Genomic DNA, 72,089 nt, shown 5'->3' on the forward strand with positions numbered 1-72,089 from the left:
AGTTTGACAAACTTTTCGTGAACCATTCTAATCTCCCTTTTGTAGGCATCTATGTTGACCTTACGACACTCATTCTCCTTTTATAGGTTGGTGACAAGTTCATTTGAAGTTTCTTTGGTACTGTCAGAAGCAACAGTCTGAGACACTGTTGTTTTGAGTTCTTCTACCTCATCAACTAAGTCATCAAGAACACTTTTGGACATAGATTGTTCTTTTAAAAGCTCACCACGTTCTTTGGTTATCATGGACATTTGTATAATTAGAGTAGTATTTACATTCTCAAGATCATAAACATCGTTGGGGTTCGACTTAAGAAACTTTAGTTCCTTGGACAATTCTTTGTTCAACCTGTTTACTCTTTTTACCTCATTGTATGCCTCGTAAGCAATGTGATCCACACACTGTCTGCTGTGCTTTAAGTTCATTTTTAAGGTGAAAGTTTTCTTGAGCAATTTCTTCTATCTCATCTTGCATGACATCTAACTTTTCAGTTTGTGAACGACACTTATCAAAGAGTTTGTCAAGAAGCTTACATACTTTTTCTTTGGAGTAAGTCCTAACCTTGGCTTTTAGATGTTTTACCTCATTGTCGAAATCCGAGTCGGAATCATTGGGATGCGCCATAAGACATCTAAGATGTTCAGTTTTAGAGGGTTTGGAGACTTTGTCCTTGAGATCATGTGTAAGACACATTTTTGCCTCTAGTTCCTCCTCGATGTTTTCTTCGTCCTCGGAGTCGGACATTCCTCAAATGGCGGACATGACCTTGTGCTTGTCCACTTTGAACATTCTTTAATTTGATTTGTTTTGTCACCACATTTAAAGCATCCAATGGTGGTAGAAGGTCGTCTCTTAGGAAGGCATTTTCTCGTGTAATTGTTATTGAATTTTTTGTGTCCTTGGCCATTTACCATCCCTACTAAGTTCCTATAGAACATAGCAAACTCATCTTCCTCTTCATCCTCATCATCAATTGAAGAGGATGTTAGAGCAAGACTCTTTCCCTTTGAAGATTCGCTAGAACGCTTGTCGAGATTAAACTCGTGAGCCATTAGTGATCCCATTAGTTCATGAACAGATAGAGTGGATAGATCCTTGGCCTCCTCTATGGTGGTTAGCTTAGGTTGCCATTTATTGGTAAGACTAAGAAGAATTTTTCGAATGATGTCCTCGGACTCGAAATCTCTTCCAAGACCTTTTAGTTCATTGATAACACACGAAAAATGAGATGAAAAACTATTTATGGACTCATCCTTTGATATTCGAAACATCTCATATTGTTGCATGAGAAGGTCAATACGGTGCTTTTTAACTTGAGACGTCCCTTCATACGCAAGAACAATGGAGTCCCAAATTAGTTTAGCCGTAGGACATCCGGAAATTCGACTCACTTCTTTGTCACCAACATATTTTTGAAGAATCGACATTGCTTTTGAGTTCTTCTCGGCCATTTTAAAATCTTTTTCATCATAATCCTTTTCGGCCTTGACCTTAGAAGAACCCGTTAAGATGTCGGTTTCTACAATATAGAGAGAGGTCCATTTTGTAGATTGTCCAACATTGATAGTCAATACTTTTGATATAATGCTCCATTTTGAGCTTCCACCAACCAAAATTCGCACCGGTAAAGATCGGGATCTTGGAGTGTTTTTCTGAATCCCCACTTCTATGTTTATATAGGTGGAGTTAATTTGATCATGTTACTAAAATCATAACTTCTATTAAGAGCATAAGCTCATCCTTTTCTACAGTAACAATCGTCACTTCATTATCTTACTTGCTTTGGTCGATAGGGTTATTATAAGTGACAAGCAGAAATTTGACGACAATTTGTTGTTACCCTTTGAACTTGAACTAGTAATACTAATCCTAAGTTGGGTTCCCATTGTCGGTTTCTTTAACAGGTTTAAGCCCCATATCACTAGCTGTTGAACTTACTAAATCTCTTGGTAATGGTTTAGTAAGTGGATCTTCTAGATTACTTTTAGATTTAACATATACAAGTGTGATCACTCCATTTGAGATTAATTCTCGTATATAGGCATGCCTTAAACCAATATGTCTCGATTTTCCAATGTATACGTTATTATAAGCTTTACACATTGTGAATTGACCATCGCAGTATAAGGAAATAGCTGGCATCGGTTGTAGCCACAACTCTATATCAAGCAATAAATTTTTTAGCCATTTTTATATATTCAGATTCCATGGTTGAATGAGCAATAATCGATTGTTTCTTTGATGCCCAACTTATGGCACCTCCACCAAGAACGAAAATCTAACCAGTTATTTGTACTAGTGATCCAAGTAGCATCGCAATACCCATCTAGAGCTGAAGGGTATTTACTATAGACTAGTCCATAGTTTATAGTACTCTTTAAGTAACCGTGTACTCTAGTAATAGCTTTCCAGTGCTCTTTACCAGATTTGCTCTCGTATCTAGACAATTTGCCAACAGCAAAAGCTATATCAGGCCTAGTATAATGCATATCATACATTAAACTGCCTATTGCACTAGCATATTCTAATTGAGCAACAATTCTGTCACATTGATCCGGTAATTTGATACTAGAATCAAAAGGAGAGTTTGCTTCCTTTATTCCAGGATGTTGGAACTTTTCCAACAATTTCTTTACGTAATGAGATTGATTCAAAACATAACCATTGTTTTGCTTTATTATTTTAATACCCAAAATGGTATCAACTTCATTAAGATCTTTCATTTGGAATACAGAAGTAAGATATTTCTTTGTTTCTTGTATACCGACCATGTTAGTACTAAATATTAGTAAATCATCAACATAAAGGCTGATAATTACCATATAATCTCTGGTGCGTTTTGAGTAAATACACTTATCATCATTATTATGTTTGAAACCATTATTTAAAATGGCTTTATCAAACTTTTCATGCCATTTCTTGGGTGCCTGTTTTAGACCATAAAGTGACTTTACTAGCTTGCACAATTTATGTTGGTTTCCTTCTAACACAAACCCTTCACCCTTCTGGTTGTTCCATATATATTTCCTCATTTAAATCTCCGTTCAAAAATGTTGTTTTAACATCCATTTGATGAACATGTAAGTCATATATGGAAGCAAGAGATATAAGAGTTCTTATAGAAGATAGTCTAGCGATGGGAGCATAAGTATCGAAGTAGTCAATACCCTCCTTTTGTGTAAAACCCTTGGCAATTAACCTTGCCTTAAAGGTTTGTACACTACCATCTGTACTATATTTCTCCCTAAAACCCATTTGTTCTTAATAGCTTTTGACCCATGAGGTAAGTTGGATAAAATCCAAGTACCATTAGACACTAATGATTCGTACTCATCATTAATACCCTCTTTTCAGAATGATGCATCTCTTGAAGTCATGGCTTCTTGATATGTCTTAGGATCATTATCCTCAACATTTAAAACAATTGGAATTGAGTTCAAGACTTTGTTCCTGTTACCTTCAACAAGGTAAGCAAAAGAAGTCATTTGAATAAAGTCTTTCCCAAATGTTTTTGGCTTCTTGGGTCGTTGAATTTTCCGTTGTTCAACTTGTTTTTGAACAAGTTTCCTTTTGTTAATGCGATTGTTTTCTATATCGAAATTACTTTGATCATTAGGAGGTTCACTAGTTTGACTATTATTGTGATCATTTGAGACTTGTTGCTCATTAAAGATTGGGTCCTTGATGAATTTATTTTCAAAGAAATCGACATGAATCGAGTCTATGATAACATTTGTGTCCAAGTCTAAAACTCTATATGCTTTTGAGTTTCTGCATAGCCTACAAAAACGCCCCTTTTCCCTCTTGGTCCAAGCTTTCGAAGATTTCGGTCGATAATTTTGTAGTAAGCTATGCATCCCCAAACTAGAAAATAATTCAAGTTAGGTTTTCGACCATACCAAAACTCATAAGGGGCTTTATTAGTCTTTTTAGTAGGAATCCGATTTCCTACATGACAGACTGTTTTGAGTGCTTCTCCCCATAAGGACGAAGGGAAACTCACATTCAACAACATGGAATTAACCATATCAATATAAGTTCGATTTTTTCTTTCTGCCACTCCATTCATTTGAGGGCCATAAGGCGCAGTCCTTTGATGAATTAGACCACTGTCTTCAGAATATTTATCAACGGACGTAGGAAAGTACTCACTTCCTCTATCACTACGAAGAATTTTAATCTTCTTTTCTTTCCGGTTTTTGATCAGAACCTTAAATTCCTTGAATTTTTCTGGTGCTTCATCTTTAGTTCTTAAAAGATACACATAAGTGAAACGAGAAGCATCATCGATAAATGTAATAAAGTAACGTTTTCCTCCTCTAGATAATACACCATTAAATTCACAAATATCACGATGTACTAAGTCTAAAATTTCAGAATTTCTTTCAACTTTAGAGAAACGTTTCTTAGTCATTTTTGCTTGAACAAAAATTTCACATTTTTGAGGAAAATTGGCATGAGAAGCAATATATCCATGTTTAGACATATACTTTAACATTCTAATATTTATGTGTGCTAATCTAGAATGCCAAATGGAAGGGGAGTACTCAACAACATAAGCAATCACATTATTTATTTCATTAATACTTAGCTTAAACATTCCGTCACAACTGTAGCCCTTACCTATATACATACCGTTCTTAGTAATAATAACTTTATCGGACTCTAATACTATCTTAAAGCCCTTCTTACATAGTAAGTTGGCTGATACAAGATTTTTCCGTAATTCTGGAATATGGAATACATTAATTAGGGTTAACTTTTTTTCCTGATGTAAAATTCATTTCTACTATTCTTTTGCCATGTACTTTTGCCAACACATGATTTCCCATTAGGAATTCTTCCGTCTCCTTCACTGGTTCATATATTTTGAACATAGCCTTATTGTTACATACATGAATTGTGGCTTTGGAATCAAGCCACCAGTCTGTCGAGGCTGTAACAGCGGCCATATGTAGTTCGGTTATCATACCGATTTGCATTTCCGACACCATTGCAACCAATTCATGGGTTGTTGACTCGACCATATTTGCCGTATTGTTGGTGCTTGAACCAAAATTTCTGCCATTATTGCCATTATTTCTATACCTGCAATCTTTGAACAAGTGATTTTTTTTCCCACAATGAAAACATGGCTTTTCCTTCTCATATGGCTTCTTTTTTAAAATGTTTTTCTTTATTTTAATTTTCAGATTCTTAGGTCCCTTTTTCTTAGACCCTTCTGCCACATAATTAACTTTGGAACTCAAATATATTGAATCTCGCACACGATTTCCGCCTCAATCTGAAGATGGATTTGGAATTCTTCAATGGTCAAAGATTCATTGGAATGCAGGTATTTCTTTCTGATATCGTTCCAGGAAGGAGGAAGTTTTGCTAGGATTGCTCCAATTTGTAATGCATCAGGAACCTTAATTTCAAGTTCATTAAGGCGAGAGACCAGAATTTGGAGTTCATGGACTTGGTCCATTATGGTTGTTTTGTCAGTCATAAAGAACTCAAAATATTTCATAGCAAGAAATTTGTCCGTACCTCTTTTTTCATTCTTTTATTTGGTTTCCAATGCATTCCAGATTTCCTTGGGAGAAGATAGGTTTCGGTATAAGTCATACAGACGGTCAGTGAGGGAATTTAGAATGTACCCACGACAAACAAGTTCATCCTCCTTTCGTTTGCTGCGCTTTTTCTTTAAGGATTCGGTATCGTCTGGCTTTGGATCAGGAATGACAGGAAGATCCCGAGTCTAGAACATAAAATATCTTCAAGGCAGTTAGTAAGAAAACCATACGGTCCTTCCAACGAGTGTAGTTCGTTCCGTCGAAATGAGCCAACTTAGAGTCTGCAACAATTTGACCGCTCTGAATTTGTGCTTTAACATTTGTCGATAGTTCGTTGTCCATAGTAGTATAATTTCCTTTAGATTGTTTGAACAATTTGTTGATCGAAACCGCAGTAAGGCGTTCATTATAATTTCCTAAAGGAAATTATGCCCCCACTATAAAGGCAATTCTCTTTGGGATACAATACTGCTTCTTGAGGCCTTAAAACGATTTCTGGTTATGAAGAAATGGTGGAGCAGAAGTGTTTATATAGGAGATGAAGAAGGGCAATGGATATGAACCAACACAATTGTTCATGTCTTTTTGGCGCCAAAAAGTGATGAATGAATTCACTTTGTTTATACGGAGTCCCTTAACCCAAGTGCCCTTTCCAAGATTAGTTTAGTATTTAGCATTCATTTACTAATTGGCCCAATAATCTTTAGTATTAGCCCATTTCTCATAATTACTATAATACGTGAGTATGTATCTATATAGCCAAAATGTCTCCATTATTTTCTATTGTGGAAGAGCAATATACTTCTGCACAAACTACTCCAACATATTGTATTTGACCCGTCTTTAGTTATAGACAGATATGTGCCGTCTATAATGAGATTTAGTGAGCCCCAATTGCTTACTTTTGCAGTACAAGAGTTGATTTTTTTTCTTTATCAAATCAAACAGTCCACTAAGGACTTGCCATGTGTCCATTCTCCAACAATTGCATTTTTTAGCAACGGCTATATTTCTAGAACGGTAATATTCAGTTTATATTCCACAATTTTTACTTTTTTTTTAAAAAAAATAACCCAATCCACATATTTTTATCCTCTATTAAATGAGCCTAATATCAATATATTTCCTCACACTTCCTCTTTTATTTTCTCTCTACTTATCTCTCCAAATTACATATATCTATTATAAATAATAATATAAATCCTACATATATGAATCCTAATATAAATAATAATATGAGTTCTTTTCATATGAATTGTAATGATATGAATCATAATATTAATTATAGTAATTATCATCCTTCTCAATATCCTTCTCAAATGCAACCACCTAACCCATTGTCATATAACTATACTAATTATAATTCTAATCAAACTTATTCTCAACCAATTAGGCCTATTGCTACTTTATTTTCCCCATATTCACAACCTGTTCATCAAGCAGGAGATCCCTCGCAAGCTCCCCCAAGTAACCACAATTCAAATTATATTAAAGTGGAAGTTGATACGGGAAATGGAAGTACACCCACTACGAATACCGGTAGATTTAATCTATGTCCTGTAGTAGAAGATGAAGCCCTAATGTCGTCATTCATGAGGGTTCCAGAAGATAGTATAGTTGGCACGGACCAAGCAAAGGAAGCATTTTGGATTGGGGTTAAGTCGTTTTACGATGAGGCCCAAGAAGCTAATCTCGGTGTCTTGAAGAAACAAACTCGTGCTACGCTTGTTGGTCGATTTCGTAGAATCTCAACCTAAGTCATGAAATGGAGTTCATGCATGAAAATGGCCACCTTGAGGAAGATGAGTGGGATAAGGGAAGACAATGTTAACACTTAGGCCAGAGAATTATACAACAACAACAACATTAGAACCTTAATCCCAAAATGATTTGGGGTCGGCTGACATGAATCATCCTTTAGACCGTCCCTGGGTGAACGCACACCTCAAAATATGAATAGAAAAGGGAAAAATGAAAAACAAAAGGGAGAGCGAAAATGTAATACAAAGTAAAGGTAAACTTACAGGTTTTAAAATCGAATTCCGGATTTGTTTTATAAAAACTTAAAATTTAAATCCAGAGAAAAGATTAAAACGATTTTGAAAACCGAAATAGAATTAAGGATCCGGAATGCCTTAAAAGTAAACCAAGTAAAATATATAAGAAAGTGGTTGGTAAAAAAGGTGTAATAAAGGAGATAAGAACAAATAATTTTTTTTTAAAAAAAATTAAATAAAAACACTAAATACATAAAAAAATGTCAAATACTAAAAATCTACATGTATCCTTTCCCTCAATTGTGCCCTCTCTGTCACCATACTCTCCTCAAGCCCCAAAAATCTCATATCGTTCTCTATCAATCTCAACCATGTCTGTCTCGGTCTCCCTCTACCTCTAGGGAACTTTTCTGTTCTCCAAGTCTCCAGCCTCCTAATTGGTGCGTCCATAGGTCTCCTTCTCACATGGCCAAACCATCTTAGTCGATTTTCCATCATCTTGTCCTCTATTGGCGCCACTTTTACCTTTTCCCTAATCACCTTATTCCTTAATCGATCTTTCCTTATATGTCCGCACATCCACCTCAACATACGCATCTCCGCCACACTCATCTTTTGAATGTGACAATGTTTCACGACCCAACACTCGGAACCGTAAAGTAAGGCAGGCCTAATTGCCGTGCGATAAAATTTTCCCTTTAATCTTTGGGGCATATCTCTATCGCATAAAAACCCTGAAGCACTCTTCCATTTCAAACATTCAGCTTTAATTCTGTGAGCCACCTCTCCGTCTAACTCCTCATCTTTTTGACTAATAGATCCTAGATATCTGAAAGACCCCTCAACAACATCCCCATCGAAAATAATACACCCCGCCTCTGTCGATCTCGACCCCGCCACTTTAGTGAACTGACACCTCAAATACTCGTTCTTAGTCCTGCTCAGCCTAAACCCACGAGTCTCTAAGGTATGCCTCCACAATTCCAACTTTCTCTCCACCCCCTCTTTCGTCTCATCAATCAATACAATATCATCGGCAAACATCATACACCAAGGGATGTCATCTTGAATATCCCTTGTCAACTCATCCATAACTATAACAAAGAGAGAGGGACTAAGTGCGGAACCTTGATGCACCCCGATGGTAATGGTAAATTCTTCCGTTCTCCTAACATTAGTGCGAAAACTTGCACTAGCCCCCTCATACATGTCCTTTATGAAGTCAATATATTTTTGAGACACACCCTTTCTCGTCAAAGCCCACCAAAGCACTTCTCTTGATACCCTATCATATGCCTTTTCCATGTCAATAAAAACCATATGCAAGTCTTTCTTCTTGTCCCGATGGTGTTCCATCAACTGTCTCATGATAAAAATCGCATCCATAGTCGATCTCCCGAGCATAAATCCAAATTGGTTATCCGAGATGTCTACACATCTCCTAAGCCTTTGCTCGATTATCCGCTCCCATAACTTCATCGTATGACTCATAAGATTAATTCCTCTATAATTGGAATACTCTTGAACATCACCTTTATTCTTATACAAAGGGACAAGAGTGCTTCTCCTCCAAGATGATGGCATCTTGTTGCTCTTCCAAATATTTTTGAAAAGCATGGTTACCCATTCAATTCCTTTCTCCCTAAAGCACCTCCAAACTTCTATGGGTATACCATCCGGTCCTTGAGCTTTCTTTGACCCCATCTTCCTTAACGCCTTTCTAACTTCACTCTTTTGTATTCTACGCATAAATTCCCGATTAACCATGCTTGGTGTTACTTCTACATCCCCAAAACCTTGCTCTTGATGTCCATTGAATAAAGTATCAAAGTAAGAACTCCATCTAGCCTTTATTTCATTACCCTGAACCAGAACCTTGTCGTCCATATCTTTCACACATTTAACTCTCCCAATATATCTTTCGGTCTCTTATATGAGCTAGTTTATAGATATCCTTCTCTCCTTCTCTCATGTCTAACCTGGCATACACTTCTTGGCTAAATTTTGCCCTCGCATCCCGCACTGCCTTTTTAGCGGCTCGTCTAGCCTCCTGTACTTTTCAAAGTTCTCATCACTCATGCATTTCCCCAAAACCTTATAGCATTCACGTTTTGTCTTTATCGCTTGTCTCACCTCCTCGTTCCACCAAGATGTGTCCTTACTTGATGGTCTATTCCCTTTAGATTCCCCTAACACCTCCCTCGCCAAATCTTTTACAACATGCTGTAATTTATCCTACATTGCATCAATATCCTTCTCCTTGCAATCCGACCAAATATCGCTACTTCCGACCTTATCCAAAAACGCTTGTTGGTTTGCCCTTTGTAGCTTCCACCACTTGATTCATGCTTCACCTATTATCTTTCTCTTTCTGAAGTCTCTCTTACCCCGAATGTAACACCCCCTCATACCAAGGTACCTTACCAGGACTACCCCAGCATGAAAGGTTGTTACCATCTCGGTTGCCCGAGGTTAGTATATATCAAAAGCAACAGTCCAAACACATTTATTAATGTACGGTAGTTATAAAAGTTACATAGTCTCCAAAATCTAATAAACGAATTATCCAAAAGGCAACAACTACCAAAACAATAACTAAGGCTCGTGATGGTGTCATCTAATCCAGCGTGGTGACTCTCCTATGACTGCCCCAAGCTCAATAAATGTATCACCTGCCACAATCTGCTCACCATCCCCGAATGGATCACTGCAGGTTTTACAAAACAACAACACGGGGTCAGTACTACTCAATCAATATAAGACAACAAACATTACCACCAAATGATCATCGATCTCACACAAGAATCGACTACACACCAAGTGTGTAGCTCGCGCATTACCCATCGCAACAGGTAATCCTCACCGCCAGTGGGTGACCGCAGCCCATCCCCACCTAGTCCAGCTCAACAACGAGCGACTAACAATCCCTGTCCCTTAATGTGCACATCCCCTCCCGTGACGGGTTCCACGGAGGGCGAACTAGGGTGTGAAGCCACTCCCGCAAGTGACTCCACCACAATCACACACACAGCATCACAGCTGTCACAACACCACAACCGTCACAACACAACCACATCAACACCGTCACTACAACATCCAACCTCCGATGATCGCGAGATAACAATCATACACAGATAAATCACAATCTTAAATCAATTAATGAAACCGAGTAGGGAAACCCTACCTTTTCGCAATCCGATATGCTCTAATCAATCATACAATATGCATAGCAATTACCACATCGTCACCTACAACAATTATAATCAACAATCAACACACATATAATGACCAAACCCTAAACCCCCAAATTAACCCAAAACAATAATTAGGGCAAAACGCTAAAAGACAACTTAATGAGACTCATTAAATCAGAGACTTACCGACATAATCGACGCAAGGCAAGATTCTTTAGACTCACGAACAATCCACGCAAATGAGAGGGAGATTTGGAGAGGATTAGAGTTACGTTGTGTAGTTTAGGTTTTTAAAATGTTTTAGAAATCGAAAATGTGTCTCAATATAACTCTAATCCTTTCTAAATCAACCGCGAAAATATTACCCGTCGACCGATACTCGGTCGAGTATAGAGTATACTCGGCCGAGTATCCTCTACTCGGCGAGTATTACCCATACTCGGCCGAGTATTCCCGGCGAGCTAAACAGAATACCCAACACACTTTACTCGACCGAGTAGGCCATACTTGATCGAGTACCAGCCTATAAAATCCGTAGTGTTACAATCTTCCCCCTTAAAAAGAACTTCGTCCCCGGAGTTCCAACCCAACCTATAAAACATGGACACCTAACACCAACTCCACTAACCACGCTTACTAGATAACATATCCTCTCGATATTGACTCCATAATATTATCAAATAACCACAATATAACGTTGCCAACCTTGTCTCACTTCCATAACACTCACTAGCAACTCAATACCAAGACAATCCACAAACAAGATCAACCATCGAAACGGAATGTTACATTCTACCACCTTTAAAAGGAACTTCGTCCTCGAAGTTTACTCACACTTATCAACATCATCATCCAGCTGCCAAAACTCTCGAACTCATAAATATCATCATCCACTTTTATCAACACTATCGAAAAAAATTCTCACACTCCTAAACATCGAACTACTACAAGCACAGCCATGGCCTTTTAACACTATCAACCACTATATGTACCCATCCATTCCTTATGCTACACCAACACTCTACGTCCAATAATATTACAACATGCACAACCCTCAAACGCTCTTTGCTGCATCCTACTCCTCTTAAGACACATGTTACGTCCTCGTAACTCACTAATACTAGATCCTTAGCTATACCTCTCTTTATCTTCATCACCACCACATGTGAAAGATACCCGCCTATAATCTAAACACTTACTATACCTATATCCAAGGCTCTCTTACTTAAACAGTTCTCATACCTCATCTCATTCTGCACTCCATCTAACCAAAACAAACACATTACCGCGACATGACATATCTCTCTATATAAACTATATAAAACTCTTATCGCCAAAAGCATAACTCACGATCCACACTTGTTACGTACACTCACACTCGATCCTCAAGTTCCTTTCTTTCATTACCGCAAGACTCATACATAACTTAACACGACACTAATTACCCAACACCCTACACTCACTGTCTCAACAAAGGATTATGAACCACCTGCATATATCAGATCATTACCACACATGTTCTACAAATCACTTGCCATTAACATGTCTACCAAAGCCTCATCTAGAACAAGATCAAAATTATCAGAACAACATATCCCAACCGTGTCCCATCAACAAAATATCACTATACCATGACAACAACGAAACATATACAACTCTCTTTCATATCATACTCTACCCTCATTCTCAAACCGAAACCGTAAGAAACATCAACAAACAAACAACGATGTCTACATGTCTAACCAAAACTCACAAGAAACAACAAAGAATAAAACAACAATCAGGCATAATCGGTCCGTACTTTCAAACTCAAATCATAACCACCCCGTATACTCCACCACAACCGGTGACGGCATCGCAACACCGCCACCAACAACCACCATGCAGCCGAAAAAATTCCCGCATCACAACACTAAGTACCGTGCCCGGATCACCACCCGAGGCACAACAACCACATTGATAAACATCACGCCCCCATATAATTCCCACAAACACTGACTCAATATAACTCTCCGGACAATAAAACTTACTCAAAACTGCTTTACTCGACCATAACACAACATTTTATACGGAATAAACATACAAGAATCTCATGCCTATCATCCATACCTTTTCACGGAATAAATATGTATCATCAATACACATACGATTTTAACTATCCATGCCAGATCAATCAAATTATTACCTTTTGAACCTTATTCCAATAGATTGTCGTACCCAACATATATCACAAACATTCATATAACAACTTTATGACTATCACACCCTACCGCTTCTCGTGAGGTCAGAACCTCACACAAACATTTATACACATCATAGACCCACAATCACATCTAACTAGTCAATCCTGATCACGTAAGTTACCACCTGTTAAAAGTTACCTCTCACCCGAGCTTAACTCGTACACCCCTCATAACATATTCTCCCATTCGCATAATCATCACCCCTGCCAAATGTAACCATACCGTTAATACTCAACTACTAACAACCGCCTCATATAACCACATCTTATACTCTCTCACAACCATACATATCTATCTGGTCTCTACAAAATCAACCTCATTAGAACAACTAGTTTCCCTAAAGTAACATCATCCTCAACCACTAGTGACAATACTATGGCACCAACATCCTTCATGTGACCACTCTCTTACTATCACTTTGTAATATCACAATCCGTTTTCTCTCTTTGGTTATCATCCCAAATAACGAACATCCAATCCATCAACAAGATTTACCTCAACATTATTCCCAATTCTATCCTTTATCATATCGTTACCTAACTCTCTACCAAAATCTCAGATCGTGCAAACACTCTACAAGCTCCTTATTCCCTTAATACCTCGAAACTCACGGCTAACACGTCGTCCTTCTCTCCTATAAAACCATTAACTCACACCCTCTAGTGGGGATATCGTACATTTCATAGTTTCCTACCTTCATGCTCCTTAACTCCAGTCAACGTTCTCTCAACTTACTTCCATCTCTCTTTCCCTCCTTTTACTCAATAATGCTAATTAATAAGTCATCTCCTTTCTCTTTCTACCTAACTCTTTAGTCATTTGTTTATTTTCCATAGCTCCACAACTCTAATTCCATTAATTCATCTCAATATCTTATCATTCTTCTTATCATTTATCATCTCTCATCTTGCTTTACACTCACCCTTGTCACCATCAAGTCCGCACACTAACGGTTACTCTTCAATTAGTCATATCTCCCTTTCACATCTCTAGAAACCAAAATTCACTTCATACCGTTTGTCCAAAGAATTACACACTAGGCTCACCCCTTTGATATTCCAACTTCCCAAACTTAGCCACTATCTACAAATCCACATCGCGACATAACTTCCTTTAAGTTCACTATATACCTCTCTTTCCTATCTTCTTACAACAACCTTCCATTACATATATCCTTAAGCAACTCTATCTTAGCTGTCTTCCTCCATAAATCCTTACACATCCAAATATGCCACTATTCGTGTCCCTTATCTCAATCTTTCATTCTCATGCTTCTTTACACTTACATCACCCTTGTCCATATACACTTATTTTTATACTACTCAACACACGACTATATCACTCATCATATCTCACAAAACATGCTCTTTGCCTCAATTAGCTCACATTCTTCCTTTTTCTTTTTTCCACTATCTCTCACATGTCTTCCTTATTCAACACATGTCCCTCATAAGCCGGCATTCTCCCTATCATAGTATTTGGTAACTTACGTATCAAGACCATCTCACATATAAAAGAATGCGTTAAGACTCAAAACATACATGTGTATATACCCTACGACTCAAAACAACGTAAAAACATAGCCACCGGCTCAAAACAAAAGTAAGAACATAGCCACCGACTCAAAGTGGCCATCCAATGAGGTACTCGGTCGAGTACATAACATACTAGGTCGAGTACAAGGTACTCGGTCGAGTAACTATATTACTCGGTCGAGTTTTCGACTCCAGAAGCAAACTCAATTGTCGCAGAAGGATTACTCGGTCGAGTATTGGGAAAACTCGGTCGAGTAGACCTTACTCGGTCGAGTATGAGACTACTCGGCCGAGTTCACGACTACAGACGCTAAACAGTATTATCACATAGAGATTACTTGGCCGAATATGGAATACTCGGTCGAGTATAAAAGATACTCGACCGAGTAGGGACTACTCGGTCGAGTATCGGCGCAGTTCTCAGCACTGACCAGTTTTCGTAAAACAGTCATATCTCCCTCGTTACTAGGTTGTTTTGGGCGTGTGACATATCGTTAGAATCGTAAGAAGACAAGCTATCACCTCAACTTGGAATCGCAGTAATATCATTTATAGAACTAGACTTATGACAGTTTTAACACAACCCTTCCGTAATCGTTCTTTCTACAAATCAAGTTTCCTAAGCCAAAACAACTTGAACATACATAAGGCAACAATAACAATTCAATACTTCAAGAAACCAGTACATAGAGGCACGTTTATCATACTCACATTAAAATTAAACACTACATTCACATATATAGACGCATGCCCTTAATCACATGCTTCTACCAACAATCAAGCATTAAAATCATCATGTTCACATGCACATGTACCACTACCATACTTCATGTTCAACATTGTATTAAACAGGTAACATGATCACATTCTTCATGCTCAATATCAACCAGATACAATTTCACAATTCACCTTTCATATTTTACCATGTTCCAACACTTAACATGCCAACATATTCATGCTCAAAGTTTAACATCAACAATCCTCGATGCATCTTTCAACAACTATCACATTCCACTTCTTTCATCATTTCATCCAACCATGCACAAGATTCAAACTATAGATATCAAACTCACATGACTCAAACATACAACAGTTTCCCCCCATGTGACCGGCTTGATATCGTAAGGGCCTTAATGCAACTTCGGGACGTCTCCCAAGTCTTTGCGGCAGCTCCAAACAACTCTCCCCGGGTTCATTTTATTTGGACTCCCTAAGTTCATTGGGTTCATTTGTTTTAGGTGCCGGAATCGTCGGCTCTGATACCACTTTGTAACACCCCCTCATACCAAGGTACCTTACCAGGACTACCCCAGCATGAAAGGTTGTTATCATCTCGGTTGCCCGAGGTTAGTATATATCAAAAGCAACAGTCCAAACATATTTATTAATGTACGGTAGTTATAAAAGTTACATAGTCTCCAAAATCTAATAAACGAATTATCCAAAAGGCAACAACTACCAAAACAATAACTAAGGCTCGTGATGGTGTCATCTAATCCAGCGTGGTGACTCTCCCATGACTGCCCCAAGCTCAATAAATGTATCACCTGCCACAATCTGCTCACCATCCCCGAATGGATCACCGCAGGTTTTACAAAACAACAACACGGGGTCAGTACTACTCAATCAATATAAGACAACAAACATTACCACCACCGATCATCGATCTCACACGAGAATCGACTACACACCGAAGTGTGTAGCCCTGCCAGATTACCCATCGCAACAGGTAATCCTCGCCGCCAGTGGGTGACCGCAGCCCATCCCCACCTAGTCCAGCTCATCAACGAGCGACTAACAATCCCTGTCCCTTAATGTGCACATCCCCTCCCGTGACGGGTTTCACGAAGGGCGAACTAGGGTGTGAAGCCACTCCCGCAAGTGACTCCACCACAATCACACACACAGCATCACAGCTGTCACAACACCACAACCGTCACAACACAACCACATCAACACCGTCACTACAACACCCAACCTCCGATGATCAGCAGATAACAATCATACACAGTACAATCACAATCTTAAATCAATTAACAGTAAACTGAGTAGGGAAACCCTACCTTGTCGCAATCCGATATGCTCTAATCAATCATACAATATGCATAGCAATTACCACATCGTCACCTACAACAATTATAATCAACAATCAACACACATATAATGACCAAACCCTAAACCCCCAAATTAACCCAAAACAATAATTAGGGCAAAACCCTAAAAGACAACTTAATGAGACTCATGAAATCAGAGACTTACCGACATAATCGACGCAAGGCAAGATTCGTTAGACTCACGAACAATCCACGCAAATGAGAGGGAGATTTGGAGAGGATTAGAGTTACGTTGTGTAGTTTAGGTTTTGTAAAATGTTTTAGAAACTGTAAAATGCGTCTCAATATAACTCTAATCCTTTCTAAATCAACCGCGGAAAATATTACCCGTCAGACCGGATACTCGGTCGAGTATAGAGTATACTCGGCCGAGTATCCTCTACTCGGTCGAGTATTACCCATACTCGGCCGAGTATTCATGGGCAGTAGCCAAACAGAATACCCAACACACTTTACTCGACCGAGTAGGCCATACTCGGTCGAGTACCAGCCTATAAAATCCGTAGTGTTACACCGAAAATCAAGCACCACTAGTCTATATTGTGTTGCGGCACTTTCCCCGGGTATGACCTTGCAATCGGTGTACTCTCTCCTCCACACATTCCTTACCAAAAGGAAGTCAATTTGACTAGCATTTCCTCCACTGCTATAAGTCGCCAAATGGGAATGCCTTTTCTCGAAGCAAGTGTTCATTATACCCAAGTCATATGCCAAAGCAAAATCTAATATGTCACTTCCTGCTTCATTTCTCTCCCCGAACCCAAAACCTCCATGAATGCTCTCGAAGCGAAGTCGACTAGTACCCACATGCCCATTGAGGTCACCACCAATGATCAATTTCTCTTCAATAGGGACTCGTTCTACAACCTCTTCCAGATCTTCCCAAAAGGCTCGTCGAAAAGAAGCATCCAATCCTACTTGAGGTGCGTAAGCACTTATAACAGTCAACACCTCATCCCCGACTATAAGCTAATAATCCTATCACTCTTTCTTGATACTTCTACCACATCATCGATGTAATCTTTATCAATGAAAATACCCACTCCATTATGAGTTTTGTCTTTACCCGTGTACCAAAACTTATAACCCTAAGGCGCTATCACCCTTGCTTTACCTCCGACCCACTTTGTCTCTTGTAGACACATTATATGCACTCTCCTCCTTTTCATAACCTCTCCTACCTCGGCTAATCTCCCTGTCAAAGAGCCAAAATTCCAAGTACCAAAACATAACCTACTACCCTTTCAAAAGTCATGCCCTTATTTCTTTACCCGCTCTTGACCATGCTTCCTAAATCCAAACCTATTTGACACCACACCCATACTTTGAGTTTTTATGCTGACTTCCACAGACCTACCGCAATCCTCCTCCTTTATCGCCCGAAAACCAGGTAAATTCGCCTTAGAGCATGCTTGGAACATGATGAAAAATCGAAAATAGCAATTTCTCCATACGCTAATGAGAGCTATGAAAGCACTCCAAATCGAGTTGATGGTAACGATGGAAGTAACAGTAGAAGGAAAAAAGTACGCCTTGAGGGTAAAGAGTACTCTACACCCATCTCTCTTGATGGTGAAAGTGTGGCTACGTACTGAACGGCCTGAAGGTGTCAAAGCTGCGAAGAGAAATAGAGGGAAGAAGAAGGTTAATGGTAGTACTTCTGGAGTTGATTGTAATAATCAAGCTGATGTTAATAAAAGATTGGAAATTATTACTCAAACAAGCGCCCGGGAGCATGACATTCAACAACGTAGGCTGCAGGTTGATGAATTGAGAATTCAGTTGCATCGAGAAAGGATGGAGTTTACTCTCTAAAGCGAAGCAAGAATGAAAAAGAAAAATGATTTTAATGCGCTTCGTGCACTACTCAAGCAAAACCCTTTTGCCTCCTGAACTTGAAGATTATAAACAAGAGTTACAACAATCATTTAAGCGTAGACATTAATTATGTTTATTAGTACATTAATTATGTTTAATATTTTATTTACTTGTGTTTGTTTTTTATTGTTCTATGCTTTAGTTTTAAATGTTGTATGTGTTAGGGATAAAAATTGCATTTTATCACCTGTGACGTGGCATTATTCTACTGGCAGAAAAAGTGGCAAGGGGATGGCAACGTGGCAAGCGGTAGTTGGTAGAAGAGGGGAGAGAGGAATCGCTGAGGTGGCGTATTGTGGACCATGGGATCAAAAGTAACAAACACAATATGGACCAAAGAGGAAATTCACGTGCACAAAAGGGAAGGAACTCAGTCAACAAACAAACTCCTATTTTTTAGAGGATTGACTAGGTATTTAGCAACAGACGCAGAGGCAGCTCAAAAACCCTAGTTCTGATTCCAGCATATATATAAGGACGAGGAGAGCAACACTCAAGGCATCTGAAAATTACCACAAGCAACGCATTAATCCTCAAAATCCCGTCTACACTTGGCCATAATTCTCTAGCAAAATAATTGTATTTCCTTACTTGAGTATCTAATCTCGAATATAGTTCAAAGTTGGTGGGATTCTGACTCCCCCGCGGTTGTTCCCACACCGGGTTTTCCGCGTCACCAAAAATTCCTCGTGTCACTCTCTTATTTCGTTGTTCATTCGTACATTAAATTCGTTGCGTTCATTCCATCGTTGGCCATAGATTAATCACTATCACTCACTAATTAAATTTATAACTTGGTAAATTTTTACCAAAACAGTTTGGCGCCCACCGTGGGGCATAGTGATCATTTTCTATAGCCAAACCTCGCAAAACCGAACCAGCCGTCACAATGTCTGGAACCAGCCAGAATCCTTCCAAGAAACGAGCATGTCGCCCCGTTTTCGGAGCAGACTTACTTCTGCATCCGCAGGATAAGTCAGTGCACCCCCAGCGTCCAGCCAGACGATTCCCGTCAGCATGTCAACCAGAGCCATGCCCCAGCTTCAGAAGCCACCACAGACTCCAAAGGCAGCAGCTGCATCCGGTCAGTCCAAATCCAGTAGGGAGAGCAGCCCCAGCAGAGGTGAAGCTGTATCCAGGAGTCAGACCTAGGAAGGCTCAGGCGCAGAAGTTCTCCGAAGCAGAGGATCTCCAGCGCTTGATCCGATACAGGTGATGATTCAGGGGATAGACACTCTGCGTCGGGCCGTTGAGGATCTAAGTAAGGACAACCAGAACCTGATTGCTCAGATCGTGACAGCAGTCCAGACCAAGCCAACATCAGCACCATAGGATCCTACCAGAACCAGCGGTGGAGGGTCGAGTCGAACATTTCCATCAGAACTAGTCACCAGACTGGACCTTACAGGAGTAGCACCCAGCGAACCAATTGAGCCCAGAGGATTGGGATGCCTATCATTTGATAATCCACCCAATCTGCAGCAGACAACAGGTAACGCTTTGTTTAGCACCCCATCAGGATATGACCTTCCACCTTTTTCAGGTACCCCCGCACACCAGACATAATGATGGCAATCTGGACCTGTCACCAATGCAGCAATTCCATCCTGCAACCAGTACACCAGTGGAGCCTGAATCGGAGGATTACAACAGACACTAGGATGGCAGCCTGGATCCATAATCAGTGCAACACCAGTAACCAGTCATCCAGTCATCCAGCACCAGGCCCATTTTCTGGAGCGCCTTGGCTAGGAGGTACACCGACTGGTTCTTTTCCGCCTGTTTCTAACCCTCTTGCAGGAACAGGTAATTCGCTGGAGCAGAAATACCAGGAGCTGAGGGACTAATGTATAGGATACCAGGCGTAGCCCGTCCGTTTGAGAAAGCAGCCAGAGACAGCTACGCAGAGTCACCTTTCGTGGATGACGTAGCCTTAGTCGGTGTCCCTAAAGGATGCGTGCCTCCACCCATGACACTCTACGATGGAACCACAGATCCACTTGACCATATCAACCACTACAAGCAGAAAATTATGGTGATAACCGCAACTGGATCTCTAAAGGATGCTTGTATGTGCAAGGGATTTGGATCAACCCTGTCAGGAGCAGCCCTGCAGTGGTTCGTCGGCCTACCAAACAAGAGCGTATCCAGCTTCGCCGACCTAGTCAACGCCTTCAACCAACACTTCGCCAGCAGCAGAAAGCCGGAGAAGCAGACAAGTGACCTCTACCGGATAGTGCAAGGGTTCGAGGAGTCCAGCCGTGATTACTTGAACAGGTTCAACAAGGAGAAGGTGGGTATCCCGAGATGTGATATAGCAACCGTTATACAAGCCTTCCGCCGAGGACTGCACCAGGATTCAGATCTCTACAAGGATTTGACGAAGCACCCTTGTACCACCTTTAAGGAAGTACAGACAAAGGCAATTGCTGTCATGAGACTAGAGGAAGACTCTACACCAATCAGAGGCATCTATGATTCAGACCCAGTATGTAGAAAAGCTCCAGTAGAAAAGAAGAGTGAAAGGCCCAAGCCCTACAGCAGGAGCGTAAACAGAGTCTCTGGAAATTCTGAAGGAAAAAGCGAAGCTGATATGCCTCCGAAAGTAAGTGAGTATGGTTTTACTACTAATCTTGCAGGACTATTCAAAGCCTTGAAGGAGCTGAGACGCAGAGTCAGATGGCCAAAACTTCCAGAAGGAAACCAATGCAGTAGAAGGGACACCGGTAAGAAGTGTGAGTTCCACGGCAGCAACACCCATGACACCGATGAATGTCACTCCCTTAGAAAGAAAGTCAAATTCAACTATGATCAAGGAAACCTGGATCACCTCCTACCCAGAAACACGACCAGAGTAAACTCAGCAGATCAGGTTCTGCCATCTCCTCCTCCTCAGTGCACTAGAACTGTGAATGTTATTACAGGTGGATCGGAGCTGTGTGGGTTGACATATTCAGCAGCAAAGAGGCATGCGACCAGAACTAAAGGAGACAGACCAGAAAGCTCCTACAGATTAACCGCCGAGAATCTGCCGTCAGTCACCTTTGACGAAACAGACGCAGGGTCTGCTCTAGAACAGCACCACGATGCCCTAATCATCACGCTTCCCATAGGAAATTGCGAGGTGAGGAAGATCCTGGTGGATACCGGAAGCTCCGTCAACTTGATCATGTTAGAGACACTCAAAGGCATGGGATTCACCGAGAAAGATCTAGGAAAGAAGGCGGTTCCCTAGGTTGGTTTCAGTGGCGAAACAAAGCACTCCCTAGGAGAAATCGTCATCCCAACCTACGCCGGAGGTGCAAACAAGCAGGTAAGGTATCTGGTTATTGACGGACCCTCTACTTACAATGTAATCCTTGGCAGGCCCTGGATCCACGAGATGAAAGCAATTCCCTCAACGTACCACCAAAGCCTGAAGTTTCTAACACCTTGGGGGGTGCAAGAGATACGTGGGGACCAGGAAGAGGCTAAGGATTGCTATAAGGTGGCTCTGAAGTCAACAACCGGTTCACCAGCATAGAAATTACAGAGCGAGCGCATCCAGGACGAATACATTGAGCCTCAGCAGACAGAGCTGGACGAAGTCATCCTGGACGCGCTGCATCCAGAACGAACTGTGCTCATTGGATCTGAATGTACAGGTAACATTCGTGAAGAACTCGTTCGGTTATTGAGAACTAACATAGACGGCTTTGCTTGGTCATATGATGATATGATAGGGATAGACCCAAGTGTGATAACTCACAAGTTAAGTGTGGATCCAAGCTATAAACCTGTGCAGCAGAAAAGAAGAAAATTTGCTTCTGAAAGGAACCAGGTTTTAAACCAAGAAGTAGATAACCTGCTTGCTGCAGGAAAAATTCGAGAATTAAAATATCCAGAATGGTTGTCTAATGTGGTGGTGGTTCCGCAGAAGAATGGCAAGTGGAGGGTCTGCGTCGATTTCACGGATTTAAATAAAGCTTGCCCAAAGGATCCATTTCCACTACCACACATAGATGCCATGGTGGATGCTACTGCAGGGCACGAGATGCTGACATTCTTGGATGCCTGGAGCAAATATAACCAGATAAAGATGCACCCCAGTGACCAGGAAAAGACAGCATTCAGATCCGAGCGAGGTATCTACTGTTATAATGTCATGCCTTTTGGACTGAAAAATGCAGGATCTACCTATCAGAGACTGGTGAACATGATGTTTATAGAGCAAATAGGCAAAACTATGGAAGTATACATAGAAGATATGGTCGTCAAATCGAAGTAGACTTCGCAACACCACCAGCACCTGGCAGAAACTTTCAATACCCTCAGAAAATACCAAATGAAGCTGAATCCTACAAAGTGCAACCTTTGAAGTATCTAGTGGAAAATTTCTGGGGTATATGGTAACCCAGAGGGAGATAGAGGTCAACACCGAGCAAATCAAAACAATTATGCAGCTGGAGTCTCCACAGAAACCGAAAGACGTCCAGCGTCTAACTGGAAGAGTGGCGGCCCTGAACAGATTCATATCCAGGTCCTCGGATAGATGCAATCTATTTTATGATGTACTCAAAAAAAGCCAAAGATTTGAGTGGACGGACGATCATGAGAAAGCATTTCAGGAGCTAAAACGTTACCTCAGCACCCCACCACTCCTGTCGAAGCAAGAGCCAGGAGAGCCACTGTTCCTGTACCTATCAGTCACAGAAGCAGCAGTCAGTGCAATAATAGTACGAGAGCATGAAGGATCACAGCATCCAGTATATTACATCCGTAAGTCTCTGCTTCCAGCAGAAACCATGTACACATCACTCGAAAAACTTGTCCTTGCACTAGTTACTGCATCCCATAAATTGCGTCCCTATTTCGAGTCTCATATAATTTCTGTGATAACTAATTATCCTCTTAAGACTATCATGAGAAAACCAGAACTGTCAGGAAGGATGGCTAAATGGTCCGTGCACTTGAGTGGTTTCGATTTGAAGTTCGAACCCCGTACGGCCATAAAGTCTCAGGCTATGGCGGACTTCGTGTCTGACTTCTGCCCAGTCCTCCAAACCCAGGCAGAGCAGGACATTCTGAGTCTGGAAGAAGATAAAGGGGAGCGGGTATGGGAGCTACACGTGGACGGAGCCTCCAATGCCAAGGGAGCAGGAGTAGGACTGGTCCTCAAGTCACCCCAGAGAGATCTCATAGTCCAGGCTGTACGATGTGAATTCAAGGCCACAAACAACGAAGCAGAATATGAGGCATTGATCCTGGGTCTGAAGCTGGCTCTGGATCTGAAAATCAGACATCTTCAGGTTTAATGCAAAAATTCTCAACTTATAGTTAACCATGTTAATGATTGCTATGAGGCCAGGGATCCCAGGATGATGGCATATCTAGACGTAGCAAAGGAGCTGAAAATCAGATTTGTCACGTTCAACATCAAGCAAATCCCCAGGAACTAGAATGCAGAAGCAGACGCACTAGCCACCCTGGGGGAAACCTTCAAAGCAGGAACTATCTGTGGGAAATATTCTGTATACTTCTCTTTAACATGAAGGATTATAACAATATAATAAAGATGATCTATGGTCATAAAATAAAATACACAAGCATAAGTAAAAAGATTTAGAATTAACCTCGGGTCCTTGCAAAATTGGCTTAAGAACAATATCAAAATTGATATTCACCTATTAGTTGCACCCAAGACGATCTAAGATATACCCTTTGATTATGCTAGAAATCAATCTAAAATTTTCTGTAAAATTTTATTGTCTTTGTGTTTTTTTTGTGATGAGAAAGAGGAGGCTAGGTCAGAAAAAGAATTAGGTTAGAAATAATTCTCCACCTTTCTTTTTATATAGACCGAAATCCGAAATCAATTAGGAAAGATTTACATCTCCTAATTTCGGCCAATGTGATCCGAAAATAAGGAATTAAATTTCCTTATTTTTGGTCTTTCCAAAAATATATAAAGTGTGTTAAATTGTCATCTAGTGAGGATCGAACCCATGACCTCTTGGCTTGTGTACCCTCACTATTACCACTATGAAACATTCAACTTGTTGATATTAAATACAACTGATTATATTTAATTACGAATTAACAGATTAATTCTTTCAAACTAACCTTATATATATTTAATTAAATATAACTTATTATATTTATTTTACGAATTGACAGTTAATTCGTCTCAACTTAATATTATTTAATTTTCATTAAATAATTATCTCATCAACACATTGACTAACTTTTTAGTCATTTTGGGCATCAATGTAATTATATTTCTATAACCACATTTCTCAAATACGTCCTATAGGTGTGACCTTTAGGGACCAGTTGATCACCGCCATCTGTATGATAATAACGTCAAACTTTCTAGCAAGCCAACCGTTATTAGGTAAACGTTAATCAACTGATTAAATATACGAAGTATACCCTTGTGAACCTGTAAGAGATTTACAAATGTTATCACACTAATTTGTGGAGGACACCAGCTCCAACAAACTCCCACTTGTCCTCACAAGTGTATGTGCGATAACCGATTCTCATATCCTTTAAAATTTCTCCCACTCAATGTAAAACAATTTGCAAATCCGAATTCACAAAGGTCGTATTTTACAAGCGATCGAAGATCAATAGTGGTTTTCCCGACTAGAGAGTAACTTAACCGATAAACGAATCAACATTCGAGCATGGCCATGCATTTCGATTACAACTCCTCGAGTGGCCCCGAGAAATAACTATACCGATAGGGGATGGATATTTTCCTCAACTCAAATCTTGCGAGATGTAAGCACGGATGAAATAACCCGAAAAAAATCTACTTAGCCCCGATTCACGGTGAGACCGTGAGAAAGAAACCAAAGTCACCCAAAAACTGCATTAATCTCAAGAGACAGTTGATAGTCAAAAGAATCGACTCTAGGTACACAATAGATGTCCTATCCACGACCTGGCACCGAATGTTATAGAACATTTAGGACTCCATTACGTTGTCACAAATAAAAATTGTCCTACGAGGTATCGTCATAATCTCGTATCTGTGATCGATTAGTCAACCGTTTAACTTATGGCTCGTTGAACCCACCATCAATCGACTGCACAATATAATAGCCGGAGTTATCACTCATTTGGCGATTACGGACAAAAACAAATATAATGTAATTCAGTTCACTTTGTGGCGTTCAATGTTGTCAGTACAATCCACATGAAAAACAAAATATTATATATATAAAACGATGAAGTTATAAATAATATATGAAAAAGATAATGTATCAAATCCATAATGAAGTACTACAACTTAGGAACATATTTAATTCCCATGGAGTTAACATGCCCTACATGCTTATTATAATTCAACGGTTTGGTGAGAGGATCTGCGATGTTATCATCCGTCGCAATCTTGTCAATCACTATCTCTTCTTGCTCCACGTAATCACGGATCAGGTGAGCCTTCCGTAGTACATGTCTAGATTTGTTGCTAGACTTTGGCTCCTTAGCCTGGAAGATGGCACCTCTATTGTCACAATAGATGGTGATCGGGTCATTCGAACTAGGAACTACCGAAAGCCCTTGTAAGAATTGACGCATCCATATCGCTTCCTTTGCTGCCTCCGAAGCGGCATAGTACTCGGATTCAGTAGTAGAATCTGCTACAACACTCTGTTTGGAACTCTTCCAGCTGACCGCAACACCATTAAGAGTGAAGACGAACCCGGACTGAGATTTTGAATCGTCTCGATCCGTTTGGAAGCTAGCATCTGCGTAACCGGTTGCGCATAGCTTAGTATCGCCTCCATAAGTCAATACCCAATCCTTAGTCCTCCGTAGGTACTTGAGGATATTTTTGACTGCTATCCAGTATGTTTCACCTGGAGTCTTTTGGTACCGACTCGTCATACTCAATGCATATGCCACGTCTGGACGTGTGCATATCATGGCATACATGATCGATCCTATTGCAGAAGCATAAGGAACACGACTCATGCGCTCAACGCCTTCAGGCGTCGTGGGTGACTGAGACTTGCTCAACTGCATCCCAGTCGTCATAGGAAGGTTCCCCTTCTTGGAGTTGGTCATGCCGAACCTCTCAAGAACCTTATCTAGATAAGACTCCTGATTAAGTGATAACGTCCGTCGTGATCTATCTCGGTAGATGCGGATTCCCAAAATACGCTGTGCCTTACCCAGATCTTTCATCTGGAAATGGTTCTTCAACCATTCTTTAACCGAAGAAAGGAGAGGAATGTCATTCCCAATCAAGAGTATGTCATCGACATACAATATCAAGAATACAATCTTGCTCCCACTCGACTTGATATATAAGCATGGTTCTTCGACCGATCGAGTGAAACCATACTCTTTTATCACTTGGTCGAAATGATGATTCCAACTCCGAGAAGCTTGCTTAAGTCCATAAATGGAACGCTTAAGCTTGCATACTTTCTTAGGATGTTTAGGATCTATGAAACCTTCGGGTTGCACCATGTACAACTCTTCCTCCAAATAACCGTTTAAGAAGGCGGTTTTCACATCCATTTGCCAAATCTCATAATCATGAAATGCGGCAATCGCTAAGATTATCCGAATGGAACGTAGCATGACTACAGGTGCAAAAATCTCATCATAATGCAATCCTTGCACTTGAGTGAAACCTTTTGCCACAAGTCGTGCCTTATAGATATCTGGTTGCGCGTCTACAGAACGCTTTATTTTGTAAAGCCATTTGCACTGTAGAGGTTTTACCTTATTAGGTAAATCAACTAGATCCCATACGTTATTCTCATACATGGAGTCCATCTCGGATTGCATGGCTTCGAGCCATAGCTTTGTTTCGGAACAGGCCATAGCACCTTTATAGGTTGCGGGTTCATTACTTTCTAGAAGTAAAACATCATTCTCCTCGACCATACCAATGTATCTGTCCGGAGGATGAGAGTCTCTACCCGACCTTCTAGGTTCCTCAGGAATATTAACCGTATCATCAGTTGGAGGTACAACTTCCTCCATCTGTTCCTCGGTTGTTGGTTCTGGAATCTCCGACAGCTCGAAGGTTCTATTACTCGACTTGTTCTCGAGAAATTCTTTCTCTAAGAATGTCGCACTAGCAGCAACAAAAACTCGATGTTCAGTTGGCGAATAGAAGTAATGATCAAATGTTCCTTTTGGATAACCTATAAAGTATGTCTTGACCGATCGCGGGTCGAGCTTATCCTCGTGTCTCCACTTGACATAAGCCTCGCATCCCCAAACCCGAATAAAGGACAAGTTAGGTACCGTTCCCTTCCACATTTCATATGGAGTCTTGTCGACAGCTTTAGACGGACTTCGGTTAAGTATAAGAGCAGCTGACAAAAGAGCATAACCCCATAATGAATCAGCCACTACCGTGTGACTCATCATGATCGAACCATATCAAGTAAGGTTCGATTTCTCCGTTCGGACGCACCATTTAATTGAGGTGTTCCAGGTGGAGTTAACTGTAGAGTGATTCCACAGTCTTTCAGCTGTTGATCAAACTCATTTGAAAGATATTCGCCACCTCGATCTGAACGGAGTGCTTTAATCTTTCTACCCGGTTGGTTCTCAGACCTATTCCGTATTCCTTGAATTTCTCAAAGGACTCACTTTTATGCTTCATTAAGTAGACATATCCGTATCTACTCAAATCGTCCGTGAAAGTGATAAAATATCTATAGCCATCTCTAGCGGTAATTGACATAGGTCCACATACGTCCGTATGTATGAGTCCTAATAGGTCACTAGCGCGCATTCCAACACCTTTGAAGGAAATTCGAGTCATCTTGCCAATGAGACATGATTCACACGTGCCATATGCAGAAAATCCGAATGAGGGAATAGTCCATTATCGACGAGTTTCTATACGCGTTTCTCATTTATGTGTCCCATTCGACAATGCCATAGATAGGTTTGATCTTTGTCACCAACCTTTAATTTCTTATTATTCATGTGTAATACTTCCGTGGTTTGATCTAAGATATAAATTCCATTCATGGAAACTGCTTTGCCATAAATCATTTCATTAAAAGAGAAAATACAACTATTATCCTTCATTGAAAATGTAAAACCGTCTTTAGCAAGTACGGAAACACAAATAATGTTCTTAGATAAACTGGGTACATAGTAACAGTTATTTAAAGATAACTCAAAACCACTAGGGAGTTGGATTACATATGTTCCCTTCGAGGTAGCAGCAACTCGTGCTCCATTCCCGACTCGCAGGTCCACATCACCTTTTTCTAGAGGTATGTTGTTCTTTAGGCCCTGCAAATGATTACACAGATGAGAACCACAACCAGTATCTAGTACCCAAGTTCCGAAACTTGCATGGTTAATCTCAATCATATGAATATAAGATGACATACCAACAGGAGTGACACGGCCTGCTTTGATGTCCTCACGGTAGACGGGACAGTTCCTCCTCCAATGTCCAGTCTTGTGACAATGATGGCACTCTATGTCACCGCCCTTGCTCTTTGTCTTGCCTTGTGAGCCACTAGTCTCACCGGGCGCACTCTTACCGTTTCCTGGCTTTTTAAACTTTGGCTTACCTACAACTAGGTCGCCATGAGCCTTGCCCTTACCTTTACTCTTGTTGTGAATCGTGAGAACATCCTGCTTCATGCTCCCACTCAATTTCATATCCTTCTCGGTCTGTATGAGAAAGGAGTGTAGCTCATGAGGACTCTTTTTCAAGTCATTCATGTAGTAGTTCGCCCTGAAAAGGGCAAAACCATCGTGAAGAGAATGAAGCATTCGGTCAATGACAATGCTCTCACTGATTCTACAATTCGGTGACTCCGCCTCGACATTCTCAATCATGTGAAGAATGTGTCGGCTAACCGGTTGGCCCATCGGGTTTCGCATCAAAGAAGCGACAGGTATGCTCATATGTGATGATTCTCGGTGCCTTTGAGAACTCATTAGTGAGCGTGGTGAAAATCTTGTTTGCACCTTGGGCAATGAAGCGTCTCTGCAAATTGGTTTCCATTGCAAAGATGAGTACGTTCTTTATCGCACCCGCTTCCATAACGAAATCATTATAAGCGAGTGACTCGTTGGCTCCTACATTTGGGCCTGGGTTGACCGGTATTGGCTCAGTTAAATACCCGAGCTTACCGTCGGCATGGCGACATTCCGTAGTGCCGCCTCCCGATCCGCAAAAAATTGGACCCATCATTCTTCGATCAGTGGACTGATTCATTTGGTCCATGAACATTTTAAGCCAGGACGAACGATCTAGTGTGGCACTAGGCATTGGGATTGCGTTATTTCCAGCCATTTGTTGTAACAGTATTATTGATAATTAGCGTGTTCTACACTGCGAAAGAAGAATAAAATAATAAGCATGCATCGTTTTTATTTTAAGTCTAATGAACTAATGTCATAACGCGAAGACTCAAAACATTTATACAATTGACCTCCCTCAAGAATTATATAAATGACCCCAAGACTCAATTCTCTGTAAATTGATAAGCTAACCTATTAGCTAATTCTACCGTTAGAATTCTTGGTCGATAAATTTCTGTAAATTCTATCTATAGTCCATCATAATCACGAGAAACTCTTCGGGCTATGATGTTGAGGTAAACTAAGTCAACACAACTACTTACCCAACGTAGAAGGGGTCATATTAGGCCTACCGACGAACAAGGGACTCATAGATGTTTGCCCTTATAAAGACTAATCTCAATTTCCGTTTTAGAGGAAGATCCCATCATCTTTTTAATTCATTTTAAGTGAACTATAATCTAGCATTCGAGAATGATTTAAACTAAGGTGATGGCTTAAAGACTGTGACATCTGCATGTCCATGAAAACTAACATACAACCTATATGAGTCAATTTTCATGCATTTTAGTAGTAGGTGGTTTGGTTTTAGGCGGAATATGATGCAATTACTAGCATGTGAATAAAAAGCAATAAAATGAAAAACGTAAAAAAAACAGTAAAAGTCCTAGTGTGGCATATCCTATCAAAATGAACAATAAATACAAGTTTGGAATCCATCCTTGGACCCGAGAAGCTTGTCTTGATGTTCCATCTTGATCCATGTAGCGGGAGTGAGCTTGAATCTTCATCTTTAGTCTTCTTTGAAATTACAATAATTAAAATTACATAATTGACCTATTAATTACATTCTAATTTCAAAACCCAAAACTAAAATAAAGGAGATTCGAGATCTCATAATTACATAAAAATTATGTTTCCTTCATTACGAAAACATAATTGACTAAGGCCACACTAAGTATTACAAATTACAACCGATTGCAAAATTAAATACGTAAATAAATTCATTCATTCGATTCATTCAACATAATTAAAAGCATCAACTAAAAATAAATTAAACATACATAATACAATAAATAAATTATGTTGATTAATTTATCCAAACCACCTATTTAAATTAAATTAAGTGACAAGTCCGCAATTTAATCACATTAATTTCATACTTAATCCATATTATACTTGTAATATGAATTCTATCCGTCAAAAATTTTAAACTGCTTTAAAATAACTCGGTATCATTAAATTTTGAACCGATTCACAATAACTAATTGGCCAAAATAAAGAAAAATAAAATCCAATTCTCTAAATTTTACTCGGCCAAAAAAACGAAAAGTCCCTTTTTTTTTTTTTTTTTTTATTTGACACGGCTGAAAAAAAACTCCTTTCCTATTCTAATTAGGTAAATAGGAAAACAAGGGAAAAAAACTTTCCAAAAAAAAAAATTACTCTAATTTTTCGGCAAAAGCCAAAAAAAAACTTTCCTAATTTTTTTTTTCTTTTTCAAGGTTTACCAAAAATAAAATTAACATAAAATATATTTTTTTTTTTTCATAAACCCTAAAAAAAACAGCCCTTTATTTTTTTTCTTTTCTTTTTGCGGCAATTATGCCCTAAAACAAGATTTGATGATCAATTGTTTACCTTTGCTATTAGAACATGATTAGCATATGAAATAATAAACATGATTAATTTATATGCCAAAAACTATATAGCAAAAACAATCTTTTAATCATAAACATGATGATTCCATTTGATTTTAACTTAATCTGCATTAAATAAAAAACTACCAATTCTTCATATGATAATTTTAACTGGTTATAAACTATAATATGAAAAATAGAATGGAAAAACAATCATCAAACAGGGGAAAAAAACGGCACAACAAAACGGCATAAAAAAATTTCGATCCAAAAATCGAAACCCTAATTTTTTTCTTCTCGAAAATCTTATCGTTTATATACAAATTTTATGAAAATCATCAAAATTAAAATCGTAGCCAAAGGCTCTGATACCACTTGTGGGAAATAATCTATATACTTCCCTTTAACATGAAGGATTATAACGATATAATAAAGATGATCTATGGTCATAAAATAAAATACACAAGCATAAGTAAAAAGATTTAGAATTAACCTCGGGTCCTTGCAAAATCGGCCTAAGAACAATATCAAAATTGATATTCACCTATTAGTTGCACCCAAGACGATCTAAGATATACCCTTTGATTATGCTAGAAATCAATCTAAAATTTTCTGTAAAATTTTATTGTCTTTGTGTTTTTTTTTTGTGATGAGAAAGAGGAGGCTAGGTCAGAAAAAGAATTAGGTTAGAAATAATTCTCCACCATTCTTTTTATATAGACCGAAATCCGAAATCAATTAGGAAAGATTTACATCTCCTAATTTCGGCCAATGTGATCCGAAAATAAGGAATTAAATTTCCTTATTTTTTGTCTTTCCAAAAATATATAAAGTGTGTTAAATTGTCATCTAGTGAGGATCGAACCCATGACCTCTTGGCTTGTGTACCCTCACTATTACCACTATGACACATTCAACTTGTTGATATTAAATACAACTGATTATATTTAATTACGAATTAACAGATTAATTCTTTCAAACTAACCTTATATATATATATATTTAATTAAATATAACTTATTATATTTATTTTACGAATTGACAGTTAATTCGTCTCAACTTAATATTATTTAATTTTCATTAAATAATTATCTCATCAACACATTGACTAACTTTTTAGTCATTTTGGGCATCAATGTAATTATATTTCTATAACCACATTTCTCAAATACGTCCCATAGGTGTGACCTTTAGGGATTAATTGATCACCGCCATCTGTATGATAATAACGTCAAACTTTCTAGCAAGCCAACCGTTATTAGGTAAACGTTAATTAACTGATTAAATATACGAAGTATACCCTTGTGAACCTGTAAGAGATTTACAAATGTTATCACACTAATTTGTGGAGGACACCAGCTCCAACACTATCTCCACAATACCAATTGTCCACGTGCTGGAGCCAGCAACACTAAAATCTCAGCAGGAAGCAGAAATGGTGCGCAGCACCAGTAGTAAAGAAAATACTCCAGGCTGGAGGAAACCCTACCTAGACTGGTTGCAGAATGATGTCCTCTCAGAAGATAAAAAGGAGGTAAGGAGCTTCAAAATGAGAGCATCCAGATTCATACTAATTGATGGTGTTCTATTCAAGAAATCCCTCGCTGGACCCTACCTCAGATGCCTGGATCGGGAAGAGTCTCAGGCTGTTTTGCATGCTCTCCACAGTGGAGAATGTGAAAATCATGCAAGGGGCAGGAGCCTGTCCAACAAGGCACTGAGGCAGGGATACTTCTGGCCCACAATGCGCAAAGACGCCATGGAATTCGCAAAAAGATGTGACGCTTGCCAGAGGCACGCCCACGTTAGCCACCAGCCAGCAGAGCCTCTGCATCAGGTTATCTCACCATGGCCCTTCATGAAGTGGGGAATGGACATCGTGGGACCATTACCCAGAGCACCAGGAAACAAAGTCTATATGCTCGCCATGACGGACTACTTCTCCAAATGGATAGAAGCAGAGTCATCCTCCCAGGTTACAGAAACACAGGTGATATCTTTCATTAAACGCAATATCATATGCAGGTTTGGCATTCCATATGAGATTATATGCGATAATGGGTCCTAATTCATTGAAAATAAGACAGAAGCTTTTTGTGCTAGGTGGAATATCTCATTGCAGAAATCTACTCCTCGGAACCCCCAGTCCAACGGACAAGCTGAATCCAGCAATAAGATTATCGTCGAAAACTTGAAAAAGAAGCTGGAGGAGATTGGGGGCAAATGGGCAGAAGAGCTACCTCTGGTTCTCTGGGCTGACAGAGCCACACCCAAGGTTGCGACGGGGCAAACTCCCTTCAGCCTGGTGTTCGGAGCAGAAGCAGTCATCCCATTCGAAGTTAGGGTCTCGACTTACAGATACGGATGCATAACAGAAGATCGGAATCAGGTGGAAATGGCAAGCAGTCTAGAGACGATAGATGAACTCAGAACCAGCGCCCAGATCAGGATGGCTTCCTACCGACAGACTGTGGCTAGAAGCTATAACAAGAATGTAAAAGTAAGAACCCTGCAGGTGGGAGATCTGGTCCTGAGGAAATTCTTCCAGAATACCAAGAACCAGCAAGCAGGAAAATTCGCCTACAACTGGGAGGGGCCATACCTAATAGAGAGCATAGTTGGAAATGGAGCCTACCGACTCATGACTTTGGAAGGGCAAATGGTTCCCAGATCCTGGAATATCACCCACTTAAAAAAATATTTCACTTAAGTCACCAGCATGGTCAACAACTGGGTACTCAGCCTACCAGATACAGCTCAGCCAGGTTCTAGATTTTGCCTTAAATATTTTCTGGCCCTCTGTCTCTAAGTATTTTTATGTCTCCCAATATTTTTCTGGCTCTAAATATTTTCCTATTTCTAAAATATTTTTCTGTCCCTAAATATTTTTCTGGATCTGAATATTTTCTGACTCTGAATGTTTTTCTGGTTCTAAATGTTATTCCTGAATTCAACATTTCTGGTTCTAAAACACACTACTACAAATCCAGGCAACTACAACGCCCCTTTAACAACGATTATTCACGAAAATCACAATAGACGTTGTAGAATGTATGGCGCGAATTTATTAAAATCAATTACAACGGGTATGGTTATAAAAACCGTTGTTATTTGTTTTAACAACGGGTCACACATGAACAACCGTTGTTAATAATTTGGCGCAAAATTGGCGCAAAGTTAGTGAAAAGTAATCACAACGGTTATTTTTGAAACCTGTTGTTAAAACTTATTTAACAACGGGTGTTTTTTACAACCGTTGTTAAAACATATTTCACAACGGTTGTTGTTTAATAACCATTGTCAATACCTTCCATACTATAAACCACACAAACACAAGTTTGCTGCAGCCACAAAACACAAACCTTAATACACAAACACAAACCCAAAGAAGAACCAAACACAAACACAAAACACACACTTTCTCATCGTCTCTTTCTCTCTTTCTCATCGTCGCTTTATCTTCTCGCCGTCACTGTTGATTTCATCGTCTCTTTACGTACGTTCTGTAATTATCAGGTTTGTTTCATCGTCATTATTTTATTTTTCTAATTATTTCATTTCCATGTATGTGTTTTTATCGACCATTTGGTTCCGTTCAGCAAGATCTCTGCTATATCGTCATATAGCCGCATGTCTTTCTTTGCTCCGTCAAGCCATCTTCTTTGGCGTCCTTGATCTGGCTCGAGCATAGTAAGAGTCTTAAGGATGATATCATTCATTTTGTTGGAGTTTGGAGTTTGTTTTGAAAGACTAAGGAGAGGGTTAATTTATTTGGAGTTTGTTTTAGCAGTTAGGGTTTGGAGAATATATTGAGATAATGGAAATGCATGTTAGTTGAGATAATGCAATGTATTTATACTAAGCAATGTGTGGGTTGAGTTGTTTTTTAATTAATATATATGTTAGGAAGTTGTGCCATAATCAAAGATCATCATATCTCTCAATCTTTGCTTCAAATCTTATTACTAACCCTTCTCATTCCATATTGTCCGTTCATATGCACAAAGTGATGGCAAGCGAATAATCGGATCTTGATGATGACTGATCTATGGAGTTCAAAAAATGGAATCAAATCAAACAAGCATAACTCAACACTTTCAAAATGATCATTTCATTTAATTTTAAACCAAATACATTACAACAATTATCAGAAATCAAAAGATGTATAATAAGCCGGAACAACCCCTGTTAAGCGTAAAAAGCGCTTCTCAACTCCGCCACCAATCACGCCACTCTATATACAGGCTAACTTCCGGGTCATTGGCTTCATATTTTGCAATAACAGATTGAATATATGCAAGGACACGACTTGCATGTGGAGATAAGGTTGGAAGAGTACAACTCAACATATCTCTGGCGACCAAGTTGCGAAATAACAGTACGACGAGGTATGAAGATGATGATGATGACGAGGCTTTGTTGACAAGCGGATGCTTCACGCCTCTTAATCCAATAATTCCGTTGATGTTCAAGGGATGCTTTGATTAATGGGTGTTGATCGCGCGGAAGCCCGGAGAACCTTCCCATCATCTTCAATCGTTTGTGTAAGCCATTCTTCGTTGTTGATAAAATTAGGGTTCATTGCCATGTTGTTTCAATTAATGAATGTTAGTAAAGGATGCTTTAATATTTATAGCTAGTCATATTTATAAGTTTTTTCAAAACCGTTGGTAATTAATTTAAGGGATATTCTGCATACATCGGAATTCTAACGGGCCGTAATTATACATGCATCTAGTAATATTTAATTTAATTTTTTTTTATTTTTTAAGAACAAACAACAACGGTTATTTACAAACAACCCGTTGTTATAACTTTCCCCCCAAAATTGAGTCACACTTTCCACAACGGGTTTTTATACTTAAAACCGTTGTTAATATTTTTCACAACGGTTTCCTTAAGAAAACAACCGTTGTTAAAACCTTTTACAACGGACGCTTTAACAACGTCCGCTTTTTTATATAACAACGGTTTTTGACCGTTGTTATAGCCTGTATCAGTAGTAGTGACAACCTTGTTCGTATTTTAATTCTAATAAATTTTAAGTTACAAAACCACTTTGAATGTTTTAAGTATAGAATGCCCTTTTATTTCTTTCAAATAGCCAAGTGAATAAAATGCAAACTAATCTGGCAGAGTCTGTATTCACTACAAAAGGCGTGTGTCCGTGGCTAAGCACGTACAATCGGGACAACCAGCCTCCCGCGATGCATTAGCACCCACGCAAGCCTGGCTCCTCTGGACGAGTGGGCATACTAGACCCCTTAGCCAGCAATCAAACAGCGATGGCCAAACAAACGACGTGCATGCACAAATCAAAGCACCAGAAACGGTACGACACAAAGATATATCCACCAGAAAATACTTAAGTTCAAAAGCAAAATACGTCTGGTACCAGAACCAGACCAAAATGCATTAAAATGTTCAAAATAAAACTAAGATGTTATGCCCCGCAGGGCCAGAAACTAACTAAACATGGCAAAAGTCTTTCAGACGCAGAGAAAAGCTAATCTATGTCAATATGCTCCACAGCCTCAAAAGCAGCAGCTTGAGTGTCAGGAGCATGAGAATTCACCTCTTCCTCAGCACGTGGGTCATCAGCAGAAGCAGCACCAGGTTCCACTAAGCCAGCTAGCAGATCTAGGTTCAGGCCATCAGGGAAATCAGCAGCAAGCTTCTCCTCTTCAGCTCCTAAGTTCCAAGCCGAGTGCTCCCCCTTCTGGAACGCCTTTATGCACTTGATCTTCGTCTCCAGAGCAGCATAGGACAGAGCATTCGCCAAAGTCTATTTCAGCTCCTACACATTAGAAGCCTTCTCTTCCTGGATCTGAGAAACACGAGCCTCGGCATCAGAAGCACGTTTCTCAACCTCTGAGGCACGTCTCTCAGCTACTGAAGCGCGTTTCTCAGCGTCAGCAGCATTCTTTTCAGCGCTAGAAATCCGCCCTTCAAAGAGAAAAGATTATGCAACCTCGCTTCGAGCGACCTCCTCCAACAATGACTATGGGACTTGTCTAAATCGGCTGAATTTTAAGCACATTTTCATTGGCTTCTTTCATCCGCTGAGAAAATTAGCATTTTCGCTTCCGGAGAGGTACCTTCTCCCATGAGATCTGAGAGCCATCTGGAAGGACTGTCGCACCAGAGCAGAATGTCAAAAAAAAAAATGGAGCAGTCAGAATCCGTTTACCTTAAAGGAGTGCTCAGTTGCACGATCCACCAAATTATGCAAGGCTCTGCTGTCCAACGCAGACCTAGGAGCTGGAAGTAGCATCTGGTTCATTAAGCCCAGGTTACGCGCAGAATTAGCCTTTCCAAAGTCGTCTGGAAGTGTAAGGACGATAACCCCAGCAGCAGAAGTGGATTTGGAAGTAGAAGTAGCCCCAGAAGCAGGAGCAACTCCAGAGGCAGGGATGGCTTCAGACGCTGGGATCGAAGTAGAAGCAGACACAGCAGGGCCAGAAGCAGGAGTAGGTTTGGGAACCGGAGAATCCCCAGAAGCAGACAGCCCATGCCCAGGCAATGGAGGCCTCACAACTAGAGGAGTGGCTTCAATAGAAGTCTGCTCCTTAGCCCGGCCCACAGCAGTAGATCTTCTCTTAGGACGAGGTCCAGAACCAGGGGCAGGGGTGGACTTTCTCTTCTCAGCAGGCTTGGAGGCAACTTCGACTCGCTTCTTTTCCCTCTGGGCCGAGACGTCGTCCAGCAAAATTTTGGATTTTGCAGAGCCTGGAAGCAAAAAAAGATAAAGTCAGAACTAGAAATATCAAGTATCCAGAAACAGAACATAGTCAAAAGAGAAGAACAACGCACCAGTCGACATTGATTCACAATGTTCTTTTTCCTCAGCTGCTGTTTCCTTCACCGCAGAAGCAGAATCCTGAACCAGATTGGGGAAGGTCCTATGCTCAGGAGGTGGACCAAATAGCTTGGAAAGAGACGCAGCTTCGTCGGGGGATGGAGGCAAGTGGCACAGATCTGCACAAAAAACCAAGTAAGGAAATATAAGCATCAAAGAAAAATACACAGGAATAAGGGCATGCAAATACCGTCTGTTGACCGCCAGACGCTGACAATGTAGTCAGTGGGATCCGGAAGAGTGTCTACTTTCACAAAAATGAAGCGAGTGAACCATTTGCTATCATCCGGTTTCACGGGGAAGATAATGCAACTCTTTTCCCCGTCCCGAACCCGGATAGTCACTTGACCCCGACTAAGGGACATGATCGAAAATAGGTGTGCAAGGTCCGGGAGACCTATTTCATAGCCAAAACGGCTATTCATAGCCTCAATAGCAAGCAAAGTCCGCCAGCTGTACGGAGCTACTTGGCAAATAGCCAAATGATTCAGGTTCAGAAACTCCTGAATCAGAGGAGGAAAAGGAAACCGCAGACCCAGTCGGAAAGCATACTCGTACAAGCATATCCACCCCTCCCTCACGGAATCGGCTTTTTGGCCAGGGGTCGGTATATGAAACACCACATTGTCAAAAAAACCAAACGTTTCCTTGATATAAGCAAGGTCCTCTGGAGAAAAGTCAGAATCACAAGAATGCTTGGCGGAAAGGACACCGCCGGAAAGGAAAAGATCAGGCGGCGTCACTGGATCTGAGGCTGAGGTCGAAGAAGCAGATTTTTGTGACATGATGTGCAAAGAAAGGAAAAAAAACAAGTAGGAGACGAAGTACCTATGGAAGAGCAGCCGACAGAGAGAAGGAGGGTTTATGAGAGAGGAAGATGAAAGTGATTGATAATGATGGAAAAGTGAGAAGGTAGAGAGATAGGGGAATACCGAGGGGATATAAAGGAGAGAGAGGAAGAGTTAGTGGGAGAGTTATTGCGGCAGTTGAATAAAGTAGGGAAGTTATCAAGGCTAAGGTACCTGCTAAAACCTCGCCAGTTCTCCGCATCACAACAGAAATTCTCGCCTAAAAATATTTGAGACGGAAATTTGGGGGCAATTGTTAGGGATAAAAATTGCATTTTATCACCTGTGACGTGGCATTATTCTACTGGCAGAAAAAGTGGCAAGGGTATTGCAACGTGGCACGCGGTAGTTGGTAGAAGAGGGGAGAGAGGAATCGCTGAGGTGGCGTATTGTAGACCATGGGATCAAATGTAACAAACATAATATGGACCAAAGAGGAAATTCACGTGCACAAAAAGGAAGGAACTCAGTCAACAAACAAACTCCTATTTTTTAGAGGATTGACCAGGTATTTAGCAACAGACGCAGAGGCAGCTCAAAAACCCTAGTTCTGATTCCAGCATCTATATAAGGACGAGGAGAGCAACATTCAAGGCATCCGAAAATTACCACAAGCAACGCATTAATCCTCAAAATCCCGTCTATACTTGGCCATAATTCTCTAGCAAAATAATTGTATTTCCTTACTTGAGTATCTAATCTCGATTATAGTGCAAAGTTGGTGGGATTCCGACTCCCCACGCGGTTGTTCCCACACCGGGTTTTCCGCGTCACCAAAAATTCCTCGTGTCACTCTCTTATTTCGTTGTTCATTCGTACATTAAATTCGCTGCATTCATTCCGTCGTTGACCATAGATTAATCACTATCACTCACTAATTAAAATTTATAACTCGGTAAATTTTTACCAAAACAGTATGTTTTAATTGTTCTAAGTTTTAATTGTATTTTCTTATTTTTTTATTATCATTAATGAATGCAAGTTATCTATGTTATCAATTTATCTGACAAAATCTTATCTCTTTTCTTATCCAATCTTAATTTTTTTCTTATCTCTTACCCACAATCTTAACCTTCTCCTTATCTCTTACACACAATCTTATCCAACAATCAAGATCAAATAACTGAGATATCAATCGAACGGCTTAAAATTAAAATGACTCGAGATTAAAGACGGTAAAAAACCGTTAAAAAGTGTTAGAATTTCTAATTTACCCTAATTTATATTAAAAAAAACCGTGAAAAAAAAAGAAATTCTAATTTAAAATAATAACAATAAAAATAATAAATTATAAAACCAAAAAATTTGTATGATTGCAAATAATGATAATGAAGTAAGAAGAAATCTAAATGTGAGATAGTGGAATGTTGATGTGGATATTGTGGGGTATAGTAAAGTATGAGAGAGAAGGAAAGTTGAGTATTTGTTGATGTGCGTTTTTTTGATTTTTTTTTTTGGTGAATTTTGGTGGTCAGTAGAAAGGTGAAGTATATGGTGAATTGGAAAGAGAAAAGCTAAAAAGTGTAGGGTGAAAATTCGTGAGAATTCACTGATACAGATGTTTTAAGTTATACTGAGTATTAAAAATTGTTTTTAGGGTTTTTGTCAAAAACTACCTTTTATTTAGGGTCATTTGTGAACAACTACCTTTCATTTTATTTTTGGCTTTCAATTACCTTTCATTTCTTCATTTTGCGAAAGACTGCCAAAAATCCACTTTCGGCGATAAAAAGTCAACTTTCCGGCGTTGACTTACCATTTCATGTTGAATCTAACTCTTTAATTCATAACCCTAATAATAGATGATAAAGATTGATTAAACTCAACATTAATCACCTTAATTTGTCTATCTCTTACCCGAATCAAAGTCCTAATCACCGAAACAAAATCATCATTGATATTAATCTCAATATGGTAAATAATTCTTCAACAATAATGATCTGTTATGGCCATGTTTGCAAAATTAACTTCTAGTGTTAACTATTCGAAAATAATCATGAATTCACTCTTAGGATCACTTATGTGCTACTATCTCATTAGTTTTCGTATACCCACCATCTTACCATGAAGAGAGAAAGAAGGTACTTTAATATGACTTAGATGAATAGTAGGTTGATGAATCATGAGTAGTTTATAAGGTTGTTGAAATGTAAGGGTGAAGGTGAAAGTGGTAGTAAAGGTGACGACGGAGATGGAGATAGAGATTGAGATGATTGATGCGTTGGTATTCTTTTGAACAAACTTTTGATAAGGTGTTAGACATGGAGATGAGCTTTTTCGGATTTTGTTGGGTGAACAAAGGGAGAAATATGGGTTATATGTGTGAAAAAGGGAGAAAAGAGCAAGTCAACGCCGAAAAATTGACTTTTTTTTGCCGGAAGTAGAATTTTGGTAGTCTTTCGCAAAATGATGAAATGAAAGGTAGTTGAAAGCCAAAAATAAAATGAAAGATAGTTGTTCACAAATGACCCTAAATAAAAGGTAGTTTCTGACAAAAGACCCATGTTTTTAACATAAAATGAATCATCGGCTCAAAAGTTCCAAAACAAATAAAGAAAGTTCTTTAGTTGTCTTCTATCCTCAATACAAATTTGTATTCATCTCCATTTAGTACTTTAAATCCTACGTTTTGTAGTAGTGCATCTTCTATTAGAGTATCGTGAAGGCTGTCTTGTAGCTATCGTCATCTTTTCATTGTTTTTAGCGTACCTTTAATTTTATTTAATTTAAACTCATTAGCTTATAAAATTGTTCAAGAAACGTGTTTTTTTTTTTCATTTTTTTTTCAGACTAGTCATTGGTCCACGTCTTAACGGGCGCGGCATCCTATTAGATTACGTTACCGTTCATCTCCGATTGTATTAATGTTAATGTCTAATTTGTGAAAATGAGTGATAACACCTATTTATTTCTGCTGAATGTAGTATCTGACACATCACGTCTATGTGTTTGCTTATGGGGATTACTTGTGTGTATTTTGTTTTCAACATTTCCCTTCAAATTTCACCATATTTCCCTCTAAATTTGTCTATTTAATTCCTTCTGTTTCTCATTTCGGTTAGAAATTGACTTATTCCCCTTACTCTTCACCTGCACGTCCTCCTTTCCTTACCCTTTCCCGTATCTATGCCTCATCCTCTTTCCCATTACTCACCCGTTACGCCTCTTACTAATCATCCCCTTCTCTTCCTCCTGTTTCTTTGTCTTCCCCTTCCCTTCCGGCCTCTTGTCCTCCTGCCCTCGGACCGAACCAATGTTGTCACCTTTCTCCCTTGGTTTAAAAAAAGTCGGAATAAAATCAGATATATTTGTATCAGTTATGTAAGGCTCACAATGATAAGACATTTCGTAACTAAAACTGTGTCATTATTGACTAAGTATAATAAGCACAAGTACATAACTATTCGCTTAAGCAATGCATCTCCTCACATCGGCTGCTACCCACGACAATTTCAATTTATTAAATCATTCCAACATCACTATCATTGATGGCCAAAGTAGTTTTTCCAAAGTAGTTTGCCCAGTTTTATAACCAAATAAGAAATCACCTCAGACTTTTCCCTTTTCGGTATCTAAGTTATAAAACTTGTTTATTGAAACAAATAACACTCTCCCTTGAATAACAGGTTGAACACAAAGACATATATTAACAGTTTCCACCTGAGGCCAACTCTGTAACTCTATAATATAATCAAGAAAACATAAGAAATTTTTCGGTTTAATATGTGAGACTGTCTCATACAAGACTTATTGACATATTAATTAGGAAAATTTAATAGGAATAATCTAATCTATCGGCAGTCTTCTCATGCTAATCCATACTTTAAAAAAACACACCAAAAACCCAACTATGACCCCTCTCATTTCTGACTAAACTCGGTGGCAAGGCTACCTTTCCAACCCGTAAATTTTTTGTTAATGTTGTTACTAACCACCCATTATTACTCTTTACACCCAAAAGTAAGAAAACTCCATTAGTTAATGAGGCCCCCAAAATACTCATCTTCCCTTATAATCTTCCCCTCCCTCCAATTCTAATCTTATTAACGCCATTTTGGAGCATTGTTTCCGCCATTGTTGACCACTTGATCTCCCTCCAAAAATTACCAAAACCCCCAAAATGTGTTCATTATAAACTCTACCACCATTGTGATTGTTGGTCGCCTTGTTTAATTCATCTATTAAGTAAATCTTCACTGCCGCTTCACATTCGGCCACATCAGCAGCTTCTGGCTCCCATTGAAGCCTTGAAGCAACCCTAGACCCTTTGAAGAACACCTGCACTGGGTGAGATAAATGCAGTTTTCGCGTAGAATACGCCGCCATCTTCTGTTTTTATGGTCACTCCAATATCTGAGTACTCAATTTCTGTCACAACCTGTAACATTTTATTCACAACACGAAAAAATTAGCATATATAGCTATGTTTCTATATTTCTTACTGACTTTAATGATTCCCCAAAGATTTGCTTGGTCGCAAACGACAGAGTTAGGGCTCATGAATTCAGGTGTAGACTGCCTAAAAGCGAGACTTCCCGAGCTTCCGAATGGCCCATTAATGAAATTTACATCTGCTTCTGACAAGAATCTTCTTAAAATAGGAGCATAGTGGTTGATTCAGATCAATATAATTGCATCAATAGGCTGCTAAGTGCTAACTAGTAAAATAAAATGGCAATGTAGTTGATTTTCAACCTCACCCTCCAAAAAGGCGACTTTGGACAGAAGATTTTCAATCTCATTCTCCACAGCTTTAATCTCTTTACAAATGGGTCAGGAGTCAGGACAGTTCAATCTCATTCTCCACAGCTTTAATCTCTTTACAAATGGGTCAGGAGTTAGGACAGCCTATGCTATCAGCGTATCACCAATCTCTTTACTAACGACAGAGTTAGGGCCCAGGAATTCAGACGTAGGTTGCCTAAAACCGAGACTTTCTGAGTTTCCGAATGACCCATAATGAAATTACATCCGCTTCTAGGAGGAATCTTCTTAAAATGGGAGCATATTGGTTGATTCAGATCAATATAATTGCATAAATAGACTGTTAAGTGCTAACTAATAAAATAAGGTCAAATGGCAATGTATTTGATGCAAACTTAATCCGCAGCATTTAAGTGAAGTTTTGTCGCAAGTTTTCTACTGGATAAAAAGAGCGGGTTGGATATTAAGGGCAATGTATAAAAACTCAAATCAAGTAGAGACTTACCTGTTGCTTATTCAACTCCTCCTTTGAAAGAGGCGCAAACTGAACGTCAGCTACTGATCTTAATTTTGAAAGATCGTTCTCTAACTCCTTAGACCTGGCTGAAAACTCCATGGGCAATCTTCTCTCTTTATCCATTTCAAGCTCTAAAGAACTAACTCTGGCCAAAATATTTTTGGCCTCTCCTTCTACACCTTCAAGTTGCCTCTCTACCTCTTCTTTCTTTGTTTTTGTCATCTCAAGCTCTCGTGTGACCTCCTTCAAATCATTTACCGAAGCTAGTTGACTTTGCCACCTCTCAGCTTCGTCCTTTGTTCTCAAAAACTCCTGCTTTAACTTCCTGCACTTAGCAACAAACTCTGCTGACTTGATAGAAAACTCCACTGACTTAGCATCTAACACTGCTGACTTAACATTAAACTCATCTTCTAAAGCCCGATATTTTTCTAACACCTTTGCCCTCTCATTTTCGACCTCACCCTCTAGAAACACGATTTTAGATCGAAGATTTTCAATTTCATTCTCCACAGCTGGCAAAGCAGATGGACATGATCAGTTACTATTCCTAAGGAGTTCCACTATTAATAAGAGGAAATACTATTCCTAAGCTACAGTCAATAAAATCAATTCAATCAATCCTAAATTGAACATCTCACGAAATCAATTCAATCAATCATTGCTATCAATAATATATTGAGTTGCTTTAAGCTTCATATCCACTTTCTGTAGCTCCTCGGTAAGTTAAAATTCAAAATCCAATAACTGTGCAATTAACCAAAGAATCAATTAACTCAAAACAAACAATTTAAGGAGAAAAATCAACCATAATTAGATGATTTCAAATAACCAGCAAAGCAGAACATCAGTGTTTCCATGATCACTGATCAGCGTCTATAATCAAAGAAAATTCCTAGCGCAATATTTTATTCACGTTAGTATTGGCACTATAATACTAATGATCACCTGATTTCACTTTGCTTCCTCTTATTCTGATATCTCCATGATCAGCATCTTATTCTTTTTCGTTGACGTACTCATTCCCTTACATCTCGCACCTCCTTCTCTGTCGCCATCGTCAACAGCGCTACCGCCGCCAGCCCCGCTCTCCATTATCATCAATTCGTCATCGATGGAACCTGTGTTGTCGCCAATTCCTGCAAGCCAAAATAGTAAACCAAAAAAACGTAAAGTGGATCAAAGAAGTTCAAAGATGATCAAGATAGAGGACAAGTTAAGCATGCCCATAGTCTAGAACGAATGTTGTAAACGAGGTAGTTCAACATATTATTTTTATGCATAACTGTTGCACAAAGGTTTCTGGTACTAACGTATGGAGAATTTTCGGAAAAATTCACAAGTGTTTGAAATTCTTTAAAAAGCTTTTTTATGTTCAAGAGGAACATTATTTCAAAACGGAAGAACAAAAAAAGAACAAAAAGAATATGCTTGTACAATAATTTAAAAGATGCTAATCCCATTTGTGCAAGTTGTTTTTCATGCTAAAAATAGGTCTTATGCTTTTTCCATTTGTGGCAAAATTATGAGTTCCCATATCTTATGGGAAACACTCCTTTACTTTGGAAAAATGCAGCCACCTTGAGCCTCACAAACCTGATTGTTCTTTTATAATTTTAAATGAAAATGCATACTACAAACTTATGGATATTAGATTAATGTAGTGTTAAGACCCTTCTCTTACACACTACCTTTCTCTATAAATAGCCACTTCATTTTGTCATTTATTGCAAGACTTTGAAAGCGCATTCATTGTAAACATTTTGCAAATCTTTTCAGCATTAAAAGCTTTGTTCTTCAATCATTTGCAAAACCGTTTTCTGGTTTTCAAAAGTCTTCAATTGTTTTTCAAAGTCAAAATCTCCAAGTATCGGTTAAAATCGTTGCATAAAAGAATATGTTCAATGATTCTCGTGTTTAGGTCTTAATTGTAATCTCCATGTTCTTAAGTGAACCACTAAGATTCTGACTCTGTAAACCGTTGAGATAGAAACTTAAGTCTTGAAGCGGAGTAGCTTTAAGCAATTGCAACCAGAGTAGGTTGGCGAGTTGTTTTCATTGTAATGGTTTAGTTAAGTTTGAGTAAATTTCTAAACAAGCAATAAAATAACGGTTGGACGTAGGCTCCAGAGTAGGAGCTGAACCAATTTTTAAACATCGTCTTGTTTGTTTATTTACTTTCACGTTTTCTTATCATTCTTCTTTTATACGTTAATCTCGCTCCCAGTGCTGTGCAACAGTCTCTCATACTGTTGCATAGACATGCTGTACCGTTTGTGAACTTACAATCCATTAAGTTTCCCAAACCCGTACTTAATAGATCTTACTTGTGTTAGTCATTAACCAAGTAAACGAGAAAATTTAAAAAGGTACACCTAATTAACCCCCTCCCCCTCTTAGGTGTTTATCGTTCTTAACTCTTCAGTAATTCACCCTAAACATCATAAATATAAGAGCAAAATAAAATTAGGAGGGAGTCTTAGAGGTTCTAATCTTCCGCTGCGTCTTGCACCTTTTTCTCTAGCCCCATCATCAGTAGCGCTGCTGCCACCAGTATTGCACTCCTTCATCACCGTCATCGTCGGAACCCATGTCGTTGTGATTGTTCAAGAAAAAAGAGTAAACAACCCAAAAAACGTCAGGTAAGAGCATAAATAACTTGCCAAAGAATCCTAAATAAAGAGAAAAATAAAAAATGCTCCTCGTAGTCAACAGAAGTCCACAAAGGTTGACCTGTAAGCCGAGGGTTATGTTGTCTATTAAACAGTTCAAAAGAATTGGACTAACTCTCTAAAATGAGGCGTAGGAGTCTAAATCAAATTAATAGATCTGATGTCCTGTGCAGCATCACTAAAAACAGCAAAACAAAACGATCAAATAGCATTGTTGGTTTTAGTTATAGAAAAAAAAAACAGGAAACTATAACACGATAACTGTTGCTAGGCTGCTATCTTCAGGAAGTTAGGAAAAAGATTAATATTTTGATTATTGATACGAAAATTACCCAAAAGAATAAAATTCGTTAGAGTTGCAGCGGAATTAATAAAACTGGACAGTGCTGAGAACTGTCTGATTGTCGATTTTATACGATTTGAACGGTTTATTGAACTGTCTAAATCAGAACATGAACTTATAATTTTTATGTGTTTTTATAATATAAACGAAACAAGAAAATAAAAGGATATTTGCTTGAGCTAGACCTATAGCTCAACCAATGGTGAATTATAATCAAGACCTATTGATTATAACTCGTGTTAATGTTCGAAACGCGTCAAACAATAACGGGGTTTGGAACGAAACTCGTCGAACCTTGATGCTTACACAATGTAAACGAAACTTTGCAAGTTTATTGATAATTCTTGGATGTGAAATAAGGATACAATAGCTCCCTATTTATACTAAGCTAGACCGACTCCTAGAGGACTTAAGTTTTGACTTCCCTAATCTTACTCGACATAGGCTATGGCTAATTTGCCTTATTATAATCCTAATACTTTTAGGGAAAATAATTAAAGGAAATAACAACTAGGAAATAATTAACTAAACCAGATTTTAAGAAAATTGGAAACTTTCCTAAAACCGGATAGACTACTAATTAGGAAAACTTAAATAAGGAAAGATATGGCAACCGACTTTGTGCTTGCCTATGCACGTTTCCTTGCTTCTCCACACTCGGTCTTTGTTGCTTGGCGTCCAAGATAAGACTATACTTGGAGCCCAAGTAAACACACGACTCCTTTGGCTGACTCGGACTTGGCACCAAATAGCTGATGGATCTGAACAGTTCGCGGGACTGTTTCATTTAACTGCTCCAAATCTAAGTTAACTTCCTCAGCAATCTGTAGATACCCGTATCCGTCGATATTGGAATTTATAGAGAACCCGACAAACGCCCGATGATGATAGGACACATGTATTCTTTAGTTGTCATTGTCATTATTTGGAGCTCGTTTTACGATGTAGAATGGGCGTCGTCGATGAAGTATTTTATTAATTTAAATGATATTTAAATTAATGTTTTTTTAAGTGAGTTCATTTTATTAATTTAAATGATATTTAAATTATGGCTTTTTTTAGGTGAATTCAACTTATTTTATTTTATTTTGAATTTATTTTCCCAAGTTTATTTTGTTGAAAATAAAATAAATATTTGATTTGAAAAATCATTTTGTGAGTATATTTGGTTTGAAAAATCATTTATTTTAATGTGTTAATTGATTTGAAAAATCGATTTGAAAATCGAAAAGAACTCGTTTTGAACATGTGTTTTTGAGCTCGATTTTAGCTCGGTTTTTGAGCCCGTTTCCTTTACGAATTGGCACGAATCTCGAGTACACTAACCAACCTAGACCACTACCCATCCACCCCAGTTCGAACCCCCTATCCACGGCCCAAAGTCTCGTCCAAAACAGGCCCCAACAGCCCGCATACAAACAGCCTACCCCCTGTTTTGCGTGATGAAACCCGAGTCCAAAACCCGCTCCAAACACTACCAAAACCCGTGCCCATTAACCCTAACCCATACCCTAATATCCTAACCAAATTACCTTACCTTAATCACCAAGAAAACCCCCCATACGAACCCTAGAAAGCCCCCCAAAAGCTGCTGGACAGCAGCTATGCTCAACAGGCCCGATTGCCTCTCCCTCCCTTTTACCCTACTTTAACTCCTTATAAATACCCACCCTTCACCATACATTCATTCCTCTAGGTTCTCCATACATACAACCTTCACTTACAAGCTTTAAACCTCAGAAACAAACCCTAATTGCCTCTCAAAAACCCTCCACAAAACCGACATCCAAACTGAAACAGTTTGTGTGTCCTCTTCGAAAAACAATTCGTTCCTCCCTCAAACCTCCATCAAAACTCGAGTTTCTTGTTCCTAATTAACCACATAACATCCATCTACACATTAGACAAAGATTTACGAGCCAAATTGACCTTGAGAGTACACGAAATCCCTCGAAAAACAGAGTGTTATACACTCTGTTTTCGTGGTTTGTTCCTGTCTGTCCGATTTGTTCGTGCTCGTTTTTTTTCGTGCCCAATAACTCAAAACGAGCGGGGTTGCTTGCTTTAAGATCTCTGTTCTCCTCTCTTTCTAGTTTTCAAAACATCTTTTAAATCGAATTTTCATCGTGAAACGAGGGAGAAATCATTGTTTGAAAGTTGCTGTCCAGATTTGCCAAAAACGCGTGTTTGCTTTGTTTCTTCGTCGACGACGGCCTCTCGAGATAAAATCTACCATCGATTATGACCCAAGACGGTGTCAACGATACATGTAGGTTGAGGGTGCATCAAATCCTCCTCTTTCTCTTTTTTTATTTCGTTTTTATGTTTGTTTTTCTTATAGTTTGTTTTTGTTTGTTTATCGCTTTTATTTATCGTTTAAATTAACTATAAAACTAGTTTAGTCCGAGTATGAGTTAAAGTACCACCATGAACACCCGCGTTGACTTGAGATGGGAAAGAAACCGCTACATCAGTCGGTCGTACACCCCCGTCTCATTTACATATCCTCGTGTTCAAGGTAGGACATAAATAAAACGAATTTCTAACTTCCGTTCCTCGCTTTTGACCCTTTGTTGTCTCGGCCAATTCGACCCACCTTAGGACCCGTTGCATGTTAGTATGACCTCTGATTGTTAACATATGACTTATTTAGATGACATTAGATCAATTTAATAACCTAATTAGACACTTTAGGGTACATCGACATAGCTTTAAAAATCAACTAACAATTCTGTAACTTAATGAACGCATCTCTCTCTTTCACCTAATTTCTCGCTAGTATAAGAGTGCGTGATTAGCACCTTCTTATTAACACTCGATGAGTTAAATTAATTAGCGAACTTGACCTAATTCGACCCCTTTTGAGCCGTGTAGAATACACAATTGCAAGACCTCTTTTCAATCGATCAACGTCGTTTCTAACTTGTTTTCTAATTCGTTCCGAGCTCGTTTCGCAATCAATCGATCTAACTAATGAACCTGACCTAGGACTTAGGGTTGGACGTGGCTTTAGGCCGTGAGGCTTGGCCGTGTCATTTAGTTTTTTTCTTGTTTCGTTTGTTTTACAACGTTCGTTCTTTATTTGTTTTATCGCTTGTAATTTATCGTTTGTTATCGAGTTGTAATTTTCAAGTTAGTTTTCTTTTATCGAGTCAAAACCTTTTTCAAAAACCTTAGTTTTGTTTAGTTAGACGGTTGTGCCCCAATGCAAGTGAGAGCGTAGTAAATCGCATGTTGTTTAAAGCAACATGGCCCGATTTATGCTAATGCATGCTTTGGTGTGTGGCCCAATGTCTAATTCGATGAGATTAAGTGAAGGCACACATTACGAGGAGTGACCCAAGGCCGTGAGTCATGTAAGCCGTGGGCCACCCCTCTTGTGCACGGTTTCCTAGGCCGAATGGCCGTGTAATGTATCGTGTACGGTTTTGTATGTAGCACATTGTATTTAGATCGAGTTGTATCTTTAATTTATTGTTGTGTCGGCATGAAATGCCTGGTTTGTAATAGGTAGATCCCCACGGCTCCCCCATTCCCCCTAAGCCTTGTTTGCTTTCGTTTGTATGTTGCTTAGATCAATCAACCCACATGCTAAATTACAACTTTGACAAAGTTAGTTTAGTTGCATCTAAAATGACATAGAAACTTCACATGTTAGGGTTTTGAAAACAATGTTTGCATTTCATATATCGTAGAAGCTATGACCTTGTTTGAAATCCATACTTGACTTAGTAGAGGCCGTTATTGACGGGCGGGGTTGGGTGTCCTTATGGGCTTCCCAACACGTACCCTCACCCCTTACTCAAGATCTATGGTTTGTGGATCCGTCTAAATACCATTGGATTACGAGAGTCATTCAAATCGAGTGATATAGGGTACAAGTCTTTATCTTTAATCACTCGTAGTCGATTGGCTTTATGCTTTTCGATGAAAGGTGTAAAGTTGACTTGAACGGTTCCAAGTTCCCAAAAAACTTGGTGGCGACTCTAATTTGTCTTAATTCGATTCGAAGGAACCTCGAGTCGATTATGCCTAGTGTGGATCCCGCGGACGCAGTTCCCGAGGGCCTTGTCCACAGTTTGGCGACTCCACTGGGGAAAAGAGGACTAGTTACACTTTGTTTCTAGGGTCTTTTCCTCCGAGGTGAAACTTGAAAAGAAAGTGTTGGAAAGTAAAACATTACTCATAGTGCTACGATTCATGCATAAACCCTTAAGGACTTGCCCGGGCCGTCCCAGCGTTTCTTCGTGATGCGTGGGGGGCGACGTCCCACTATGCTAGGAAGCTGCACATTGCTTGCTTCCACTTCACCTCGCGTGGTTCTTGATGGTGGGGACGATCTTCTAGGTACTCTACCTTAAGACACCTTGCTCTATAAGACCGCAAAAGGATGGAGGGCATAGACCTTCTTATAGAAGACTTGCCGAGACTTAGAGATGTCTAGGAGCATACATCCTTACAACATGAGAATGACAATGTGCAATTTGTTTTCCCGAGTCTTTTTCGAAATTTCCCATGTCCTTTTCAAAACCGAACTTTTGAACAACTTACTTTCAAAATAGCATGGTTTTAAAAACGCGGAATGCTGCCCAAATAGGACTAGAATTTTCGGCCCAAAATGAGCTTTTATAGCCGGCATGCTGCCCATTTCAAATCTCATTTTCGAATCAATCTTTCGTTTTTTTCAAAACCAATCCAAAATGCCTCTCGAACCTCAACCAAGCATGAAATGCGTCAAGTCGTGTCCGAGTCATGGCCGTGTTAGGCCGGGTGTGTTTCGTTCTAAGAGTCTAGAACACGACCTTGTTGGGTCACCCAAGCTCACCTCTTGGGCCTTGAGTCATGTTGGTCGACCATTTGGTCTAGGATAGTCCACAAAAACGCCTAAGCTAGGCCATTTAGGGCGTTTCACCCGAACCTATGGGCTATGTTAGTCCAATCACGGGTTTGGCCACACCGAGTCCGGTTTATAACCGATTTATGACAGCTCGAGTCATGTCGTTTTGTCGAGTCTAAAATGAATCAAGGTCTAAATCCAACCGTGAGTCGAACCTTTGGTTAGTCAGTCTCAGGTCGAGTCTTTGTTTAAGTCAAGTTGGGGTCGTGTCCTTAAGTGTGCAGGGGCTCTTACTTTAAATATTGACTCAGTACGGGGTTTTCTTGTATAAAGGCCGCCAAAAACCCGACGTCAAGCAATGGAAGATGCTATCAACAAGCTCACCGAGGCCGTGAACCTCATGATGACCCGAATGGATGCAATCGAATCTAAGCTGGGTGAAGATTCCCCTCCATCTACCCCACCTCTCGACGATCGGAGAAACGGTTCAAGTTCATCGAAGACCGTTTGAAACTCTCCCAGGGGAAGAACATTCACTATGAGAATGCTAGGGCCTATGCCCTGTTCGGATAAGTTGCCCACGAACATGGTACTCACCGACATCCCAAAGTTCAAGGGCACCGAAGATCCAGTCCACCATGTTAAGGCCTATAAAGGGTACTTAGCATCGAAGGGAGTACTGTGACATGCTCTCAAAATTTTTGCCCAATCTCTGGGTGAACACCCGAGGGCGTGGTTCTATAATCTTGACCTTAAGAACTTCCCCACTTTCGAAGATATTATGGTGGAGTTCTGTAAGCACTATGCTGACAATGTCGAGATTCAAACCAACATAAGGACTTTGGAGGTAATGACACAGAAGGAAAAAGAAGGCTTTACTGAATTCCTTGCAAGATGGCGAGCTGAAAGCGTGAAACTAGCCAAGAAGCCTGACGAAGTTGAAATGGTGGATAAGTTCGTAAAGAATCTACGACCTGTTTGCCGTAATGCTCTGAAATACCAGAATTTTGGTTCTTTCAAAGAATTGATAAGAATCGGGATAAAGGTAGAGGACGATGTCCGAATGGCTGAAGCTGAGAAGCCAAAAGGATACCAGGGGGCCTCGTCATCTAAAGCAAAAGCACCAACCCAGCCCCACTTTGTTGAAACTGTCAATCTCTTAGATGGACAGTAAAAAAGGCCTCCGCGCCAAGCTCCGAGGGTATTCACCGATATCGGGTGCACTTACGCCTACGCTCTCCAAAGGCTCATGGCCCAAGGAAAGTTGAAGCCCATTGGTCCAACTCCGGACCCTCCTGCTGAACAACAAGGCAAATGGTACAAAACAAATGCCTACTGTGCCTTTCATCAAGGGAAAGGCCATGATACTGAAAGGTGCTATCGACTAAAGCACGAAATTCAAGATATGATTGAGAACGGAACGCTCCCGATCCCAACTGTTAAACCCAATAACATCACCAATCCATTTAGCGATCACGCCAACTTTGTTTCTGTCGAAGACAATGTCGATTATTCCCATCTTATCCGCCCATGTCACTTGAAAGGGGTGTTTATCGGGAAAATATTTGTGGATTGCTTTGAATTCTTGCCAAACCCGAAGAATGAAATTCAAGTCGGGAGTCTTGCTCTAGAATGTACTCCTCTCGTTAACGAAGTTAATAAAAGACAATTCGGTTCACCAACCTTCATCACTGGTGTAGATCCTCGGAGGACTACCTCGGGATGGAGGAAGACCATCAAAGGGATCAAGGACAAGGGCCGAGCATCTAAGTTGACAACTGAACAATGGAAAGCTCAAGACCAGATTTGAAAATTATGAGTCGGGATCTGTTTTCTTATCTTAGTCGAGTCGAGTCTAGGACTTTCTTTTCTTGAAGTTGAGTCGTTTGTTCCACGATGACCTACGGTGTGTCCTAGGAATCGTTTCTTCGAGTCTGTTAAGCATTTGTCTTTCCAATAAAAAGTTCCAGTTTCGTTTCCAAATATGTCTTGTTTCCAATCCTCAATCATTCCGAAACATGATAAAATGCACAACACACTCAAAGGCATCCCTGGGGTGGAAATATGTCCCGTTTCAAAATGTAAGGTATAATAGGATTCCGTGTTTGATTCCCTTACCTACTCCATGTCTGGTGGTAGAAAACCTCCATCTGAACCAATGTTTGTGACAAGCTTTTAGATGATTCTATGACAAACCCGGACTAGCTCCTTGTTCCCCTATCGATGATGGAAGGCAAGCCTTTTCCCCAACAAAATCATCCCATCTCGAAGAGAGAAGATATCAACCCGTTCTAACAAGGAATTGTTAGTTCTTACCCAAATTAGTTGGCGAAGCCCAGTTTTCAAGGTGTATCCATTTATGACTAAGAGAATGAATAGAAGATCATTTTCAAATAGATAAAAAAGATGAAAAAGAATGAAAAATGAGAAAAAGAGAAAAATTGGAAAAATGAAAAAAAATGAAAAAAAAAGAAAAATGAAAAAAGATGAAAGAAAAAGAAAAAAGGAAAAAGATGTTGAAGTTATTGCGGAATGCTTTTTGGTTGAATGTCGAAGTTATGGAAGCCAAAATTCAAGTCAAGTACCCATAGTTGAGGTTCAATGGGCGAAGCCCAAAAGAGTAAGTAGTGACCTTTTTACCCTCTAAGTCCTTCCTGAGACAGTTACAAAGGGATAGTCGGGAATTTTGAGAATTATTCCGCTTGTGTTGTTACACCCAGCCTTTAGGGTCCAGACATGGAAATTTGAACCCACATCATTTTCCAACCCATTTGCACTCGGGTTTCATCAAACCCGAGACACCCATTCCAACCACATCAGCAGCCATAGCCCTTGGCCTTAGCACCACAAAACAAACCTTCAGAATGATGGTTAACCATTCCAACTTGTTATTACCAAGCTCCACATCCCAAAACATCCAAGCCTTTTACACCTAACCCCAAACACGGGATTTAACGGTACTTTACAGGCTAGAATGGGATATAACATGATACCTTAGGTGAAACCTTCGAGTGTGTACACACAATCAAAATGCCATGTTTATGCACCAGGATCGAACTACGTCGGATTTGATTTCGCTCCACGCGAATACGTAGGCAGTCCTTCAGAATAAGGGATTCAATCCACTCATCATCCAAGTTGTCATCTTGTCAGTTTCTTACGGGTCTTAACCAAGTCCAAATGAAGCCACCTTTGTTTGAGTCGGTCTTAGCACTCGATGTAGGCTAGGATAAGGATATAGGTTCAGATGAGTAGTGTCAAGTCTCGGAATGAGCTTTATCTAATGGTTTAGGCAAAGATGCTGAGTCACATAGATGTGGGTTTGTGTTGGGAACAGAAAATATGAAAAACCCGCTCAAAAGAAAGAAGGCGTGGAAGAAAAATAGTAAAAGCCCGCTGAAAAGAAAGAAGGCGGTGGCAAGAAATGATGAATACTCGCTGAAAAGAAAGGAGGCGAGGAGAAGAGTAGCAGAATGTTCCCAACAAGAGTGATGTGTGATGTCCAACTGTTCTCATAAAATCAGTCTGTGTTTAGTGTCTAAGCGAAGCTAACGTTGTTGCTCCGCGAGTTTCATCCTCCTTGTCAATGACAAGTGACCTTGATTCCCATGTGCCCTCGGGAGCACGCCCATGCAATACGATATCTCCGTCCCAAGTTCGACGACCTTGTGATTCCCATTTGCCATCTTTTGGCGCCGGAGCGGCCAATTTACATTTTTACCCCCAACAAGTCAATAATTGAATTAAAACCCGTGCACACTTACGGTTTTATTTTCCTTTTTTGTTTTACGGTAGCGGGCTACGCCCACGTTGTTTACGGGTCATACAGAGTGTCTGAGTCGTATTTCATGCTCACCCATCAAGGTTCGATTTCAAAATGCCAAATATTTCAAAATTCCAAAATTTCAAAAACTTTACAAAATCAAATTTTGGGTCGACGACCCAACACCCAAATGATTCGTTTCAAATTCAAATTTCGGGTCGATGGCCCAACATCCCAATTGATGTCAAATTCAAAATTCGGGTCGATGACCCAATTATTCAAAATTTTCAAATTCAATTTTCGGGTCGATGACCCAATCTTTCAAATGATCCAATTTCAAGATCGATGATCCAAATGTGCTTACGTGATGATTATTGCTCGTACATTTTCTATGTTTCAAATATAGCAGGATATGCTTCAACTGGGGGCTCTAAAGTCTTCGACTTTAGAGCCATTGCAAACTGGGGGCTCTGAAGCCGTGGGCTTCAGAGACCATTATCAAGATGTAAAGGATGACATCCACCAATAATTCAATTCAATACAAGAGTATGAAATGGAAGAATTCCGTAGCTAAAAGCAAATGATGAAAGCGGCGGCAACCTCATTGGAAAGTCCCGTCCCATGTAGGCACCTGCCAGCAGATGATAAGCTTTGGGCAAATGTCAACAGATGATGAATTTTGGACAAATGCCAGCAGATGATAAACTTTGGGCATGTGTCAGCAGCTGCCGAACTACGACGCGGGTTTGATTCCGTCAGAAACGGATACGTAGGCGCCTAAGGATAAGGCTCAATCCACCATATATGCAATTTTACTGGTCGACGACCAACAACGATAATTCGACGCAACAGAAGCAAGAGTTAATCCCCGACGAAGTTTCAGGTATGATCTCTTCTTATGGCTGGCGAGCTTATATACGCAAGTCTAATGGACTATAAACGACCCGAAGAATCCTCAGGTCGAGAGAGACCTGGGGTATACTTTGACTTTCGCCTTGTCCAAGCCTCAGTCAAAGTGGGGGCTCTGTAGATACCCGTATCCGTCGATATTGGAATTTATAGAGAACCCGACAAACGCCCGATGATGATAGGACACATGTATTCTTTAGTTGTCATTGTCATTATTTGGAGCTCGTTTTACGATGTAGAATGGGCGTTGTCGATGAAGTATTTTATTAATTTAAATGATATTGAAATTAATGTTTTTTTAAGTGAGTTCATTTTATTAATTTAAATGATATTTAAATTATGGCTTTTTTTAGGTGAATTCAACTTATTTTATTTTATTTTGAATTTATTTTCCCAAGTTTATTTTGTTGAAAATAAAATAAATATTTGATTTGAAAAATCATTTTGTGAGTATATTTGGTTTGAAAAATCATTTATTTTAATGTGTTAATTGATTTGAAAAATCGATTTGAAAATCGAAAAGAACTCGTTTTGAACATGTGTTTTTGAGCTCGATTTTAGCTCGGTTTTTGAGCCCGTTTCCTTTACGAATTGGCACGAATCTCGAGTACACTAACCAACCTAGACCACTACCCATCCACCCCAGTTCGAACCCCCTATCCACGGCCCAAATTCTCGTCCAAAACAGGCCCCAACAGCCCGCATACAAACAGCCTACCCCCTGTTTTGCGTGATGAAACCCGAGTCCAAAACCCGCTCCAAACACTACCAAAACCCGTGCCCATTAACCCTAACCCATACCCTAATATCCTACCCATATTACCTTACCTTAATCACCAAGAAAACCCCCCATACGAACCCTAGAAAGCCCCCCAAAAGCTGCTGGACAGCAGCTATGCTCAAACAGGCCCGACTGCCTCTCCTCCCTTTTACCCTACTTTAACTCCTTATAAATACCCACCCTTCACCATACATTCATTCCTCTAGGTTCTCCATACATACAACCTTCACTTACAAGCTTTAACCCTCAGAAACAAACCCTAATTGCCTCTCAAAAACCCTCCACAAAACCGACATCCAAACTGAAACAGTTTGTGTGTCCTCTTCGAAAAACAATTCGTTCCTCCCTCAAACCTCCATCAAAACTCGAGTTTCTTGTTCCTAATTAACCACATAACATCCATCTACACATTAGACAAAGATTTACGAGCCAAATTGACCTTGAGAGTACACGAAATCCCTCGAAAAACAGAGTGTTATACACTCTTGTTTTTGTGATTTGTTCTGTCTGTCCAGTTCTGTTCGTGCTCGTTTTTCGTGCCCAATAACTCAAAACGAGCGGGGGTTGCTTTAAGATCTCTGTTCTCCTCTCTTTCTAGTTTTCAAAACATCTTTTAAATCGAATTTTCATCGTGAAACGAGGGAGAAATCATTGTTTGAAAGTTGCTGTCAAGATTTGCCAAAAACGCGTGTTTGCTTTGTTTCTTCGTCGACGACGGCCTCTCGAGATAAAATCTACCATCGATTACGATCCAAGACGGTGTCAACGATACATGTAGGTTGAGGGTGCATCAAATCCTCCTCTTTCTCTTTTTTTTTATTTCGTTTTTATATTTGTTTTTCTTATAGTTTGTTTTTGTTTGTTTATCGCTTTTATTTATCGTTTAAATTAACTATAAAACTAGTTTAGTCCGAGTATGAGTTAAAGTACCACCATGAACACCCGCGTTGACTTGAGATGGGAAAGAAACCGCTACATCAGTCGGTCGTACACCCCCGTCTCATTTACATATCCTCGTGTTCAAGGTAGGGCATAAATAAAACGAATTTCTAACTTCCGTTCCTCGCTTTTGACCCTTTGTTGTCTCGGCCAATTCGACCCACCTTAGGACCCGTTGCATGTTAGTATGACCTCTGATTGTTAACATATGACTTATTTAGATGACATTAGATCAATTTAATAACCTAATTAGACACTTTAGGGTACATCGACATAGCTTTAAAAATCAACTAACAATTCTGTAACTTAATGAACGCATCTCTCTCTTTCACCTAATTTCTCGCTAGTATAAGAGTGCGTGATTAGCACCTTCTTATTAACACTCGATGAGTTAAATTAATTAGCGAACTTGACCTAATTCGACCCCTTTTGAGCCGTGTAGAATACACAATTGCAAGACCTCTTTTCAATCGATCAACGTCGTTTCTAACTTGTTTTCTAATTGCCCGAGCTCGTTTCGCAATCAATCGATCTAACTAATGAACCTGACCTAGGACTTAGGGTTGGACGTGGCTTTAGGCCGTGAGGCTTGGCCGTGTCCTTTGGTTTTTTTCTTGTTTCGTTTGTTTTACAACGTTCGTTCTTTATTTGTTTTGTCGCTTGTAATTTATCGTTTGTTATCGAGTTGTAATTTTCAAGTTAGTCTTCTTTTATCGAGTCAAAACCTCTTTCAAAAACCTTAGTTTTATTTAGTTAGACGGTTGTGCCCCAATGCAAGTGAGAGCGTAGTAAATCGCATGTTGTTTAAAGCAACATGGCCCGATTTATGCTAATGCATGCTTTGGTGTGTGGCCCAATGTCTAATTCGATGAGATTAAGTGAAGGCACACATTACGAGGAGTGACCCAAGGCCGTGAGTCATGTAAGCCATGGGCCACCCCTCTTGTGCACGGTTTCCTAGGCCGAATGGCCGTGTAATGTATCGTGTACGGTTTTGTATGTAGCACATTGTATTTAGATCGAGTTGTATCTTTAATTTATTGTTGTGTCGGCATGAAATGCCTGGTTTGTAATAGGTAGATCCCCACGGCTCCCCCATTCCCCCTAAGCCTTGTTTGCTTTCGTTTGTATGTTTCTTAGATCAATCAACCCACATGCTAAATTACAACTTTGACAAAGTTAGTTTAGTTGCATCTAAAATGACATAGAAACTTCACATGTTAGGGTTTTGAAAACAATGTTTGCATTTCATATATCGTAGTAGCTATGACCTTGTTTGAAATCCATACTTGACTTAGTAGAGGCCGTTATTGACGGGCGGGGTTGGGTGTCCTTATGGGCTTCCCAACACGTACCCTCACCCCTTACTCAAGATCTATGGTTTGTGGATCCGTCTAAATACCATTGGATTACGAGAGTCATTCAAATCGAGTGATATAGGGTACAAGTCTTTATCTTTAATCACTCGTAGTCGATTGGCTTTATGCTTTTCGATGAAAGGTGTAAAGTTGACTTGAACGGTTCCAAGTTCCCAAAAAACTTGGTGGCGACTCTAATTTGTCTTAATTCGATTCGAAGGAACCTCGAGTCGATTATGCCTAGTGTGGATCCCGCGGACGCAGTTCCCGAGGGCCTTGTCCACACAATCAATATCGTATCATCCCCTCCCCCTTTGAAAGGAATTGTCCTCAATTCAGAAATCCCATCATCGTCAAGGTATGGAGATAGATCCCCGACATTAAATGTAGCATGTACTCCATAGTCTCCTGGAAGTTTGATCTTGTATGCATTATCATTCACTTTCTCGATCACTTTGTAAGGTCCCTCGGCCCTTGGCATTAATTTGTTCTTCCTCTTGCTAGGGAACCTTTCTTTCCTCAAATGTAACCATACCAAATCTCCTGGATTGAAAAGCCTTGGCTTCCTATGTTTGTTTGATTTCTTCTTGTAAGCCTCATTAACGGTTTTGATTCGTTCCCTTACTTGTTCATGCAACTTGATCATAGACTTCAATTTTGACTCCGCATCCTTATGCACCAATTCATCTTTTGGTAACGGTATCAAGTCTAACGGTAAGTAAGGATTCAAACCATAAACAACCTCAAATGGAGAGTGAGTTGTTGCAAACGTGGGAGAACGATTGTAAGCGAACTCGGCATGTGATAATTTTAAATCCCAATCCTTTTGAGTCTTGCTTACCAATCCTCGCAAAATAGTTCCAAGAATACGATTAGTAACTTCAGTTTGCCCATCTGTTTGAGGATGGTGTGAAGTACTAAACAAGAGCTTTGTTCCAACCTTCCTCCATAACGTGTTCCAAAAGTAACTCAAAAATTTCGAATCACGATCAGAAACTATTGTCTTTGGTATTCCATGTAGACGAACAATCTCCTTGTAATACAAATCAGCCACATTGCTTGCGTCATCCGTCTTGTTACAAGCCACAAAATGCGCCATCTTGGAGAAACGATCAACTACTACCATGATAGCATCCTTACCTCGTTGAGTGCGAGGCAAAGCAACAATGAAATCCATCGACACATCTTCCCATGGTCTAATTGGAATTGGCAATGGGGTGTATTCTCCAGGCTTGAACTTGCTTTTCATAAGATGACAAGTCACACACTTGCTCACAATGTTGTATACATCTCCTTGCATCTTTGGCCAATGAAAATGTTCCTTCAATACTTCCAATGTCTTTTGCACACCAAAATGACCAGCTAACCCACCTCCATGTGCTTCACGCACCAATAATTCACGAACCGAATGCTTAGGTACACAAAGAAGATTACCTTTGAAGAGGAATCCGTCTTGAATCACGAATTCTTTGAATGAACCATCTTGACATTCCTTGTAAATCTTTCCAAAATCAATATCTTCAAGATAGTAATCTTTCAAGGTCTCAAAACCTAGCAAACGAACTTCAAGTGTAGATAATAATGAATAACGGCGTGAAAGAGCATCTGCCACAACGTTACTCTTACCATCCTTATACTTCGATGAAAAATAAAATGATTGTAGGAATTCAACCCACTTAGCATGCCTCAGATTCAACTTTTGTTGCCCATGTATATGTTTTAATGATTCATGATCCGAGTGTAAAATAAAGTGACTAGGACGAAGATAATGACTCCAATGATTAAGAGCCCTAACAATAGCATAAAATTCCTTGTCATAGGTTGAATAATTAAGTCGAGCTCCTCCTAACTTCTCCGAGAAATAAGCAATGGGTCGCTTATTTTGAATAAGAACACTCAATCCCTACACCACTAGCATCGCATTCGACTTCGAAAGGTTGTGAGAAGTCGGGTAATGCTAACACGGGAGCTTCACATAGCTTCTTTTTAATTGTTTCAAACGCCCCTTGGGCAGCCTCGCTCCAATGGAATGTGCCTTTCTTCATACACTCCGTAATAGGACTAGTAACGGTACTAAAATCACGAATAAAACGTCGATAGAAGGAAGCAAGTCCATGAAAAGATCTAACCTCGGTTACCGTTTTAGGACTTGGCCAAGAACGAATAGCCTCTATCTTTGTTTGATCAACCGATACTCCATCTTTCGAGACAACATAACCCAAGAACACCACGTTATCTACCAAGAATGTACACTTCTCGGCCTTACCATATAGCTGCTGTTTTCGAAGTGTTTCAAACACTGCCCGTAAGTGTTCAAAATGCTCCTGGATGCTCTTACTATAAATTAGAATATCGTCCAAGTAGACGACAACAAAACGTCCCAAGAATGGTTTCAAAACTTCATTCATTAATCTCATAAAGGTACTTGGGGCATTAGTGAGACCGAATGGCATTACCAACCACTCATATAAACCATGCTTCGTTTTGAACGCGGTCTTCCATTCATCACCTTCACGCATTCGAATCTGATGATAACCACTTCTCAAATCGATTTTTGAAAATATGACCGAACCATGAAGCTCATCTAACATATCATCAAGTCTTGGAATAGGAAAGCGATATTTGATAGTGATATTATTTACCGCTCTACTATCGATGCACATCCTCCACGTCCCATCCTTTTTAGGTACAAGCAATGCGGGAACGGCACAAGGACTCATACTTTCACGAACATAGCCACGCTCCATGAGTTCTTCAATTTGACGTTGTAACTCCTTGGTCTCCTCGGGATTACTACGATAAGCGGCCTTGTTAGGAAGTGGTGCACCTGGTACGAGATCAATTTGATGCTCAATTCCACGAATAGGAGGCAAACCCGGTGGTACATCTTCGGGGAAGACATCCTTAAACTCGTGCAATAGTTCTTTAAGTATTCCGTCTTCATGACTCGTTGTGATGGTCTTTGTAGGACTCTCACTCGAGACCAATGCATATACTGTCTCACCATCATCAATAGCTTGCTCCACCTCTCGTTCACTAGCAAACATAGATAAACTTGGTTTCTTACCCTTCTTTGCGTGCATAGCCCGAATTGCTTCCGGGGACATAGGACGCAATACTATCTTCTTGCCATTCACCAATAAAGAATATTCATTACTTCTTCCATTGTGATTAACATTACGATCAAATTGCCAAGGACGTCCTAAGAGAATATGACAAGCATCCATAGGAATAACGTCACAAAGCACCTCGTCCTTATAAGAACCCATTGTAAAACCAACACGTACCTGCCTTGTAACTTTCACCTTGCTACCATCATCAAGCCAATGTAAATTATAAGGTTTAGGATGTACCATAGTAACGAGTGCCAATTTATCTACCATCTCCGTTGAAGCCACATTCGTGCAACTTCCTCCGTCAATAATCACACTACACCACTTGTCTTTCACTTGACACTTTGTATGAAAAATCTGGTCTCGTTGCTCCGTTGTAATAGGCTCTGTATTAGTTTGCAAAGTACGTCGTAGAACAAGATTAGTATCATACATAGGTGGTTCATAAGGCTCAAAATCTACCTCTCCTTCCTCGGCTTCATTTATTAGAAACAATCCATCTTCGTTGTCTTCTTCAAATAATTCATCACGAACATCCACGGCCTCTCGCAATGTGATATTTCGTTTGTTAGGACAAGCATTCTGAAAGTGTCCAAAACCTTGACACTTAAAACAACGAACAAAGAGCCAAACTCTTTTCTTTAGGCGTCGAACAGTCTTAGGGACTGTTTTGAGCGACTGGTGTTCTTCTGAACAGAGGTTTCGAACTAGAACTCGAACTAGCTCCCATATTCTTAGACAAATCAGGTTTACTCCAAGGATTAACTTTCGATGAGTTACTCACATAAGCACGTTTAGTCTTATTTTGCCCTTCTGCCTTGATACAAAGATCACATAACATATCGAAAGAAGAATAAGGGTGCATCTCGGCCGCATGAGCAATATTAAGGTTTAACCCTCGAAAGAAACGAGCCATCTTTTGTTCCTCAATCTCCTCTACTTCACTCATAAGGGTTATTCTTTCAAATTCAGCAATATAATCGGCAATACTCAAGCTCCCTTGCATTAATTCAGCCAATTTACGATATAAATCAATCTTATGAGTTTTGGGAACAAACCTCTTTCGTAGCTTACGTTTTAAAGACTCCCACGAAGCTAGCTTTTCCTTCCCTTCACGTGCCCTAGCAGCCTTCAAACTTTCATACCATAAATATGCATTCTTGCGTAGCTTCAAGATTGCATATTTGCAACGCTTCTCATCATCAATGTCCTTGAAGTCGAACATCCTCTCCATCTGTCTTTCCCATTCAAAATATTCCTCGGGATCCGTGCCACCAACAAACTCTGGAAGTTCATTGATTTTGAACTCATCCATGTACTTGACCGGTTCTCTCCGTGGTTGCATACGTTGTCCTGGGGTAAAGTTGATGTTCTTTAAAGCCTCTTGGAGATTTTGAAGAAAATTTGGATCATTAAAATCCATGATCACCGTCTTGGATCAACAAACCTGTTCTCTGATGCCAAATGATACGAAAATTACCCAAAAGAATAAAATTCGTTAGAGTTGCAGCGGAATTAATAAAACTGGACAGTGCTGAGAACTGTCTGATTGTTGATTTTATACGATTTGAACGGTTTATTGAACTGTCTAAATCAGAACATGAACTTATAATTTTTATGTGTTTTTATAATATAAACGAAACAAGAAAATAAAAGGATATTTGCTTGAGCTAGACCTATAGCTCAACCAATGGTGAATTATAATCAAGACCTATTGATTATAACTCGTGTTAATGTTCGAAACGCGTCAAACAATAACGGGGTTTGGAACGAAATTCGTCGAACCTTGATGCTTACACAATGTAAACGAAACTTTGCAAGTTTATTGATAATTCTTGGATGTGAAATAAGGATACAATAGCTCCCTATTTATACTAAGCTAGACCGACTCCTAGAGGACTTAAGTTTTGACTTCCCTAATCTTACTCGACATAGGCTATGGCTAATTTGCCTTATTATAATCCTAATACTTTTAGGGAAAATAATTAAAGGAAATAACAACTAGGAAATAATTAACTAAACCAGATTTTAAGAAAATTGGAAACTTTTCTAAAACCGGATAGACTACTAATTAGGAAAACTTAAATAAGGAAAGATATGGCAACCGACTTTGTGCTTGCCTATGCACGTTTCCTTGCTTCTCCACACTCGGTCTTTGTTGCTTGGCGTCCAAGGTAAGACTATACTTGGAGCCCAAGTAAACACACGACTCCTTTGGCTGACTCGGACTTGGCACCAAATAGCTGATGGATCTGAACAGTTCGCGGGACTGTTTCATTTAACTGCTCCAAATCTAAGTTAACTTCCTCAGCAATCAATATCGTATCAATTATGTAAGCTATGCCATTATATAGGTTTTCAATGATTATTTTTACCTCCTATTTTACCAAAGCTTCTTCCAAATCACGAGAAATTTTCTGCAAACTTATTGATGCGTGTATTTTATATAAGGTTTTTACCTCATTTTTACACGCATTTCTGTACTATTTACGTGGCATCTAGCTACAAATGCCCCCGAATATTCTACTTTGGTTCGTTATATGTAAATTGCAGGAATAAACCAAAGAGGAGATAAATCGAGCCTAAACTCGTCCCATTTTCATGCATTTATGGAGAACAAGGAGCCGGAGCTTGGAATCTATCACTTTGAAGACGCGTGTGCTGGTTTCGGAAGGTGTCTAGTGCCTAAATGTACCAAGATATCTTGATCGACTACTTTTCTAGTCGATCGAATGCTTTATATACTGAAGGTTACTCGATCGAGCAGTCCCAGTATTCAATCAAGTAGGCAATACAAGGAGTTACTCGATCGAGCGGTTTATTTCCACTCGATCGAAAGGTTTGACGCTTAGTTACTCGATCGAGTAGTTCATTTCCACTCGATCGAGTGGTTTTGCCTGTAATAGAGTTTTTTCGCGTATTTTCGTATGGGCTTTTTTAATTAAGCTATGCATTAGGTTTAGAGAGGATTTTCGCATACTACAAAATACAGTAGACTGCGTAACTCTAGGGGATTCACTTCTCACTGGAAAAACTTCTACTGCTTCTTCATTTTACCTTCCTTCTACCCTTTTCCTACTTGGATTCGAACTTGTATTCAGTATTATTATTCCCTTTTAATTCTTGTTCTTATTCTTAACACTATTAGTGCTTTTATTTCCCCTCTTCCTTTATTTTGCAATTGCTTATTTGTTTCCATCTTATTTTTATTATCATGTTTAATTCCTATCATATTGTTAATTCAATGGTGATGCATAGCTAATTCCCTCTTGCTAAGGCTAGGGGATCCATGATTATGAAGGAATAGTAGTTGCCATATTAGGTTAATGCTTGTGTAGTCTTTGTTGTTAATCGCTATAGTTAATTGTATCTGTCTAATTGAGTCGACGCAATTAGACATTTTTATCATAGTAAACCTTGACCTGGACCTGAAGGTTGGAAAAGGTGAGACTCGTAGCGAACATTAGGGCACTGTAGTGAGGGCGGAAGCTAAGCTATATGTGCTTTAGGGCGAATTTGAGACCGGAAGGAGATATTCACTGCTCCTCAGACCATACTCGCATTGACCCGAGACTTAGATTACTTGACTGAATGATCATGGTGAACTGTCTGTCTTAGCTGCTTTCCTTATCTGTTTAATCCTTTTTCTCTGCTTTTTCTCTCTCTCATTCTCATTAGTTTAGAACAACAACCCAATTAAAACCCCCAATTTGGTTACCGTGACGAACTTAGACAAAGCTGACATTTTCCCATCTCCCTGTGGAGATCGACCCGACTTCCCTAGCTATATTAGTTAGAGCCAGTTGGTTATTTTTGATAAATATACGACTGCCCTGTCAAATTTTGGCGCCGTTGCCGGGGAGGTGGCGCAATTTTGTTGCTTTATTTGAGTTTGTCTCTCGTCTCAAGGAATTTATTCCTTGAGACTGATCTCATTTTTGCAAAGTTTTTGATTAGTTTTGCAGGTGTATCCGTTCTATAAGAGAACATCGTCGCACCTGCTTTGCTTTGTAAATTCTATTTGCCGGGATGCCTAATATAGCCAGCCATTCAGAGCCTAATGTGGATTCGCTTCCAAAAGGTTTCCTATTACCTACTTCTGAGTCGGGAACCTTTGGAATCCACCCATCTTACATACAGCTGGTCGAGAGAAATCTCTTTAGGGGGGTACCTGAAGAAGATCCATGCGAGCAGAGATAGAGCATTACAGAGTATTGCTCTACCATTCCTCTTCTTCTTTGGGTGACACAGACAAAGTGAAGGGAGCTCTTTTTCCCTTTTCTTTAGCTGATGATGCCCGGGAATGGTTGAGGGATCTAGATAGGGAGGCAGCCGGTGTAACCGACTGGAGTTCTCTTGCTTTGGCCTTTTACAGGCGATATTTCCCACCGCAGCGCACCAATGCCTTGAGAGCTCAGATTACTTCTTTTGAGAAACTGCCCACTGAAGATTTGGATGGGGCGTGGGCGAGGTTCAAGTAGCTCGTCCGTTCTGTGCCTCACCACGGTTTCAAGCGGTGGTTCCTTTGTACTCAGTTTTACAACGGACTATATCGAAACCAGAGAGCTATTCTTGATAGTGTAGCTAAGGAGAGATTCACTAAAAATGTGGAAGGTGATCAAGGGTGGCGTCTTATTGAAGAGATGGCCATCCATGTTGCAGAATATGGAAATCCCCGAGGTAGTGGGCAAGTTAATGAGTTGGCAGCAGCTGCAGTGGAAAGTCCTAGCAAAAGTCTAGGTAATGTGGAGATTACGGAAGCTATAGGTGGGAGTGCACAGGTTTGTTCAATTACTGAGCATGTGGAGTTATGTGGTAGATGTGGCATGGAAGGGCATGACCCTATTGATTGTCTGGAAAGTATAGAGCGCGTCCTTACTTATCATAAATACAAGCAAGGGGTCCCTTTTTCTCTATTATACGAGGAAATGAAGAATGTTTCTACTCTTTCTACGCCGGCACCGCAGCCGGTCTCTCCTTCTACAAACAAGGAAATTGCCGAATTGAAATCCTTGATGTTGAACTTAACACAACAGTTTGGGGAGAAATATAGCAAGAATGAAACTGTTATTGTGGAATTAAGAGAACAAGTCGCGCAGTTAACACTCGCGAAAGACCAAGCCAACCTTCTACCGACATGTGATCCAGTAAATGCTACGAATCTCCAAGGTGGCCTTACTCATGAGGGGCCAAAAGTACCAGAAGACGGGGTTTTGACAGTTGATAATACCCCGGAAGATGATTTGGATGAGTTTTTGGACGAAATCCTTGTTGATGTTGTCCAGACACTCGATCGAGTGAAAATTCTACTCGATCGAGTGAATTAATCTATCCCATCACTCGATCGAATGATAATTGTGTTCGATCGAGTAGTGCTCAATTTACAGATGCTCGATCGAGTGATATTCTTACTCGATCGAGTGAAATAGTTGGAGAAATCACTCGATCGAGTGAACAAAGTACTCGATCGAGCAAGCCTGAAAAAGAGATCACTCGATCGAGTGAAGAAAATGGTCGATCGAGTAAACTCCAACGTGAAACCACTCGATCGAGTGAGGAAAGTACTCGATCGAGTACCAGAAGCAGCAGAGATCCTATTTTGATATCTAATTCCGCTACCGTGTCATCTTCCCATGCTGTGGAGACGTCACGCACTGATAAAGGTCAAGAGAAAGTCGCGGGTTCACTCATTGCTACCAGAGTACCCTTTCCAAGTCGTCTAAAGGACGCGAAGGTCGAGCGACAGTACGGTAAGTTTGTGGATATTGTCACACGTAAGAGAGAGCTAAGTGAATTTGAGACGGTTTCATTTATGGAAGTGTTAGGACCAGATTAGCCTGGCCTGACCATAACCTGGCCTGACCTTACAAGGCTGACTGAAGAAGACGAAGACCGGACAATTCTAGCTGTTATTGCAATCAGGCTGCCTTATCCTGGAAGAGAAGCCTGATGGTAAGTACAGAATAGCCTGGCAGAGTATTAAAGCAGGCTAAATTAAGCTGAAGAAGAAGCAAAACGGTTATATAAAGATATATATTCGTGTCCTATCCTCAAGGAAGACCAAGTCTAATTATAAAACCATATTGCCCATGAACCTGGACGTGCAAAGGAAGAGAAAGTTAAGGATCAATCAAATAGGAACGAGTCAACCGGATTAATAGGGAATATGCCCTATTAATCCGGTAACAGCTCCGACAAAAGGGAAGGGCATTGAAGACCAGTACAACGTTCGTTTTTATGATTATAAATATTGTAATTCTAGCATTGGCTAATTCATTGATTATTCATTAGTGTGAAACTATTCTATTACTTATCTTTTCGTCATTCTACGAGCATTCACTTACTTAAACAAAATTTGTATTCAGCTTATCAAAATAATATAAACACTATTCTTTTCTCCTAGTCTTTTCTCATTATTCATATACAACATATCAAACTTATAGAACTAGATACCCAAATTACTCTCTAATCAAAGTAGGATCCGTTCAGAAAATCCTGCTAAAACAATTGGCGCCCACCGTGGGGCATCTAGTTCTTCAACCAATAAAATTCCCTTTATCATTTTTTATTTAATATTCACACACAAAAATGGTGGAACTCACCGCAGAACAACAATTAGCGGCTGCCCTGGCCAAGATCAAAGAATTGGAAAAAATCCAAGAGAAGGCAGCCTAGGCAGAAGCAGAAATCAATAGGCTGAAGGAATCTGAGTCTAGCCTGAGGAAAAAATTAGAAAATCAGGCTTCGGGCTCTAAGACCAGATTCGAACCAGGAACCCCATTCTCATCCATTATCAAAAACATTGACTTTTCTAATTTTGGAACCCCGGAGAAGGATACATTATCCGGTACCCCAACCATTCCCAATGATGAGACAAACAAAACTAAAGCAGCAATAATGATGGCTATGCTTCAGGAAATCCAAAAACTCCACAACAAAATAGAAAATATACCCTGAGTGCGGACCACCACGTGGTCAAGTAGAAGTTGATGACTTTGCAGATTCACCCTTTGCAGATGAAATTGCAAAGATTGATCTCCCCAAGAAATTTACTGTTCCATCCATGAGAACTTATGATGGAACCTCTGATTCACAAAATCATGTTGCCATATTCAAACAGAAAATGTTTGCTGCCTCAATACCCAGTGAACTCAGGCAAGTCTGCATGTGCAAGGCTTTGGTACAACCCTGACCGGAGCAGCATTACAGTGGTTCATCAATCTCCCAAATGGAGGTATCAAGAATTTTGCAGAATTAATCAATGCCTTCAATCAACAATTCGCGAGCAGCAGAGATATGGCCAAGAGACCCAGTAACCTGTTCAGGGTAAAGCAACTTCCTGAAGAATCTCTCAAAGAATTTCTGGCCAGATTTGTCAAAGAAAAGGTGGCCATTCCCAGGTGTGATGAAGAAACAGCGGTGGAAGCCTTCAGGCAAGGAGTCCTGCTTGACAGTGACATATATACGGACCTGACCAAGAAAGCATGCCCAACCTTTGCCGCTGTTCAGTCCATCGCCTTAGAGCATGTCAGATTAGAAGAAGATCTCAACTTCAGAACGAACTCATCCGGCGGAAAGCAAGTCTATGGACACACTAACAGGAAAAGCTCCTACCAGAAAGGAGGCAACCCCAGATCAGCACCCTATTCCAGGCCTGAAAGATCTGAAGTCAACTTGGCACAAGAACACAAAGGTAACCTTTCTAGCTTACCAACTATTCCTGAATATAACTTCTCTATTAATACTGCAGGATTAATTAAACGCCTGGAAAGCCTGGGAGATACAGTCAGATGGCCCAAGAAATCAGACAATCCCAGGAAAGACCCAACGAGATGGTGTGACTTCCATCAGGACATCGGACACACAACAGAAGAATGCATCCAGCTCAGGAAACAGGTGGCATATCTCCTCAAGAAAGGTTTCTTGAAGGATTTAATCCAACAGCCAAAGAACAAAGATGAAGGACAAAACAAGAGAGATTTAGGAAACAGCAGAGACCCTCCTCCTCCTCCCCCCATCTATGAAGTCAAATTCATAAATGGAGGATCGTAAATCGTGGTCCGACCACTCACCGCCAAAAGAATATCCAGGGAATCCAGACTTCAACCTCCTTCCAGGCCCAAGTCATTGCCCGCTATTACCTTTGATGACTCGGACTGCAGGAATATCGATCTACACCATGACAGCCTGGTAATCACCATGCAAATTGGCACAAAGAAAGGTATCAAGAATCCGATAGACGGAGGCGCTTTAATCAACCTGGTGATGCTTGACGTCCTTAAAGCTATGAAGATAGACGAAGGAAAGATCATCAAGAAATCCAGCGTCTGGTTGGATTCGATGGAGAAACGAAGAATACCTGGGAGAAATCACCGCCAACCTATGTGGAAGGCGTGGCTTCATATGAGAGATTTGGAGTAATGGATTGCCTATCCTCGTATAATGTAATCCTGGGCGGACCATGGATCCACAATGTCAAAGCAATCCCATCAACATACCATCAATGTGTGAAAATTCCAACAGAATGGGGATAACGACCATCGAGAGGAGAACAGAGGACGGCTCGGAATGTTACACTCAGGCTTTGAAACCTTCAAATTCGTGTAAGTCCTTGCATAGCAATTAAAGTCACCGTCAGGAAGAATATGTAGCACAATCACGAGATGGAAATAGGAGAAGTCATATTAGACCCGAATTCCCCGACAGAAAGTACTTGTAGGGTCGGATGCACCCGGCTCAATCAGACCAAATCGATCGACTTTCTCAAAACTAAAATGTCTTGTTTTGCTTGGTCACATTTTGATATGACTGGTATAGATGCTAATGTTATTACTCATAAGTTAAATATTGAAAAATCCTTTAAGCCTGTACAGCAAAAGAGAAGAAAATTGGCTGCAGAGAGGCATGAAATCATCAACCAAGAAGTTGACAAGCTACTGGACATGGGAATGATCAAGGAAGTAATGTACCCTGACTGGCTTGCAAACGTAGTAGTCGTCCA

At 39.9% G+C, this 72,089-nt stretch overlaps 2 protein-coding genes across 2 annotated transcripts; one reads left to right on the forward strand and one right to left on the reverse strand.

Annotated features, from left to right (window-relative positions):
* Positions 1 to 32,880: 32,880 nt before the first annotated feature.
* LOC141631732 (uncharacterized) lies at positions 32,881 to 34,155 on the forward strand. Its single transcript, XM_074444361.1, has 2 exons — positions 32,881 to 32,979; positions 33,568 to 34,155. The coding sequence occupies exons 1-2, from the start codon at positions 32,881 to 32,883 to the stop codon at positions 34,153 to 34,155; spliced, it is 687 nt and encodes a 228-aa protein (XP_074300462.1).
* An 8,656-nt stretch (positions 34,156 to 42,811) lies between these two features.
* On the reverse strand, positions 42,812 to 45,659 carry LOC141633855 (uncharacterized). Its single transcript, XM_074446232.1, has 3 exons — positions 45,322 to 45,659; positions 44,362 to 44,698; positions 42,812 to 43,530 (listed from the first exon to the last, which is right to left on the reverse strand). Exons 2-3 carry the CDS (start codon positions 44,593 to 44,595, stop codon positions 43,411 to 43,413), a joined length of 354 nt encoding a protein of 117 aa, XP_074302333.1. The 5' UTR covers positions 44,596 to 44,698; positions 45,322 to 45,659; the 3' UTR covers positions 42,812 to 43,410.
* Positions 45,660 to 72,089: the final 26,430 nt, after the last annotated feature.

This window comes from Silene latifolia, chromosome Y (genome assembly GCF_048544455.1).
Source record: "Silene latifolia isolate original U9 population chromosome Y, ASM4854445v1, whole genome shotgun sequence".
Classification (NCBI taxonomy): domain Eukaryota; kingdom Viridiplantae; phylum Streptophyta; class Magnoliopsida; order Caryophyllales; family Caryophyllaceae; genus Silene; species Silene latifolia.

Bases quoted from the DNA above. Each gene is read 5' to 3' on its own strand.
- LOC141633855 (XM_074446232.1), bottom strand. From the start codon at position 44,595: ATGACAAAAACAAAGAAAGAAGAGGTAGAGAGGCAACTTGAAGGTGTA. The intron at 43,531-44,361 runs GTAAGTCTCTAC...AAAATGTTACAG, and splicing joins AGGAGTTGAATAAGCAACAG to GTTGTGACAGAAATTGAGTA.
- LOC141631732 (XM_074444361.1), top strand. From the start codon at position 32,881: ATGGTGCGCAGCACCAGTAGTAAAGAAAATACTCCAGGCTGGAGGAAA. The intron at 32,980-33,567 runs GTAAGGAGCTTC...ATCTCATTGCAG, and splicing joins TCTCAGAAGATAAAAAGGAG to AAATCTACTCCTCGGAACCC.